Source organism: Mytilus edulis, chromosome 10, assembly GCF_963676685.1.
Source record: "Mytilus edulis chromosome 10, xbMytEdul2.2, whole genome shotgun sequence".
Classification (NCBI taxonomy): Eukaryota; Metazoa; Mollusca; class Bivalvia; order Mytilida; family Mytilidae; genus Mytilus; species Mytilus edulis.
Genome location: NC_092353.1, coordinates 59,248,870 through 59,309,817, shown reverse-complemented (window position 1 = coordinate 59,309,817; position 60,948 = coordinate 59,248,870). Strand labels below are relative to the sequence as shown.

Here is a 60,948-nt window from a genome sequence, read left to right as displayed (position 1 = left end):
ATATTGAAATCTTCAGTATTTGATAATTCGGGAAAGATGACCTAGAGCAATGCTAAAATTATATGTATGGATTTTTACTTAAATCTAAAGCGGTATTGCAACATTTTCTTTGACTGTTTAGTTGAAACCTTCTAAAACTTTTATAAATAATGAGTAAAACCAATAAATAAAGAACGATCTTTCAACAATTTTATTGAATCAAAATTTAATATATATATATATACTATTGCTGTAGACAGTTTTGATACAATATCGCAATTTTTCAAGGTTTATATCGAAATATATATAAAAAAAAAATCAATAAAGACACGTGGCACCAACACAGACCTATAGTGATCAATGAATGCGTTATATGTGTTTACATGTAGCATCAAAGTCAAAGACAATATTCAATGATAAAAATAAGAAACATTTCAATCAAACCGCTTCATAAATATATTTCTGAAAAATAAGAGGCACTGCCAAAGACAACGTTATTAAGTATACACCAACCCTTGTGTGTGTGCGGGGGATGGATGGGTGTGTGTGTTTGTCTAGATAACTAAATTAAGATTTTAACAATGGTGAAAAGGGAACCTTTTGGTCTTTAGAATATTTAAAGAATGTTTATTGGAATGATACTACATCTACCAGGTGGTTAAGTTTCTAGATGCAATACAAGGTCATTTTGGTGACCAGTTTGGAGTGTGTCTAATATAATATTAGGAACTGAATGTGTAAAAAAAAAAAAAAAACAAATAGCGACTGTCACAGAAGAAATGATTAAAACCCTTTGGGTGGGAAACTTTAGCTGACAGGAGGAAAAGACGAAAATTACAAATGTTTTATAACATTCAACATTACCAAGCTCCGGATTATCTATGCAAACTTGTTTCACCTAGTGTACAGAGCACAACTGCATATCCCTTGAGAAATGGCAATGACATCATTGTTCCTTTTTGTAGATTATCTCTTACTAAAGAATCTTTCATACCATCAACTATTAACCTATGGAATCATACCGATTTGTCCCTTCGAAAATCAGACTCTATAGCAAAGTTTAAAATCCGTTTAAAAAGGTTAAATACCACAAATAAAGATTTACCAAAGCACTTTCTATATGGACCGAGGAAACTAAATATGATTTTAACACAATTCAGATGCTACTCATCTTTCTTGAACTATGACTTGTTTAGAGTCAATATAATTGCTGATCCATCTTGCTTTTGTGGATGTAACATTGAGACTGTACACCATTTCCTTTTCGACTGCTCTTTATATATAAACCAGAGAAAAATTCTGATGAATAATCTAAGATGGCTTCCTGATGACCTTATATTGAATGTTAAGTTACTTACATCTGGTAATCCGAATCTCTCGTATGAACAAAATGTGAATATATTCAAACACGTATTCGAATTTATCAAAAGGTCTGAGAGATTTCTTGTTATGCAGAAAATGTATTTACGGTACATCCACGTCATCATCATCATCATCATCGTCAACGTTTTCAATGTTTACATCTATTTCTGTTTCATTTTTTTTCTCAATTGATAGACTCGTAAAATATTGTTTATTTTGATATTGCATGCTCATACTAATATTGTATTGTAAATTATTGTCATTCGGAGCGGACTTCATAAGTATGGCTTACTTGTGTCCAATCCATTTTACTTTGAGTAAATAAAATATGTTTAAACTAATTAAAACCCTGATTGAAAGGATAGATCTGATAGTCAATATGCGATTTTAGGAATCAAAATTAAGGAATGTAGCTGAGCATCTAAATGTGTTATTATAACAAATGGGTTTTCTGATACGAAATTGTTCAAAACAAACACTGGCAAAATTTGTATGAAAGGCATTTAGAACAAATTGTGCAATTTGCATTTTAATATTAACATACGATATATATAATCTCAGTTGATAGGCTGGACCTCAAAATGTAATATACATTAATCAACTATTGAACAATACAAGTTTGGATTATGAATTATGAATAAAGCTATACAATAAGACTGAAAAAAGCAACGATAAGTAACCCCTTTCAAAGGCATTACACATGCACAAATTGCCATTTGGCATTTATATGAATATGAGAAAGTACCCTCAGACTGGTATATGCAATATTTGTCTATATTGGAAAAGAAGATAAATGAGAAACATGCGAGAAGACTACACTATAATGTTTATGGTGTCCTAGTGATACCACAGTAAATTTCTACTTTGTTGCAATTTCAGGTGCAAATACTGGCTGTTGTCATACTTTCTCTTTTGGAATAAAACAATCATGGGACTGCTGTATTTTGTTCAGGATTTTTTTTATGTTCTCAAAGTCAGCAACTTTTTACTGTTGACACTTTGACATTTGAGATCGATACAAACAATTTACAACATTTAATGAAAACAAATATGATTTTTATAAGGACATTGTTTGAAATACATTTCTATTGACGATTGTGTTCTTTGCATGTCAGAGTCGACACACATTCTATCAGCTGATCAGTGATGTTAATTTTATAAATGTGAATGACTAGAGCTCTAAAAGTGTGCTTCGTTGACACGTTCAATTTCGTTGAGGCATTGTGGACATAATTTGAAACTCTGACTTTTACAACAGAAATTGCAGCAAACCAAATGTCCACATGGAAGAAAAATGGTATTCAGTTCTCGGTTTTGACATAATTTGCACAGTTTGTTTCTCTCTACAAAATAGATAAAATTGTATAACTTAAAACTGTTTTTATAAAATTTGTGCCTGAAATTAGTACTTATTTTAAAGCGGGTGTCAGGACTTTATCAGTAACTGAATTGACAACTTACAGCTGTATGCGTTGCGAATTATACTTTTGTTGGAAGTTTATTTACTCTTATGTGACATTTTATGTTGATGTCTGTGTTTCGAAATACGTTATAAAAAAAGCAATAAACTAATTTTATATTATGTTCATTTGTGCAAATCGTTCTATGACATTTTTTTGGAATAGAACAGTTTATGTACTACGGCAAAGTCATCTTGATACGTCAAATGCGCAATACTAGTCAAACTCTTTTATAAAAAAAAAAACAAAAAAAACAGCATAAGCCGTAACATATGGTTTTTACATATAGTTTTTAAGGCAGATATTTTAGAACAGTTAGAAACTCTTCATGAAGACAATCCCAAACTATACTGGGGATTGATTAATAAGTTACAGGACAACAATCATGATTCCTCAGTTAACAATATATCACCATCTGATTGGCTTCATCACTTTCAAGATTTAAATAAGGTTAATGATAATATTTTAGATAGGGTTACATTAAACATCTTGAGGAGAGTTTAGAATCTGCAGAGATATCCCCGAAATGTTTTAATGAATTAGATTTTGTAATAATTGATAATGAAATTATCACTGCCATCTCAAAATTAAAGTGGAATATCCCCTGGGTTGGACAATATTACAAATAATATGATTAAATGCAGCCAAAGTATTTTAGTTGGTTGCTTCAAAAAAATATTCAACTCTTATTTGAGTAATGGCATTTATCCTGAAAATGGGCAGAAGGATATATAGCACCCTTACATAAGGCTAATGATATTCTTGATCCTAATAACTATCGTGGTTTGACCATAACTAGTTCAATAGGAAAATTGTTTAATTCTATTTTAAATTCCCGACTTGACAAATTTCTAGTCGAACACAAAATAATTGATGGCTGCCAAATTGGCTTCACAAAGAAAGCTAGGACCTCTGACCACATGTTTGTAATCAAGACAATTATTGATAAATATTGTAATAACCCTGGTGGTAGACTATATGCCTGCTTTGTTGACTTTAAAAAGGCCTTTGATACTGTTATTCACACTGGAATCAAATTGAAACTACTAGATATTGGGGTGGGATCTTCTTTTTACAACATCATTAAAAGCATGTATGAAGTAAGTAAATCATGTGTAAAAGTAAATGAAAACTTAACAAATTCCTTTTCAACGCACCTGGGGGTGAAACAAGGAGACTATCTTAGTCCAAACCTCTTCAAGATCTTTATTAATATTAAATAAAATTTGACAAACTATTTAAAACACTCTGAAGACCCAGTTTCAATAAATGATCAAGATTTACACTGCCTTATGTATGCTGACGATATTGTTTTACTGTCAACATCTCCGAATGGTTTGTAAAAAAAATTAGACATTTTGCAAAATTACTGCAATGATTGGTGCTTAAGTGTGAATACAAACAAAACAAAGGTTCTTATATTCAACAAGGCAGGTAGATTGATTAACAAATATGATTTTATGCTAAATGGTATAAAACAAGAGTGTGTTAATTCATATACATATTTGGGTATACATTTTTGTGCATCTTGCTCCTTTACAGTAGCCCAGGATTAATTGTATAAAAAGGCACTAAAAGCCTATTTTAAGTTATCTAAAGATTTTTTATCCTTGCATCCTTCAGTCAAAACAAGCATGCATGTTTTTGATCATACCATCAAACCCATCCTATTATACAGCTGTGAGATATGGGGTGCCTTTAATCCAATTTCATCTAAATATAGAAATGGAATTTTTTCATTTGACCATATTTACTCTAAATTACCTGCTGAAAAACTTCTGTAAATTTATTCTTGGAGCTCCAAAAAAAAAAAGCACCAATTTTGCAGTATTAACTGAGTTGGGAAGACTACCAATATATCTTAACATGATTAAAGCAATGACTAAATACTATTACAGACTAGAAAAATCAGACACTAACTTTCCATTGTTATATAATGCATTTATAGAATCAAAGAAATTATATAAGTCAAAGAAACCATCATGGTATATGTCATCTGAAAAACTTTTTTCACTGATTATTAATTATCAAATATCCTCAGACATGGCTAAACCAATTGACAACAGAAAACTAAGAAATGCCGCCATGTTGAAAGATTGGGAAAAAAATCTCAAAACTCACTCAGAAGGAAAACTATGCACATATGTTACCTTTAAATTAAATTTTGGTTGTGAAAAATATCTTAATATTGTTAAAAAATTTGAAGATAGACGGAGTCTAACAAGATTTCGCATATCTGCTCACCATTTACTTATAGAGAGAGGTAGATATAGTAATACTCCCCGACACAATAGAATATGTAAGAGATATTGTAGTAATGAGGTCGAAGATGAAACACATTTTCTATTCAACTGTGATAGTTTATCGGACCAAAGGAAAGACATGATAACAATGATAAATAATTGCTGCAAGAATTTTAAAAATCTTGACCCTAACCAAAACTTATATGGTTAATGAATAATGAAGATGAGAATTTATTATCAGAATTATGCATGTTCATTAAGTAATATGAAAAGTTTTAATGGGATTTATCTCCCTCTACTACTTGTAATTTGAACTTTATATTTTCTCTATAGTGAGTTCTAGAGCACCGTCCCTTGATGAATATTGCCCAGTAGCAATGTCAACCCTTGCTGCTGTGCATTAATCATGAGGAGAATCACTATTGGAGTAATCTCGTGTATCCGTAGCTAGTTCTGAAGGATCTCCCCTTGATGACCTTTGCATTGTTGTGATGTAAAAGTTCCTCACTGCTGTGCACTGGTCATGAGGAGAACTACTGCAGAATGAGATACTATATTCCTGGTTCTATTTTTACTTTTTGTTTCCGTATTAATAAACTTTATATCATATTCTTTTAATATTAAATCGACCTCATTGCACTCAATACCTCTTACCTTAATTATATCCTACATTGCTCATGTTATCAATTTATTATTTGTGTATTACTTATAATATTGTGTATTTCACTAATGTTTATATAATCATTGTATGATGTTTTTGTATCTTGCCCGACAAGGGCCCATGATTGGTTTAATAAAATAATGTCTAATGTCTAATGTCTATACCATGTATACATAACATGGTTCTATTCGCTGAATCCATTTATTTTTCACAACAGAGACGTTTTTATTATTTTTAAGAATTAAACCAACGAGATACTCAAGCACAGAAGTCGAAACAATTGAGAGAGATATTTTTATATATAAACCAACAACAATACACAAACCACAAAACATAGCCTAAGAAAATGAAGACTGATCAAGCAAGATGAATCACACCAAACATCAAACACCAGGACACTCTCATTATGTTATAATCTGTGTGTATCTTTATGAAAGCGAAGTATCGATCATGAAGTTAAACGGGGTAAATGGGTTTTACTTAACATTCTGAGTATTGTATTATAATAAGTTACCAAATGTACCAGACTATCGTGTCACAAAAGATCATACGACAATCTTAGATCGTACGTCAGTCGTAAGTCAAATAGTAAGTATTTGACCGTTTCATAAACAATCGTAAGTAGAATTTTATCGTAAGTTTGATCGTAAACATACGAGTGTTAACAGGCAGTCGTAAGTGAAGTCGTAGTGATTAAATCTGTCGACAATTTGTTAAAATCAAAAACAATACATTATTTCACAGAACATTGAGTTACATTTGCATGATCTGATGATCAGATTACTTGTGTTCATGTTATTTTGTCCCAATTATAAGTAACTGAAATTTTAAATTCCTGAAATAAACGTGGATTTACCATGTTTACTGTTATTACGTCTGAATTATTTTAATTTAAATAAAACGAGCACCTTGCTTCTTAAAGTCAAAATGTTAAACCAAAAAATCTTAGAAGTGATTGAGCTAGCACTTCACTGAACCTTCAAGGGACATCTGCTTTTAATTCACGAAAAGGGGGATCCGAGGCGATACGTCGTACATTCATCTAACTTTACTAATAAAGTAGTCTATAAAACAAATTTATAAACACTTATTTATTAGTTTTTAAATCTGTCGTTTTTAACTCTCGTTTCACATGGACTTTATTAACATGATTAAGTTAAACATAAATATTTATGTCAAGCTAAAATAGTTATCCTCCCCTATCTATAAATATATGTACTGCGGTTACACACTTATATGTGCAGCGGAGAACGAGATGCTTTTCTAAAAGATATTTGTGTATTACTATATAATATATAATTATACACTATGATTATTTTAAGATAAATCCTAACGGTCAAGAAATTGAGACAACAACAATTTAATACATAACTGTGTATGAATCCATAGTTTCAATATATTTACACCAGTTGCCATGCGCTCTATCAGGTTTGCGTTTTTTTTAAGATATACAATGTATGCATGGTATGCTTCAACCCCGTACTCAATACCTACTGAAGGAAAAAATATACCTCGCCATTTCTTTCTGATTTAAAACATTTCTATTATTCTAGGTTATTTTGGAAACTATAATAATGCACTTTGTAAAAATGCTTTGCCGTTAAAGTGATCGTTTATGTTAGTGTTTATATTCATTGATTAATAATAGAACGGGGTAGATAAAATAAACCCAAAGATATAAGGCTTAATTTTTCCTAATCTTATGATTTACTTTTAAAGGATTCACATAATAAATATTTTTCAGTTTCTAAACTTTTCAATCCTCAAAATATTACTAAATGTAATTATTCATACAAACTAGAACACACCCGTGATATCGCGGGTCCGTGACTGAATTAAAGTATATAACTATGCGCAAGCCTTATCTTAATATAAGTACTGGCATCTGATAAAGTAATGCCGATTATAAGATACACAATTTTCTCTTCTTTCAAATCTTTCTGTTTGAACCCGTCGAACTGGAACTTATCAATTATTGGTAATATTAAATATTTGGAAAACAACCTGGAATGGAGTATTTTTTAATCAACAGCATTGTCCTATATTAGTTATAAATAAAGTTGAATTCTTTGATTCGCTGTTTTACGTCATGCCCGCTAACAAATTGAAACTTATTTTTAGTCCAGATTTTTAGTATTCGTATTGTTATCTTAGAAAGTCTTACGGATTAAAATACTACAATAGGTAACAATTTGTCAATTTAGTAGTATCAACCCGGTGATTATGACCCGTTTATATAGCATATTAATCCTGAATGCACCGTTTGGTGGTGCGCCTGTCAGATGCGGAACGTACAGATAAGGTAATGGGTAACAGGTGATTATACTATTGGTATCGGTATCGGACTCGACCCGGAACTTCCTAATTATTGGCGATATTAATTACGTGGAAAACAAAAGGGCCTGGAGTAGTGTAATTTTTAATCTACACCTTTGTACTATATTAGTTGTATATAAAGTTGAATTCTTTGATTCGTCGTGTTTACGTGATGACGGCTGACAAATTGGACCTCGTAATTTTAGTATTATAGATGTATTAGAGATGCATTAGACATATGAAACAATTCCTAAAAAATATGGATACCTCGAGCTTTGTATTATTATATATATTATGATTATATGTGAACTTGAAATGTTGTTTTGTATATTATCATATGATTTCAATGAAGAACACTAATGTAATATTATTCATCTTACTAAAGAATCTTAAAATTCTTAATAATGTTCAGAATGTTGTAGGCTAAAATTCAAAATTTACAAATCCAAAATATATTTTCTTCATTTTAAAATTTTTGTTAAGGTGACGAAATTCTTATTTTTAATCATTCGAGTGGATGGAAGAAACATCATAATTTCTCTACATTTTCAAGAAAGAGAGCGGGTAGTGTTATCCAACTTCGATATATTCATTTATATAGTTAATAGTGGGGAAACCTCACTCCCCTGATACGCGAAAAGGGGAAACCGAAGATCTAGTGAAAAGGAGGTAGATCAAGACACACATGCAAAAAATAGCGAACTAAAACAGCACAGACTGATATATTTAAAGTGGAAATTTAAAGATAAATAAAGAACCTAGACACGTAAAACGAAAGAGGGACGAGGGTGAGGACTGATCAGTTGCAATAAGCATGTGTATCAACTCCAATATACTGAGACAAATATCTCGCATGGAAAGAATAATTGGATTCAAAACGGACCACTACAAATATATCTTAGAGAACGGAATTGGTCTTTTTAGAGAAAATTTACCCATTTACATAAGAAAAACGCATATTGTCGGAATAATGGGCTGTCGGAATAATGGGTTGTCGGAGTAAGGGGCTGTCGGAATAATGGTTGTTGGACTAATGGGATGTCACCGAAATTACACTTTAAAAACAATTTGGGTCATTACTTTTAAAGTAAAGTAGTGATTTTGTCCAGCTGAAAAAGGTAAAAAAATAAGCACTATAAAATAAGATTTAAAGACCCCCTTAACATAGAATTGTCTATATTGTGAGTTTGAGCCGATGACTTTTTCTGTAATTTTGATATAATTTGTCCCAAAGTAGTACAACACACTGTAAATGTTATTTAGAAAGCGCAGGTGGGTTTTTATTTATTTTTATTTATTGTCGAAATGAAATGCACTAGGAAATAACTGTGTACACGTGATATTGAATTTGATTCATTGCTGATGTTTATCACCACTTTTATCAATTTATGTCAATTACGGTCAGAACACTGCCAAGGGCAAAGTTAAATTATAAAAAAGAAGATGTGGTATGAATGCCAATGAGGCAACTCTCCATAAGAGACCAAATGACACAAAAATTAAAACTATAGGTCAACATGTCACCGAAATGACAATGTTAAACAATTCAAACGAGCAAACCCAACGACCTAATTTAAGAACAAAAAATGAACGAAAAACAAATATGTAACGCATAAACAAATGACAACCACTAAATTACAGAATCCTGACTTGGGACAGGCATATACAAACAGCATGTGGCGGGGTTGAACATGTTAGCGGGATCCCAACCCTCCCCTAACCTGGGACAGTGGTGTAACAGTACAATATAAGAACGAACTATAACAAGAGTGCACAAGCTAAAAGATATCGCCTTCTTTACTAATGATAAATCATTGTTAATTTGTTGACAGTCCTAAATATGAAGCTTTATTACAATAGTTATCAAAGGTACCAGGATTATAATTTAGTACGCCAGACGCGCGTTTCGTCTACATAAGACTCATCAGTAACGCTCATATCAAAATATTTATAAAGCCAAACAATTACAAAGTTGAAGAGCATTACAACTGTCACCTAAACCTAACATTAACCAAGAAAACTAAACATTGACCATCGAACCATGAAAATGACGTAGAGGTCATATGAACCATACCAGACAGACATGTACAGCTAACAATTATTCCATACTACAAATATAGTTGACCTATTGCTGATACGGTAGTTTAAGAAAAACAGACCAAAAACAAAAACTTAACTATCGCCACTGAACCATGGAAATGAGGTCAAGGCCAGATGACACCTGTCAGCAGGACATGTACACCTTACAGTCCATCCATACACCAAATATACTAGACCTATTGCTTATAGTATCCTTATATAGGCTTTTAATTTACCACACCAGACGCGCGTTTCGTCAACAATAGACTCATCAGTGACGCTCAGGTCTAAATAGTTATAAAGCCAACCAATTACAAAGTTGAAGAACTGAAGACCTTAAATTCCCGAAAAATGTGCCAAATGCGACTAAAGAAATCTATTTTTCCTGCATATGATAAGAAAATCCTCAGTTAGTATTTCGAAAAAAAATATATACTTTTGTAAACAGGAAATCTATAAAAATGACCATATAATTGATATTCATCGAAGTGCTGACGACTTGGCTGATGATACCCTAGGGACGAAACGTCCACTAACAGTGGTATCGACCCAGTGATGAAATAGTTATCAAAAGTACCAGGCTTTTAATTTAATACGCAAGACACGCGTTTCGTCTACACAAGACTCATTGGTGACGCTAAGATCAAAATAGTTATAAAGTCAAACAAGTACAAAGTTTAAGAGTATTTGGGACCCTAAATTCCAAAAAGTTGTACCAAATACGGCTAAGGTGATTTATATAATTGTTCTATATAATAAGAATGTTCTTATCCCGGGCATAAAAACAATGCCGTATTTTGCGAAACCTTTTCAACTTTTGATCTTCAGTGCTGTACAACTTTGTACTTTTTTCACTTTCGATCTTTTATATCTGGGCGTCACTGGTGAGTCTTGTGTGGGCAAGGCGCATTTTGGCGTATTGAATTTTAAACCTGATGCTTTTTGTTATCTATTAATCATGTTTTTCTGTGTCTAATATGTTCTCCTATTTATTTGTATTGTAGTCCTGTAATATTATGTTGTCATTTCAATGTTATATTTAACTTTGCCATTAAAGTGCGAGGTTTGGCATGCCTTAAAACCAGGTTCAACCCACCACTTTTATTCCCCTTTAAAAGTGTCCTGTACCAAGTCAGGAAGATGGTCATTGTTATATATTGTTCGTTTCTCTTTGTGTTGCATTTTAACGTTGAGTCGTTTGTGTTTTCTCTTATTTTTGAGATATTGAGATAAGACGTGGCACGGTACTTGTCTATCCCAAATTCATGTATTTGGTTTTCATGTTACATTTGTTATTCTCGTGGTGTTTTGTCTGATGATTGGTCTGTTTCTGTGTGTGTTGCGTTTCGATGTTGTGTCGTTGTTCTCCTCTTATATTTAATGCGTTTCGCTCGGTTTTGGTTTGTTACCCCGATTTTGTTTTTTGTCCATGGATTTATGAGTTTTGAACAGCGGTATACTACTGTTGCCTTTATTTATGTCCGGGATAAGACAATCTTTAGTATTTCGAAAAATGCATACTTTTGTAAACTGGAAATTTATGAAAATGACCATATCATTGATATTCATGTCAACACCGATTCACTGACATCTGGGTTGGTGATACCGTCGGGGACGAAACGTCCACCAGAAGTGGCATCGACCAAGTGATCTAAATGGTTATCAAAGATACCAGGCTTAAAATTTAAATATGCAAGGCCCGTGTTTCGTTTATATGAGACGCAGCATTGACGCTCAGAACAAAATAGTTAAAAAGCCAAACAAGTACAAATTTGAAGAAAACTGAGTACCCAGAATTCCAAAAGGTTGTGCCAAATACGGCTGAGATGATCTATGTCTGGGATATGAAAATCCTTAGTAAAACAGACAAACAATTAAAAACATATAAATCATTCTCTGAATAGTCAAAAACTGTTAACATTATAAACTGCCTGCATTACATGATTTTCATCAAATACTATACTTAAGTTTGCCGTTTTGCAACATCTAACTAGCTACAGGAATAATGGTCACAACGACGACTTTGACTGATTATTTTGTTTACCTATAAACTAAAAACCATGATTGATATATAAAAACATAAACAGAATATGCAAGAGATAATTGACCCTGAACGTTAGGCATGAAACTTTTAATCAATCAATTATATTTCCCGAATTGTTCGATCACACTCGGAAACTGAGGAATTACTAAATGTATGGTAGCAGAACAACATACAGAAACAATGTAACAGTACACGCAAGGAAAATACAATATATGAGGATACGTATATTTAAAAAGAAGGTAATCCTGCGTTGCTTAATTAGCCGAAATTTCGTTTTTAGTCCGTTAACAAGTCATATGGCACCGATCATGCATCTTGGTTAGGGGTTTGGGCCAGTGATGCCTATTTTCCTTTAAATTTAAAAGAACTCTATCATGAGTTGATTTGATAAGGAAAAAAATATGTTTCCCCTATGTTACCTCTATAAACTGTATAATCTGTATATAACTGTGATTTCGTTAGGGACGACATCAAAAGATCGATGTAGGATAAAAAAAAACCTTAAATCAAATAGTTTGGGGGTGGGGGGTTAAAATTCTACAAGTTTCGTATATCTAAAATCAATTTTTACATATATCCCTTTTGGTAAGTCAATTCTTCCCAAAGTAAGTTAAGAGGGAGGTGGGGGTGTCTGTGAAAAACTATGTGAATTAAGTTTTTTTTATCCTACATTGAACTTTTGATGTCGTCCCTTAATTTCAATATATTTAAACAAGCAAAAAAAAAAGAAAGAAAACATTACCAACAAACAAACAAAAACACGGTCCGGGATCCCACGTTTTTATGTTTAAATTTGAAAGTGTATTGGCCAGAAGTCTCTTACAGAATTTTTACGAAAATGTGTAGTCGAATATCAAGACACACCAACCAATTGCATAATTTCTAACTATTTTGTAATTAGATAAACCATGAGTGAGTAAATGAGATCTAAGAAGTGATATATAATTTGTAATTTTGAATTGACGAACAAGGAGATTGAGATACTTCCATTTTTACCTATAATGTTTGGTTTGTTTTGTTCAGAAATCGTATTCAATATAATGGCATTTGATGCGACTGTCATACAAGTGAGAGGTTTAGGCTAGCTAGCTATAAAACCAGGTTTAATCCAACATTTACTACATAAAAACATGCCTGTAACAAGTCAGGAATTAGAAAGTTGTTATCCATGCGTTTGATGTGTTTGCGGTTTTTTTATTTTGCCATTTAATGAGGGAATATAACTTATTGAATTGTGATTTAACTTTTTTCATATGTATCAAATATTATAACACAATGATTTACGACAATAGATACCGAAATGAGCACAACTAATCCAAACCTTAAAATAAATAAACTAGGTAACTCAAAAATGCAATCTAAGATTTAAACTAAAATTTACCAATTTTCATTACGGTCAAATTATACAATTAATATGATGTTTGCATAATACACTTTAAACCAACAAAAAAGTCTACTACTAATGTAGCCGGTCTCTAGATTATTCGTTTAATAAACACGGCCGTATTCCCGTACCTGATACTTGGCTTGCGGATGAGCATGTATGTTACGTTGAAAAGTCGTATTAACAAAACTTATCAAATAAGAAGCAATCAAAAGCGGTTACTTTAACGGTATCAATTAAGAAAAAATGTTTTGACAGAAGGAGTTGGGACCTTAGTATATAAGTTATTTTTAAAATTTCGCTAGATGATTTAAGAACAATATCTTATAAAACATGTTAATACTAAAGTACTTTTCATTGAGCCGATGATAAATAACATGCTACCACCTTTGGAATCGCACAATATAGTACGAATGATTAAATGCTTGTTGATTGCTTAACGTCTAGTGGTAATTAGTTGATGCATGTTCAGGTCAAGATCAAATTTACAAATACGACATGTAGATCGTGTTACAAAGGCTGTTCCGGATGAAGTTCGACAGACAACCAATCGAAAAAGTGTTGTACAATGAATAGAGACCCTCAAATACTTGGAGTAGGGACACTCCCACAACACAAGGCATCGAATTTAACGTTCCCACAATAAATGGACATTTACATCCTGAACAGCAAAATAGATACCCAACGTTGGCATACTAACGGCTTTTGCTTCAAGTCGAAATAAGAAAAAGAACGCAAGAGAGGCTGAATTCTCTTAGAAATCTTGAAATAAAATGCAAGTTCTGCAGTATCGTATCAACTGAAAGATAAATACTTCATATACAGGTGCTTTTGCAGTGTTGCTACATCGAAATAGAAAATTCGTAATTGGGAAGCTGAACTCACCTTTGTATATCACCTATTACCAAAGAATAATTTACCTGTCAGAAAGATATATCTTTTGGGGTTTAAACATGTAAAAGTCGGTAAAGGAAAAAAGTCGATTCTTACAATTTTTATTTGTTTTCTTTACTTTTGTCTCTTTCTAATCGATAAACCTAATTTGAACATTTGTAAAGAGAAGAGAAACAGAGAATCCGGTGTTCTCAATTCATGTGTTACGTTTTAAGCGTCCTTTCGTCCACTTTTAACATGAAAAAAAAGATTTACTTATGTTTTTATATCAAATGCTGTTTAATAACAAAATTTCAACATAGGAATATGTATTGACAATCGATGATCTGTTAGCATTGGTAACTTGATTGATGTTACTTTTTAACAGGTAAATTTCATAATAAAACAAACTGTCCTTAATTACTTTACTTACGGCCTACATTCTTTCTTGAGTTTCAAACACTTTGTATATTGACACATTGTGAAAGTGTCCAGTTTTACTAATGTTTGTTTAATACTAAAATCAATGCATGATTATCCAATGAATATCCAAGTTGAACTATTAGGAAATTAGGTTCTGAATAAACAAATATATAGATACACCAGTTTATTGTCGATAAAAACTAGAATTTCTCAAATTTTTGTTTTTTTTGTTTTTTTTTAGATAAAAAGTTTTTTTTAATGATGTTTGATTTTAATCAAAATAATATAAAAACACATCACATTTCACTGGCTTTCCATTTTCAGATTAGTTTATTTAAAACGAAAACACTTGAAATTAATTTAACAAAATTCTACATATTAACCTCGATGTTAATTTAAACGAACTTCGATATTTTGGGAGCACAGTATACACCCCCTACCCGGAGAATCTCATTTTTCTGATGAAGATAGTGTCGCTCAATCTCATTTCGACTCTGTTTGCTTTTTCGGCAATTGCGTTGACCTTGTTCCTAGACTAACGACTTCTGAGTGACCCTCCCCTAAACCTTTGTGCATTTTCTATTTAGAGTTTTAAGTACTAATCCGGTTACATCAGTTATTGTATAACACTCAAGTTTTCATATATAGTGTTTCTATACTGGATTTCTTCACAATATACAATTGTATATCGGTTAATAATCTTATATGTTGTTAGGATATGATTTGCTACTTTAGTAATTACAAAGAAGTGTAATAAAATTAAGAATGGAAATTGGGAATGACTCAAAGAGACAACAACCTGACCAATAAGCAGACAACAGCAGAAAGCCACCAATGGGTCTTCGACGTAGCGAGAAAATCCCGCATCCAGAGGTGGTCCTCAGCTGGCCCTTAAATAAAAATGTGTACTTATTCAGTGAACATAGACGTCACACTAATGCCCAAACCATATATACATAGATGTAACAGCAAATAGGAATATTATACTTTTATATATAACTGCAATTATAAACTATTTCTTATTATGATCCACAGTTGTCTAAGAAACGGTATTTGTATGGTAAGAGAGGATGCATACTTGGCCAGGGAACGTTTGGTCTTTCAAATGAAGCTTTGTATCTTATGTAGTCATTTTCTCCAAAGAATTCATACATCGCTTGACGTACCATACTATCGTCTAAATAACGATCAACTAGTTGTTCTTCCCCACGTCTGATTGTTATTTTCCATGTCGCATTTGTTCGACCCTGAGTTTTTAATTTGTGATTTCTAGTTTTTGTCCGTTTAACCCCCTTGCTGTGAGTAAAATCTCTAGTATGCCTATTTTTTCCAACAAAATTGCTCTTACTACAAATATCTATATTTTTATAATGTATTTGTTTGCTGTTTACATCTATCTTCTCCTGTTTGTTGTACTTGGTTGTTCGAATTTTCTTATGGCTTTCAGATTGATCGAACTGTGTTTGAGTCTTTTCTATAATGTCATTTGGATCTTTAAAACTGTCACATTTGTAATTTACTTCCTCTTCTGTCTCTGAACTTACACTTTCCAAATCGTTTTCCTGGTCAGTTGGGCTTATTAAGTCAAAGAAATCTGTAGCACTCCTAACCTGTCGACAGTCAATACGATTCAGAATTTTATTTGCGATCTGGAAGGCCGAAAAATTCTTGATAGGTGTTAACAATATCATTAAAAGCTCAGTTTCTGTTTCAGAAATATTAAATATTTTGAAAGAGTTTCCAATTTCACTATCCACCATGTTGGAGTGAATCAGAGCATATGGGGTATAAAACCAACCTCCAATGTAAAACATGAATAACGGATCTGTTTGGCCGAAACGATTTTCCTTGGTGAAAATAGCAGATTCTACTAAACATGAATGGTCATTGATATCGAATTTCTGAATGCTGTGCGATTTCAATATAACTGGAATTCCTTGAAAACATGGATTCTGCAATGGGAAAATTAGAGTTTGTATAAAATATTTAGTGGAGAAATAAAATTATTCCAGTGTATTGAATTCTGTAGGATTGTATTTTAATAGTGTGAGTATCATTATGTTTTGAAAATCTACTGTGTATGGTGAGAATGTTAAAACAAATCACGACGGAGGCATGGAATATGTACATTATATACTAATGCATAGTTGTTTTACTCATTAATCGAGAAGAATATCTTTTATTTGATTTTAAAATTGCAAAACATTACTAAAATGTGTATTACAATGTATAAATGGAAACCATCTTTGGCGAAATTCAGTTTAAATGAAATGTGTTTCAATGCATATCATACAAAAATTGTAGGATTCTTTTTAAAAACATCACTATGTAAACAGTTTGATCAAACATTGTATGTATTTGATAAAACTCGTGTGTTGTTGCCAATTTGGAGGTTTACTGTATAATTGTCAGTTGTTAATATAGTTTTGAAAGGTTGAAGGCAGAAATATTTTACTCTCCTGCGTTAATCTGACTAAGATTAAAAAACAAAATGTCATAAGGTTGAGTTCAATGTTCGAAACCAATAATCGTAAAGTATAAAACATCGTTTCTTAACTGTTCATTAAACTAAGGCTTCACTAAGAGTTATCTCAGTCAAGTACGCTTCTTAAGTCATATGCATGAAGTGACTTAGATTTCTACTTACCTTAGGAAACTAAAATCGGAACCTTTACAGGTCTAAATACCATTTGAATTATATCAAGTCATTGCATGAATTCACTTGCACAAATTTAGTTTGGATTATTTACAATGATAGAGCAATGCACAGTTTAAATCGATCTAAGTTTGAATTATCAGTGATGTGTATTTGAATTTCAATCATGGATTTCCCAACAAAAAGGAAAATATGAGAATTAAAATTTACATCATTAACTACACAAGCACCATTTCTATAACGAAGTTATATCACTAAAACTAATGGTTCTTGGATAGTTTGCAGACAAATAAATCAAACTTATCTGCTGTGATCAGGATAATGAGGGGATTTGTTACAAAAACAATAAACAAGAAGATATCATCAAGATGTGTAAAGCCATCGTTAAGATATAACATGCCTTTGAATCTCAAAGCTGAGGTATAATCCCAAAAGAATTATCCATAAAAAAATGTATGAATAGTTTCATTAAGTTTAAAATTTTCAATTTTATTTTCTCGTCCTTGTCCTGGTCGACCTTCATTGATAAACATACCAATTATGTTGAGATTGCAATTTGTAATCGTCCGCAATTTACATGTTTGTGTTGTATAAGCAAGAATTATTCAAATATCACTCAGATGTTTATTAATCGGTGCAAGAATCATGTATCTTAGAAGAATTTACAAGCATTTACCAGAAAAAAAACCCGCCGATCTTACATGTACTATTCTACTTTTTTAAGTAACCTCTTATTCTCGTTAGTTTATGTGTTTCTGGTGTTTGGAGAAATCTCTAGATAACTTGTGGTTGGAATGACAGCAAAGTAACAAGTAATACCGCTTATCTTAAAATACAAGAACATGAAAAGGAAACGAATTTTATTTTAATGTATATGTATACAGTGGGTTTTTGTTTGGCATGTTTTCGCCATTGCCGGATTTTTAGTTAGACTTACTGAATGATAACCATAAGCAAATAAAAGTACTTTACCTCGTATTCTACATCAGAGTGGTCTAGAAAAAAAAAAGAAACACAATAACTGAAAATAATAATCCCTAAAGAAAACCATGGAACATTTTGTCTATATGTTAAAGATTTGTAAAATACTTCAATGATAATATTCCGGATTTTTGTGGTAACTAAAATCTTGTATAAAAAATAATCAAATAATGTTTAATATGATAGATAAAAAAGATCAGTAGATTACCTAAATATCATATCATTAATAGTGTATTAAGAACTATTCAAGATGAAAATATTAAAAATTCAGATAAACCTTGGTGTATTTATCATTGCAGATGCTGAAAATGAACAATGTATGTAACATAAGATTTTTTTATGACAATACTTAGAAATGAAGAATAAAATATCTCTTCAAATATTTAATATACGACAGTAATATTATATAGATATGTATCCACATTTTTTTTACTATGAATATTTTATTGTTTTGAAGCCGATTAAATATACTTTTTCTTTCGCCCTTTCCTTAATGTAACACTCGTCGTTTATACGCGTGCAAAGACACGAAGTCATTTACAGTTTTGTGTTTTTGACTTGGTCGATGATAAATAAACCCTGTACAGCAGTAGGTAGTATCACGCAACCACAAGATATGTCATTTTATTTTAATCCAATATCCTGTGTTATACCTACTCCAGACCACCCCTACCAGATCACCATAGCATGTGTTTTTTTGTTCTGTATGGTTTATCCCGTAACATTTTGAAGGGAATGACAAATCCACAATTAAACTCAAATTATAATTACTTAACAGGAAAAGACTTACTATCAACATTTATGTAGAAACAACCCGGTGTCTAAGCCACGATTCGAATTCAAGAATTATACATGTAGACCCAAGATTCATATCTTACACTAGTACGATTGGATACAAACTCGGTGTTTTTTTTTTAGGATACTTTAACATTTTGTCCGGGACTTAAAAAGGTTTTATGATATAAAGTAATACATGAAGTATGTTATAATAATTGCGTGGCGTTCTAAACCAGATTTTATGACGCGTAAATAAACTCATCATAGATACCAGGATTACAATTTTATACTTACGCCAAACGCGCGTTTCATCTACAAAAGACTAATCAGTGACGCTCGAATAAAAAAAAAATGTTTAAAAGTCCAAATTAAGTAAAAAGTTGAAGATCACTGAGCACCAACAATTCCTACATGTTATGCCAAATACAGCTAAGGTAATCTATTCCTGAGGTAAAAAGGCCTTAATATTTCAAAAATCTAAGTTTTGTTAACAGTTAATTTATTATCATGAACATATCAATGATAACTTAAGTCAACACAGAAGTGCTGACTACTGGGCTGGTGATACCCCCCAGGGAAATAAATCCCAACCAGCAGTTGCATCGACCCAGTGGTTGTGAATAAACTCATCATAGATACCAGGATTAAAATATTATACATACGCGAAACGCGCGTTTCGTCTTCAAAAGACTCATCAGTGACACTCGAATCAAAAAATTGTTTAAAAGGCCAAATAAAGTATGAAGTTGGAGAGCAGAGAGCACCAAAACTATCTAAAAGATATGCCAAATACAGCTGAGGTAATATATTCCTGAGGTAGAAAAACCTTAGTATTTCAAAATTCAAAGTTTTGTCAACAGTTAATTTAGTCTTATGAACAGATCAATGATAACTCAAGTCAACACAGAAGTGTTGACTACTGGGCTGGTGATACCCTCGGGGAAATAAATATCCACCAGCAGTGGCATCGACCCAGTGGTTGCAAATAAATTCATCATAGATGCCAGGATCAAAATGAAGTCATCTGCATCAAATTCACTGTTATGATAATTACCTTCAGATATAGGGCAATCATCTGCTTTACCGCTAATATTATATTTGTAACACTGTTGATTATCGAACATTGCTATCTCAGGATCATCTGTTAAAAAAAACCCGAAACATTAGTAATGCGTGTATACTTGCTTATCTATAACCAATAAAGGGAGTTCGCTGTTCAGTTTCAAAAAAAAATATCTTTCAAAATACTAGTTTATTTATATTGATAGGGGATTAATAAAGGAATCAAAAGAGAAAAAAATATATGTAGATCAATGTGCTTATTTTCGAGATATAAACCATTGAAATTTGGCGGGAAAGTATTCTCTCTTGACGTATCAAAGCTTTATCATTGATAAATTTAAGTTCTCGAAAACTATTAAAAAATAATTAAAATGTTATAAGACTTTTAAAGATGGCTTATCCTTATACATGTGAAAGATTTATAAAAAGAAACATGGGGGTCAATGGGCAAATTTTTTTAAGGCATTCAAATGGATGAAACCAGTGGATTTCGAAAATCTGACAAAATCTAAAAACATGACAAGCGAACTTTCTTAATTGTTAATAATCGAATAGTTATCAAAAGTACCAGGATTATAATTTTATAGGCCAGACGCGCGTTTCGTCTACATAAGACTCATCAGTGACGCTCAGATGAAAATAGTTAAAAAGCCATAACAAATACAAAGTTGAAGAGCATTGAGGACCCGAAATTCCAAAAAGTTGTGCCAAATACGGCTAAGGTAATCTACTCCTGGGGTAAGAAAATCCTTAGTTTTTCCAAAAATTCAAAGTTTTGAAAACAGAAAATTTATAAAAATGACCATATAATTGATATTCATGTCAACACCGAAGTGCTGACTACTGGGCTGGTGATACCCTCGGGGACGAAACGTCCACCAGCAGTGGCATCGACCCAGTGGTGTAAATAGTTATCAAAAGTACCAGGATTATAATTTTATACGCCAGACGCGCGTTTCGTCTACATAAGACTCAACAGTGACGCTCAGATGAAAGTATGACACACACTTTTTTTTGGTAATATATATCATGACGTTTTATATAACTCCCCTGAAATCGATCCATTCGAGTTGCAATTTCCTAAATCGCTGAACGTGTTGACAAACCACGGAGGTATCTTCAAGTTTGAAAATGGGCATCATCTATCATATCAAAATTTAGATATGAGTAATAGATTCTGCTTATTAATAAAAATGAATTCATGATTTAAATCAGATACCACATATCTATATGTTAATGCATTTATATTACTTATGCACTTAAAACTTAGTTTAAAAAAATAATGTTCTGTATGAGTTAGACATGACTGTTATAATGAACACACAGCTGTTATATCAATTTATAACTGAAAAATCTATAATATGAATAAATCTTAAAATACTGAAAATAAATTTGTGAGCCATGTTTATGTTTGTTCACTTATACAAACCTATATCTGATGAACAGGACTCATTTGCAGGCTGTAGATGTGACTTAATCGTGCAAATTGTATTCTTTATGGACTCGTGTTTTTTTATTCTATCTAAAAAAAATATAGAAGAGAGAAAAATCCAATTCAGTTAATTCGTGAAGTAAGGCGCACACTATTGAATACGTATCATAATGTATAAAAAATAGGTAATGATTAACCATTTTTGCTGTGATTTGTTTTTTGTTATGATAGGCAAGTAGGTGATACATTAATCTTCTTAATCTGAGCCTATCCGTCTATTTGCTAAAATTAATGGCATGCACAATCCAGCATACCAAATTTTCTAACCTTTGTTCATATATCAAAATAACGATATCCTAGACTGGTGGAGTGCACGATATAGGTAAATCAATTTAAATGATAAATTTCTTGAATGTGAATAAAATTGGCCTTTTTGGTTATTTGGTTCGTCTACTTTGCAAAAGAGGGACGAAAGATACCAAAGGGACAGTCAAACTCATAAATCTAAATCAAACTGACAACGTCATGGCTAAAAATGAAAAAGACAAACAATAGTACACATGACACAACATAGAAAACTAAAGAATAAACAACACGAACCCCACCAAAAACTAGGGATGATCTCAGGTGCTCCGGAAGGGTAAGCAGATTCTGCTCCACATGTGGCACCCGTCGTGTTGCTTATGTGATAACAAATCCGGTAAATAGTCTAATTCGGTAGGTCACATTCATGAAAGGGAAGGGGATTGTAGTTACGACTTAAGGAACATTTCCGATATCATTTGTGAAACGGTTATTCCATAACGGTCAACCAACTCGTAATGGCGTCCGTAAATTTACGAAAGGATGATTTCAACTTCACCATTTAGAACTCTTGGTTTAATAGCTTCCTTGTGAGAAGCAACCCTCTATCAAGGAAATCATGATAGGAAATGCAAGCACGGGCAAATGTAGGGAAAATGCTAGCTATTACATGTATCAAGTACACGTAAATTTTTAATCAAATAGGATAATACACTGAAATTGTATATATAACACAATAAGGGTAACTCTTCGTTATAGCATTAATGTCTAAACAAGGGGGTTAACAGTGATTGTTTTTTTAATTGACTATCATACATTTCTTGTCTTTCTAGCAATATTTTTAAACAATCTTTTTTTTATTAGGACCCTAGTAATTAAACAAACTCATCATAGATACCAGGACTAAATTTTGTATATACGCCAGACGCGCGCTTCGTCTACAAAAGACTCGTCAGTGACGCTCGAATCCAAAAAAGTTAAAAATCCAAATGAAGTACGAAGTAAACAAGTTTTTTTTACAAAGGGACATAACACCATTACTAACCGTGTATGAAATAAGCCCCGCCCCCTTCTTACCTAATAAGGAATATAAAGGGACGTAACTCCACTACTAACCGTGTATGAGATAAGCCCCGCCTCCCTACTAACCTAATATCAAATATACACGGTTTGCACGCGGACGCTTTTAACCAATCATATTCCTGGAAATGTATAGGAGGTAAGATAAAAATGCATACACCATTATGCGCACCTATATGCATTTTTTTGATACAGTTGGAAGGCCACATTCAATTTAATTTTGAAAAACATTAAAACAAAAAATTCAAAAAAAATTTGAAATCCGGCTAAAGCAATACAATATAAACCTATTGAAGAAAAACTATAGTATTTTCTGTGATCAACAATTTATAACCAATTCATAAATCCTCAAAAAAGGTCCATGTCAATGGTATGTCGTTTGAAGACAAAACTTCGTACTACAATCTTAAAAAGGATTACTAAAACACGTACCCTCATTTATTATTCTCAATTTAGTTCTGTATGGTGTTGTAGTAAAATTTTCTAGAACCCAGTTTAATGGATATGTAATTTCCAAATGATATCGTCCCTCGCTATCTGTAAAATAGAATAGGCGTCCTATATTGTATACGGTCATTGATGATTGTAAAAGTATTAATCCAATAACAACTGTGCAATTTCTTTTATACTAACTTGACTTTTTTCTCATACGTTTAATTCAAAATATTTAAATATCAAAGTCATTTATCATTCAGTTTTGAATAAATAAAAGTAAAATGCCTTTTTTTATGAATGACCACAAAATATTCAAATATTTCATAATTTTTCCACCATAGATGAATTGTTTTATAGGTTTTATGTCGGTTCCTTTTATAGCAAACTATACACAGTACGGATTATTCTTATTGTTGATGATTGTACACTTGCTTAATATTGCTTAAATCATATTCCATTGAAATTGTTTTGAAGTTGTCATATTGGAAATCATACCACATAATCATTTTTTAAAGTAGTTTCTTTTTCAATTTTACCTTGATAAAATAAAACATCAAACAATTCGCCTCCTTGGATTATTTTAACTTCTGGATGACTATAAATCTTTGATAATGTAAAAAATGCCATTAGCTTCTGAAAATAAGATTTTTCTGAAAAAGAAGAGATAGTTAAATTTGATTCTGTTAAAATTTTCTAAATGCGGATAAGTTTAAACACATTTTTTTATATAAGTATTTTTATTTTTACATATTATTAATTAAAACTCGCTTGAATATTCATAATCAAACAGAGTGTGAAAATATAAAGAGTACATGTGTTTAAGCTAATAACCGAAGTACCTGCCTCATTTTGCAGATCTCTGAAAACAAACTATGCTGTAATGTTATACTATTGTCTCAGTAAAAGGGAGAAGGTTTGGTACCATTAAAACGTTTAATCCCGCTGCAAATGTTTGCATCTGTCCTAAGTTAGGAATCTGATGTACAGTAGTTGTAGTTTGTTTATGTAATTTATACAAGTTTCTCGTTTCTCGTTTTTTAATATAGATGATACCGTTGGTTTTTCCCATTTGAATGGTTTTACACTTTTAATTTTTGGGTCCTTTATAGCTTGTTGTTCGGTTTGAGCAAAGGCTTCGTGTTGAAGGCCTTACCTTGACCTATAATTTTGTACTTTTATAAATTGTTATTTGGATTGAGAGTTGTCTCATTGGCACTCATACCACATCTCCTATACCTATCCCAAAATTTAGGACCTACAAAGTTATCTGGTATGTAGAAAAAAAAGTTATTCACCAGCTTTATATATCAAGTCATATATGCAGTTTATTAGACAGAACAATATTTGTTTATTTAAGCATATATTGATATTATGTGTATCTATATATTAATAAAAATGAGATGACAAAGCGGATTAACATAATTCAATTCAAATTGTGCGTTTATAAATTTCGAAATGACGAGAAGTTAAGGTTTCAACTTCCTCTGGCAAAGTCGACCTTTGATGAATTTACGTCCTTTTTGGTTATATACACGTTTTAGGTTCTGATAATCATAAGTTTCAAAATATTCAACTTAGCGTTCCTGATGAAGGTAAATTGAGAAAAGCGCTTCAGACGCATAAAATTTATACCGTGCTGTTTTTATTTTTTATGGGGTTCTATTTACCACTTATAGACTACATGTATATACATGATATAACTATTACCTATATATAAAAAAAACTCATAGTAATTTACTTGACTATTGTCGAAGCAAACAAAAAATCATAAACATTTTGTCAGTAACATTTTGTTAGGCACAGTGACCTGTTGTAAACTAACTAAATCATGTTTGAATAATGTCAGGAAGTGACAAAGTGAATCAGATTCAATCTAAACTAACAATAAACACAGCAAAATTCAATGTAGTAGAAAATTATCTCAATTGTGAATGACATCGACCTAATTGTTTGAAAGTCAAACGATCTTACGCTGAGTATCAGGATATATACAATGATCATCTTTATCAATTCCACTACATCTTCTTTCCATTTTGATTGAAGGATTTCTACTGAAAATATATTTGAAGTCATTGTTATTTCATTTATTTTTATATATCTTTGCAACAACGAATCGATAAAATATTGTAACTTAACATGCTATGTCATGTCCCTTTGGTGATGTTTATCTGTTTTGAGATGATAATCGGTTTTGTTATCTCCATCCTGTAATAGGAATCAGCTTTCCCATGTTAGTTAATTTTCTCTGTTATGTTAATCCGCTTTGTCATCTCGTTTTTTTTTTAATATATAGATACACATTATATCAATATATGCTTAAATTAACAAATATTGTTCTGTCTTACAAACTGGATATACGATTTGATATATAAATACACATAATGTTATTTCCCAGATTGAAAAAGTCGTCAAAGCTGTTATTAAAAAGCGACAATACACACTGCATCTTATTATCACTTATTTTGTGGGCTACTTTATATGTTAAGGGGATATTTTATTTAGAGTCAACGTCAGGATTTTGTGATGCGGATTAATATTTTTTTTTTTTTAAATTGTGGTGCATATGAACTTTTAATTCTAGTATAAGATTTTTTTTCAAAACTTCATAGTAAAAGTGGTACAGTTTTAGCCGTAAAAGGAGTTCCTATGGGAAATTACTTTGTCAACATTTACAGAAATGCGACCTGTAAAATAAAGACAAAGAAAGATAAGCCATTAAACTAATTTCTTACTGATACAAAGAACTTAAAAATATCGCAGGTCAGTTATATTTGAATCAATTAGAAAGGATGTCTTAAATACTTATATTTTTATATAGATTATACCGTTGGTTTTCCCGTTTAGATGGTTTTACATTAGTAATTTGTTGGGCCCTTTATAGCTTGCTGTTCGGTGTGAGTCAAGGATCAGTTTTGATTGCCGTATCTTGAACTATAATTGTATACTTTAATGGATTGAGAGATGTCTCATTAGCACTCATACCACATCTTCCTATATCTTTGTCCTGAAGTTTTTGCTAACAAAGAACATAAGGAATATGGATATTAACATAACAAGGGGAAAGAACAATCAAACAAACATACACACATTCCTGTACTTGAGTTAACATAGTATATATCAACTTGTGTATTGCATTGTAAAGATCTACACTTTTTTAACGGCAAAAAAAAACTGTCATTCTGATAAAACAACTCCTGTCAAACTAAATACAGCAAACATACAGAATTATCAAAAACAAATCACTTTAGATGTAAAACTGATAACGCTTTAATAAAAAGTCAAAATACGATCAATATCTCGAACACTTTTTCTTAATTTTTATTTCTGTTAATTCAATGCTCATCGTCTAGTGCTTTGTTACTCGCTTTGTTATAAAAACTTATAATGGGAAACTTGGCAAGTATGACTTACTTGAAAGATAATTTTTAAATGTTGTTCTATAAATACTAGCTATGGAACAGTCTTTTGAAAGATGACAGACAGCTCAGATTTTTCTCGAAATTAGACTGTAACAGAATTTTTTAAATGTGTTGGCGTCATTTGGTTTTTTAAATAACGTTTAAATGAGAAAAATGTAATGTTATTCGTAGTACTCTCGAATTTCATACAATAATGTCATAATAAACGGCAAATGAGTGGGGGAAAATCTGTTAAAAACATCCGGCTTTTCTGTTTAACACATTTTACTTCCTCATTATGTCAACATTTTTATTATGTCTTGAAATGGTATTGTAATTTAAACTTCAATAAAATAACATATCTAATCACACATATTATTATTTTTATTATTTTTACTAGAAAAAAAAACTTACATTTTGAGATCTTTTGTATCTCCAAAACAGCTGTTATATACGTATTCGAAATATATCAACGGATTTTGAATATTAAATAATAGTTTTATTTCCGTATGAAAGAGCCTTGACTACAGGGAAGTATTACATTGATTAAACATAGTTTTGATTATTATACGTTACACCATGAAAACGAAACACAGATATTTAAAAGTTTACAAATGAAAATATCTACGTAATGCGGGGTTCACACATTGACGATTATTGCTCCCGTTATTGAGACCAAACAGCGATAAGACAAGAAAAGTGAAAAAGTCGGATTACTATCCTCAATTATCTGGAATGTCCTATCATTGTCTGAACGCAGTCGTTTAAGTTCGTAACAGATTCCTACGGGTCGGGAATGGTCCGGATAGTTCGACGAAGCATCCCGACAGTTAGGTGCGTCCCGTAACATTCGGTGAAACTCAATCGATTTTGTCTAGTCGGACTACGAGCGTGACTATGTCGTGACAGATTCTGATGTATCGGATCAAAATCCTAACAATGTTCAGTGTTTTCTGGACGGTGTCTGTTGGAACGGGAATAATATGGAGAAATTTTCATTGGTGTTTTTCTGCCGATTGAGTCCAGATTGCATCGAGATCTTGTCGATCGGGAACCGTCTTTGCCGAAACCGTTCCTGAACAGTCCCGTTATTAATACGAAATTCGTCAATGATACTCACGTCGGAGTGCCGACAATTGTAGAATACAATACGACTGAGATCCGATAAAGCCGTGTGGTATACGATAGAGCAAACCGTGACAGGATTATGCTCCGACAGAACATGATCATCCCGAGTATGCCGAAAGTTTTCGAACGGATTACTTCCGTCAGCGTTGGTTCACTGTCTGATCTCTGTCGGATAACATTCGGTAGAATCGGGACGCAGTCGTGACAGACTCGATCGAATTTTATCATGCGAAAGATACAAAGCGGATTGAGAACGGGATTATCGGGACAAATTCGATTGGAAACGGTTGAATATTGACGCTTCCTGACTAATAATATCTGATTGTTGTCCTGATTAAAAAATCTTTTTACAAATTTTAATTAAAGTTTGAATTTCCATCACTGGATCTTGATCAGACTTTTAACAAATTTTAATCGGGAATGGTCCTGTCAAGGACGGCAGTAAAAATCGTGAATGTGTGACCCAATCTTAAACAAAACCGATTTAAATGTCAATATTACATTGAACAGGTTGAATATATTGAATGATATTTTCACAAATATTCAGAAAGCACTTACAACTTGAATTGATGATGTTTGACAACGTTATTTTTACCGCAAGATGGAAGCAATGTGTAAAATTTTTACACTTTGTGCCATCGAGAGAATAAATGTAAAACATTTGTTGTTTGTTTGTCTTTTTCATTTTTAGCCATGGCGTTGTCAGTTTGTTTTAGATTTATGAGTTTGACTGTCCCTTTGGTATCTTTCGTCCCTCTTTTATATCTTACATTATGCATTCAAAACCTGGTTCTATAATGATAATGAAGCTTCTTAAGTAATAGGGGTAATCGTTACTCAAACAACCAGAAAGTAATTTACCTTGAAAGGAAGATATATATACATGATTTTCATAGTTTTTTTTTATGTTGTACTGTTTTACCAATTTCAAGGTAGGCGAAGGTTTGGCACATTCTAACATGTTTAACCCCGCCACATCATGTTTTCATACCACATCTCCTTTTTTTTTTTATATGAAACGACAATATCATTATGATTTATGCACACACTGACATGTGTCTCCCTAGATGTGTGATAATCTTTATGAATGATAAATAATTTAATTTTGGATGTAAGGCGTCTTCTGATTGGCTGACGTTAATTTGTTATCACCCATAGACACAATTAAGTCATGTGACCATGACGTCATCAACGGTTTTTTTATGGTTTTCTACGGTTAAAAATGGAATTTAAAATTAAATTATAAGAAATGACTGTAATATTTTTTCTGTCTATTCGAAATAACATAAAAAATGTGGTGCACACTGTTAAATAACCCGCTACGCGCGTTATTCAGTGTGCACCACATTTTTTATGTTAGTTATTCATAGACAGAAAAAATATTACAGTCATTCCTAAACTGCATCACATGTAGCATTATATATTCGTAGCAGGATATGAAATGACTAACTTTTCCATTCATTCAAAAGAATATTTAACGGCTTGCCGACTCAAGATACTTTTAAAAACATTGATAGATAGATACATTATACTGTTTGAGAGAACTAAAACATTCAAAACCGGGTCCTTACGTGATCATGAGAAAACGAACCTCGATTCATTTATATTTTTTGAAAATGGTCAATCAGGAAAAACATTTTTCAATGCTTTAAAAAATGTTTAGATAGTATGCAAAAAACTATGCACATACATCTTGTTAATGAAGCTTTTGTTTTATGTGCATAATAAATTTACTGATTTACGTGTTACAAATTTTTAAAATATTTCACCAGTTTATACTAAAATTTTGATCCAAAAAGGAAGCACAATTAATGCTAAGATTTGATATCGATTGATCTTGATATTTTTTTGCATTTTTTTCTGTATTGAGATCAAATCTGCTCTTTGGTCGGGTTCTTGTCTCTTTAACATATTTCCCATTTACATTCTACATTGCATATGTTTTATTTATAGTTCAGATTAAAAAGTAAGATTGCTGCAATATCCTGCTAACGTACTACTCATAAAGTTTTACAAACGATTAAGATGAATTCCTGCGTCATTGCAAATCTGTTGCATCTAAACCAAGAAATTTTAAGGTTTTGCATTTATGATACTGTTCGGGCTATGGAATTATCATCAATATTCAGAATGTTATCCTAGATATTAATAAACGCTGGTCATGACAGTCCTGTTATTCTTTATTAGTGTTCTCAGCTTTGTTGTGACAACTTTGACATTGTGTTTATATTTGTCCAATAAAACATCTTTGACGATACAATCAAGGAACACATTAGTTTAGAAAGCTGAATAATGCGACCATTCTACAATTATTCCTGATAAAGGGATGGGTTGACCTGCTCAATATAGACAAATTCGCCCTTTCAGTACTAGGATCAGCGTTGTCAAATATATGATATAAGTTAACAAGTTATACCGATCAAGGGCATAAGTTGCATATATTGGATGCATGAGCTGTCTGCTTCTATGCAATTAATTCATTAAAAAATCAAATCAACTATTTCGCAAAAGATTAATTGTATAAAACCTTTATAATATGTTCAGCGAATAAGTGAATGAGACGAATTTCTTCGTCTATTAGTATATAATGAAGAGTCATGTGTTTCTTCAGACAAGTTAAATGTTCCAAAATTTATAAATTCTTAAAGACACATAATACAGTTTTGAATACCAACTTACAAACAAATATTTACAAGAAAACGAAAATAAACAAGTACTGAAAGCCAACAAGGCGAACGGAAACAAATACAGACTTCCGAAAACATGTTGCCTTAAATAATAAATAATAGATCAACGCTCTCCCTTTAACAAAGAGCATTCAAATATCTTATGTTAGCCTTTAAAAGACTTGAATGACCAATTCAGATGATCTTAGCGATATGGATGATACTTATGTGTTGCAAACTCATTTCATTTTAGGGCTTAATTTCATTGGGCGTATTTTCAATGCAAGATCGTCCCGATGCTATTCAGTCCGTTAATGAAAAACGGTTAACGAATTACTGTAACAAATTGACAAACTGTTAAAACTCGTTGATACTAGAAGCATCATTTTCCTTCAATTGTATGGCTACAGAATATTGTGTGTAAATATACGAAGATGTGGTATAAGTCTTTGCGATTTCTTATTTCATAACATAAGTGTATTTTCTCTAAAGTTTAGATAGTTATTATGCGCATTAATGTACAAGCTAAGCGCTTACTATTTTAAGAAATATAATCTGCATGCTGTATCGTATTCATATCGAATATACAGGTCTAGTGTATATTTATTATAAACTTAGTCTTTATACATTCAGAAATGCATTACATTCGCTAGTGTTTCTCATATTTATTAACGCTACTGTATTTTGCTGATTTAAAAGAGAGAGAAAGATACCAGGTGATAGAAAAAATCTGACATGAATAAAAATGAAAAGACAAAAAGACAAATAATAGTTCACACAACTCACCATAGAAACCTAAAGACTAAGCAACAAGAACCCCACCTAAAACTGGGGGTGATATCATGTGCTCCGGAAGGGTAAGCAGATCCTGTATAAAATACGTGATTTATGCGTAATAAATTTTAAGATCATTTATTGTCTAGGTACCGACATTTGTATGACAAGAGAGGGTGCATACTTGGCCAAGGTTCGTGTGATCTTTCAATTGAACGTTTGTATCTACTGTCAACATGCTGTCCAAAGAACTCATAAATTGCTTGACTTATCATAGGTTCTCCAAGATTTTCACTTACTACCCCGTCCATTTCATCTCCCCGATTTTGTAATAATATTTTCCATGAAGGACGTTCTGATTGTGTTCGTATTTTGATGTTTCCCATTTGTGTGCGGTCTGTCCATTTGCTGTGAGTGAAACTTTTTGTATTAGCATTTTTTCCTATATTTTGGTCTTTTGTTGAGCCCATGTTGAAATTTATATCCTCTTGGACATTTTTCATCTCTTGTTGTAATTTCTTGATATTCTCGGCTATGGTTTCTTTGCTGTCATTAATTTTGGCCGTACGACTTTGCTTACCATATACATCTTGATTAAGACGGTCACATGCTTTTAAGTATCCGTCATTGTCTGTTTTGACACGTTCAAGAAAATCTGGATCGTCTACTTTCTGACTCCTTAATTCTATACGTTGAATTAGATCTTTCAACTTTCTGACCCTTTGGCCATTGTTAAGAATCTGCAGTACTTTTGCAAACTGAAGCGCCATATATTTACTAAGACCTGTTAAAACTTCAACTCGGACGTCACTTTCTGTTTCGGAAATAAATAGTATATCAATTGAGTTTGTAATTTCAAAACTCTTCATATCTAAATGCATCAGTGCAGCGGGAGAATACATGATACCTTTCAACCGAAACAGAAGTAATGTCGCTTTTGACCTAGATCTATTTCCCTTTCTAAACGTTACCGATTCTAATAAAGATGAGTTGCCATTTAGACTAAATTTCTTTGTGCTATATGACACCAATTCTGCTGGAAATCCTCGATGATATAGGGTCTGCAAAAGGAAAACATAAGTATGATATACATTGAGTACAGAACAAAACATAACAAGCGTTTGAATGTTTTATATCAAATGAACGCAATTTGAAAATCAGCTTATATATATATGTTCTAATGTTGTACTGTTACACCACTGTCCCATGTCAGCGGAGGTTTGGCGCCTTCAAAACCCCAACCAACATTCTTCATGTGCATGTACAAAGCCAGGAGCTTGTAATTTAGTGGTTGATGTGTTTTGCATTGTTTCATATTTGTTTTTGCTTAATAATTTGTACTGTAATCTACAGTTGGTAATGTATGTGCCATTTAGTCCCTTTTGCAGAGTTGCGTAATTTGCAATCATACCACATATCATGTTTATATATATAATAGGTTTATGTGAAATTTATAATGACCCAGCAGTCAAAATAGTGGAAACTTGGTATTTTCACAAATGTACAACACAACTGTATAAAACATCTAAAACAAACACAGAAATAGATAAATATTTTTTTGGATTTTTCTTTGTGTATAAAAGTCATTTAATAAATTAAACGTTAAATTCAAGCCTATACTGCTTCCTATGTAAAATTCTTCAAATTATTACATTATGAACAGATAATTCAAAACACTACCGTACCCTGACTTGTAATAAAGAAATCAATATAACGTTGAATACACGTAATAGCGCACTGGTTATTGGAGGGTAAGAATTACAAAATAGTACAAATGTACTACTGATCTGATGTTTTTACAAGCAAACATTGCACTTAACTTTAAATTTGTACATTTTATTATCATTCAAAATAAAAAAAAACCAATTTGTTGATTTTTGTTTAACTTACAGAAAAACAAGGTAATGGTTACAAATTCTGATAGTACTTGTCAAGGTAAGGAATTTTAAATAAAGCTTAAAATGATGTGCTTATTTGAATTTATCTTGATTAAGAAAAGGTTTGTATATAAAATGTATATCTAATAGATATAGGAAGATGTGGTGTGAGTGCCAATGAGACAACTCTCCATACAAATAACAATTTAAAAAGTAAACCATTATAGGTTAAAGTACGGCCTTCAACACGGAGCCTTAGCTCACACCGAACAACAAGCTATAAAGGGCCCCAAAATTACTAGTGTAAAATCATTCAAACGGGAAAACCAACGGTCTAATGCATATATTTAGTATACTATCAGTTTACCTTATTTTCATTAGACTGATCTACAAAGAATAAACAAAATATTAGAACAAAGTCCTTCCCAAGCAATTTCAATTAAACACGTAGAGCTTTTGTGAGAAATGATTTTAACTTCTTGCACACCATTAACATGTTTTGATAATTATAATACTTGGATAATAAATCAATGACTAAAGTACATTAAATGAAATTAAGCATGTTTAAGATGCAATTGGTAACTAGAAAATATATATTAATATTACTAAAGGTGATTTGCAAATTACTTTCTATAAAATTTGATGTTCCTCTGTTATAATTGAATGTTATAGAATGTTTATTATTTTACTTAAATTCTATTAAAAAAAGAAGTTTTAAAATGGATTTAGTAGCCGAAATTCACGGTTAAGTTGGTCAAATAGTAATTATCCAGGGGCAAATATACCATTTGTCTTCGTTTGAAAATGTACATAAGATAATAAATTGAACTAAATGCTGTTAACTCTGGCAATGAGTGACCACAAAATTTGATGTAACAGCAATAAAATGACAACAGTTATCCAATTGAAAAAAACCGTGTTTAATTCTAATTCATCCATCAGTGTAAGGCTTTTTCGAAGATCTGCCATAACTTCTCAATTTTTCATGAGATGATTTAGATTTAGTTTAGTTTAGTTAAACAGCCTTATACTATATATACTTAGACCTTTAAAGAATATATCAAGGGTAATTTTATATGCAAATAAGAGAAGTAGAAAATCAAAATTCAAATAATAACCATATGAATAGTATTCTGTGTTAAAAGATGTGTATGTGGCACTTTCTATGCTCCGATTCGTGATTGTTTATTTATTTTGTTTAAATGCAGTTTTATATATACTTTGTTTCACAAAGGTGTTTGCCACATCAATATAATATACATATGCACAAGCTGTTTAATATCAGTATATTTCTGTTCTCTTTTTTTTTAAATACGTACTCTTCAGCGGAGGAAGCAGAAATTTCATAAAGAGGAGGGCACTGCCTGACTAACAGGGGTTTCATCCATGTTCAACTGATTCCCTATATAATCCCACCAAAAAAGGGCGGGTACCCTGGGCCTCCCAATTAATCCGCTTCTGATCTAATCCTACACACTCATTAACTATATATATTTAATAATCTAAAACTCATAATGCGCATGTTTCGTGTACACAAACCATGCAGCTGTTGGAGAATACAATTCCAGAACAAGTACGCGAACTGTTTTGTTTAATGCATCTGTTTCAAAATGAATGTCGTTGATATATCTTTTATAGACGAATACTTTTTGGGTTACTATTTATTATGAAATTTTATATTATGTTACTTACCTTCACTCGAGTAGTTATTTCCTGTATCACTAAACTTGTTGTCTAATCGCGAAGGTTTTTTTGAAGTTGGAAAACTTAAATAATCTATAATCATAGAAAGAAAAAAAAGAAACATAAGCAATAAATCATGCATACACCATAAAGTCTTAAATTGAAATCCACATTATCATTGAAAAACATATATGTATCTTAAAAAGGAAACTCATCCGAAGAGGGAACTATTTAGCACATTCTAGTTATAAGGATATTTAAACTTTGATTTCAAAGACATAACCTTTTACCTAGACAGTGATCGAACAATCATCTCCAACTCTGAAATCAGAGACAATATAAAGTTAAATCCGTTATGGTTCTGACCCTTAAGCTGAATCAAACGAAACTTAACATGTCTTTCTTTGCATACCCTTTTTAGTAAAACGGGGTTGGTTTCCTAATTCAAGATCTGAATACTGGCTGAGCATTCTGTTCTGTGTCTTCTCGTGGTTTTCTGGTCTAGCTATAAATCAGGTACACATAAGATAGCATAATAAAATACATAAAAAAAAAAAAAAATATATATATATATATATAAAGGTATATACGAACAGCGGAATTTGCAATTGCGTCCAGTCTCTGACAATTTAAATATCACCATCAATGTGACTACAAAACTGGATTGTCTTTTGTGAATAAAACGTGAGGATTTAGTATAAATGTTTTACCCTGCTACCTATGGTTACATTTTACTTATTTAATATAATATTCTGTTCAAACATGACAGCAAGTCATATTGATTTTCATTAACTTCTTTTGCATGTATTTTCAATTATCTATCTTTTATCTAAATCATTGAATTTTAATGAACATTTTTTGTCACGATTCGTCAACACTTTTTATCCTAGGAAAACCGATGGAACTAGTTTGTTCATTTTGATATTTAAGGAATGACTGTAATATTTTTTTCTGTCTATGAAGAAATAACATATAAAATTTGATGCACACTGAATAACGCGCGTAGCGGGTTATTTAACAGTGTGCACCACATTTTTTATGTTATTTCGAATAGACAGAACAAATATTACAGTCATTTCTGAATATTTAATTCTAAATTCCATTTTTAACTGTAGAAAAAAACGAAAAAACGTTGGTGACGTCACGGTCACATGATTAAATTATGTCTATTTGCTGATAACAAAATAACGTCAGCCAATCAGAAGACGCGTTACATCAAAAATTAAATTATATCTCGGCAGCATCTTATTTTAACTACTTTTTTTTTGGTTATGAGAGTTTCTTAAGGCAATATGATTGAAGTCCGTTATAAAATAAACACAGTCTATTCCATGCTATTTCTATGTTTTCAAGTTTCATATATAAAAAAACAGTAAAAAAGCATACGATTACTTACATAAGATATTTCCAAACATTACTTTTAACTCAGTTATGTCTTGTGTTTTGGTAAAATGTTTGAGATTACCATTTGATGGTATCGTTATCTCTATTGTCGATTTTCCCTCGCTATCTGAAAAAGAAATAAAGGTTTTGTCCTTATACGAGAAATCATATGTTTAGTAGTTGTTGTTTGTTGGTGGAGTTCATAAGTGTTTCTCGTTTCTCGTTTTTATATAGATTAGACCGTTCGGTTTCCTGTTTAAATGATTCAACAACTGTCTTGTGTGGGGTAGTTTTACGCTAACTGTTCGAGGAGACAAGGCTCTGAGTTGAAGACTGTAATAGATTACTTTTACAAATTGTGACTTGGATAAGAGAGTTGTCTCATTGGCACTCATACCACGTCTTCGTATATCTATTTGTGGTGTTATTTGAAAAGGCTTTTTTATACCTGATTAAAAACAACGTACTATTTATTAAATGCTTCGTTGGATAAAAAATGCCGTAGGGTCTCTCGACAGCATTGTTGTGTGTTTATTAGTTTTTCCCTATATTGCAATTTTGTTAATCAACAATATTTAACCTGTGGATATAAAGATCATGTTTAATCACGTATGTCATATGCCATCCAGCATTTTGAACAATAGTATAAAGAAGGAGGCATATGACTTGTGTGATTTTCATATCAAATATTCATTTTATTGACTTTAAATACAGAACCCTACATAAAAATCGAATTTGCTGCTTTCAACTTACTGTTGCTTATGTTTATGGATTGAACGGAAAAGTCAGACAACATGTTATGGGAAAGACAACATTGTACAATATGAAGATACTATTTTATCATTTTATCTGTTAAAATGTTGGTTTTTTTTAAATATTATAATTCAAAAATGCTTTGAAAATATGTCTTATTTTTTTCGAACTGTCTATGAATTCAGTTTCAAGAGTGTATAGAAAAACAATTCTTTTTATAATTTACGTCCGACCACCAAAAAAAGAACTAACATAATTATCCTGGTTAATTTTGTAGACTCATGAAATCTGTAACAGCAACACTCAATCAAAACTATAAAAAAAAACATACGACTTTCCAAACATTTCTGAGTTGGGTAAAAATTTAGTAAAATTTGAGTAAAGATCAGTAAATACTATTTCCGTATAAAACACATTCGTCCACAAACAGTATGGTATGAATGATGAAACCCGTGAACAGAAATATCAACACATTCTTGGAGGAACCGAGTAAGATGTTAACAATGAAAGAGGCCTGAACTGTAATCGTGTGTTATTGTCATTAATGAAGCGATGGCTACTTGTGATTTTTGTATAGTCGAAAAACAAATTTTGAGTACAAAACTATAAACCTGGATTCTAACGAGATAATAACAAATCCTCGATGCAACAGCTATTTGATGTCTCGCTCTAGATGATATCACCTACCAAATATTCAGCACTTGGGTGCTGACATGAAATATCATAAATATTCAAAATTAACGACATCCATTAATCATCACAAAAACTAAGGGTTGTCTACCAGCTTAATTATTCGTTTAATCGTTTATATTTAGCATTGCCATAAAAGCGGGAGGTTTGGCTAGTCACAAAACCAGGTTCAACTCACCTTTTTTTTCTTAAAGTGTTCTTTACCAAGTCCGGAAAATGGCAATGGTTATATTATAGTTCGTTTCTGAGTGTGTTACATTTTAGTGTTGTGTTTTTGGTGTGTAGTAGTTCATCTCTTATATTTGATGTGTTTCTCTCAGTTTTAGTTTTTAACCCAGATTTGTTTTTTTCTCAATCGATTCATGAATTTCGAACAGCAGTATACTACTGTTGCCTTAATTTAGCGACTTGATGCTTAATTATGTTCAAATGAATTATCGATTTAGAACTTTTTTGATTTTTTAGAAAAACTGATGATTATTGCGTTTAAAATACTGATACAATGTAGCAAATGATTTGCACCAAACTCCGTACAGTGATAGTTTCTGTTCATGAACTATCTGATTTTACTTCATTCATTAGTTTAGAGTGGTATGTGTTTCGGAGCTGGAACTGCTGGGGAGTTTGTATTTGCACATGTATTCTTTTTTGTAATAATTTTTGTTCTTAAGAATCACTATAAGTAACGGTACCTCTACTGACTAAAACATGTAAGATTTCTCCTTCTTGTGTTACTTTAACATCTGGAGGCACATACATAACATTTGTGTGTGAAAAAAATGCAGTCATCTTTTGAAAGAAAGATTGTGGAACAAATGGTTCTGAAAAAGAAAGAGGTAATTAAAAAATCATTTTCAATTTGATACTCTGTCAATTGAACATGCAATGCATAGAGCCATGTTAACTGTATGTCATTCCCTAAGTTATTTCTCTTTTTCTACAATGGATTTTCTAACTACAGGCTCTAAAGAGCCTGTGTCGCTGATCTTGGTCTATGTGAATATTAAACAAAGGAAGCAGATGGATTCATGACAAAATTGTATTTTGGTGATGGTGATGTGTTTGTACGTCTTACTTTACTGAAAATTCTTGCTGCTTACAGTTATCTCTATCTATAATGAACTTGGCCCAGTAGTTTCAGTGGAAAATGTTATTAAAAATTTGCAAATTTTATAAAAATTGTTAAAAATTGACTATAAAGGACAATAACTCCTTAGGGGGTCAATTGACCATTTCAGTCATGTTGACTTATTTGTAAATCTTACTTTGTTGTACATTATTGCTGTTTAAAGTTTATTTCTATCTATAATAATATTCAATATAATAACCCAAAACAGTAAAATTTCCTTAAAATTGCCAATTTAGGGGCAGCAACCCAACAACGGGTTGTCCGATTCATCTAAAACTTTCAGGGCAGATAAATTTTGACCTGATTAACAATTTTACTCCATGTCAGATTTGCTCTAAATGCTTTGGTTTTTGAGTTATAAGCTAAAAACTACACTTTACCCCTATGTTTTATTTTTAGCCATGGCGGCCATCTTGGTTGGATGGCTAGGACACCGGACACAATTTTTAAACTAGATACCCCAAAGATGATTGTGGCCAAATTTGGATTGATTTGGCCCAGTAGTTTCAGAGGAGAAGATTTTTGTAAAAGATTACTAAGATTTACGAAAAATGGTTAAAAATTGACTATAAAGGTCAATAACTCCTAAAGGGGTCAACTGACCATTTCGGTCATGTTAACTTATTTGTAGATCTAACTTTGCTGAACATTATTGCTGTACCAGTTTATCTCTATCTATAATAATATTCAAGATAATAATCAAAAACAGGAAAAATTCCCTAAAATTACCAATTCAGGGGCAGCAACCCAACAACGGGTTGTCGGATTCATCTGAAAATTTGAGGGCAGATACATCTTGACCTGATGAACACTTTTACTCCACGTCAGATTTTCTCTAAATGCTTTGGTTTTTGAGTTATAAGCCAAAAACTGCATTTTACCCCAATGTTCTATTTTTAGCCATGGCGGCCATCTTGGTTGGTTGGCAGGGTCACACCACATATTTTTTAAACTAGATACCACAATGATGATTGTGACCAAGTTTGGTTTAATTTGGCCCAGTAGTTTCAGAGGAGAAGATTTTTGTAAAAGATTACTAAGACCAGTTCATGTTGACTTATTTGTAAATCTAACTTTGCTGAACATTATTGCTGTTTACAGTTTATCTCTATCTATAATAATATTCAAGATAATAATCAAAAACAGGAAAAATTCCCTAAAATTACCAATTCAGGGGCAGCAACCCAACAACGGGTTGTCGGATTCATCTGAAAATTTGAGGGCAGAAAGATCTTGACCTGATAAACAATTTTACCCCGTCAGATTTGCTGTAAATGCTTTGGTTTTTGAGTTATAAGCCAAAAACTGCATTTTACCCCTATGTTCTATTTTTAGCCATGGCGGCCATCTTGGTTAGTTGGCCGGGTCACGCCACACATTTTTAAAACTAGATACCCCAAAGATGATTATGGCCAAGTTTGGATTAATTTGGCCCAGTAGTTTCAGAGGAGAAGATTTTTGTAAAAGTTAACGACGCCGGACGACGCAGGACGACGCCGGACGCCGGACGCCGGACGCCGGACGCAAAGTGATGGGAAAAGCTCACTTGGCCCTTTGGGCCAGGTGAGCTAAAAAGTGTTGTATTTTTTGTATCAATTTATATTACAATTACTACAAGCACTTTTAAAAATAAGAATGTTTACCAAGTACAATATCTTTTCTTTAAAATACAGTAAGGCTTTTAACTAAAAACAAATGGTCACTTTTTAGTAGAAGGTCAAGACATTCCAAAAATTTGGGAGGATTCTGTCTTAATGGTTGTAACATTACTTTAAAAAAAAAAGACATAGATGAACATATAGAAAACATGCATAATCTGTCCGCATATCTACAGCAAATGAAAATTAGAGTTACGTTTAACATAATAAGACTAACAGGTGAGTTATAAAAAACCGTTAGTTAACAAGAAAGAATACATGTACAGAAAAAGAGCATTGATCAAAAGGCTTAAAGTGATGAAGTTCATCAATAACAAAGTCCGAGTTTTTGTAACAAAATTGTTTGAAAGTATAAAGACTTACGCTGAGCATGATGATTTGAGCTTATATCATGTATTTCATTTCTTCTAGGCGTGCCCATTTTCAGGTCTTGTACTGGAACAAAACAACAAATAAAACAAATTAATGTAAAAGATATTCTCCATTTTTTATTTTAAAATGTGTTTGAAGCACAACAGAACATTTTCAAAATGATTACAAAGGTATAAAAAAAAAGATGTGGTACGATTGCAAATGAGACAATTATCCACAAAAGACCAAAATGACACAGACATTAACAACTATAGGTCACGGTACGGCCTTCATCAATGAGCAAAGCCCATACCGCATAGTCAGCTATAAAAGGTAGTCTGTTTGATCGAATGTGTTGTTTTCGACTACTTTAACATGTTCAATTACCTGAATATTATATTCTTTTCGACTGAAACGGTTTATTTAATATCTCCTCATCCTACTACGTATTCTGCATCTGCAAAAGCATGACAAAAATATTTACAGAATATCAGGAAAACACCTATACATTAAGAAGTAGTTTGTTTAATTTAGGAGAGTTATAGCGTTCGAACTTTTCACATAGAAAGAAATTGTTAGACAAAGTGCAGTCGGAACTGATATTACGGAAACGTGTTACAGTATATTCAGTATAATTCTAAAACGAGATAAATGTCAAAAAATAGATATGACTTGTGATGTTGATAAATCAATTGTTTAATTTGTTATTTACGGATATCATATACATACTTTTTTCCATCATTAGAAAAAAAAGGATTCAAAACCATCATCCGGCTTGGTCCACTTTTTACCCCAGTACTCTTATGGCAAAACCACAAGGTAAAACTTGAGCATAAAAAGACTCAGCAACAATTTTGAATAAAGTTGAAAAAAAATATAGTTCGGAGTTCGGAAATGCTTTCTTGACAAAACCGTATCACTAGCAGTGACTTAATTTTCGCTCTTCCTTTCTTTAATAATGAAGCACTACAAACCTAGTTGGATACGTTGGATAACCTATACCTATAGTTGGTTATCTCAACAAGATTGATTTTCTCGCTTGAGCTTGTACGGCAAAAGCGACAAAAGCATCAATGAGATGACCAATGATAATCTGTTTGTCGCTATTTTACCTATAAAGACGTTGTTATTTTCCATTGACAAGGACACGTGTTTCCTTAGTTTCTAGCAATAGTTTTCATATCATTCGACTCCGCTGAGAACGGAAATTATCAGTCAGCAAGATCAAAGGATAAATTCGTAAAACAGTGATAAATCAATATATTTTGACGTCTAAAGTGAAATTTATGTCTATCATGTCATTCGTGTTTTGTATCAGAATAGACAAACAAACTGAGCTAAAAAAAAGTAGAGGAAATTAAAAGATGATGAGTTCACTAACAAAATTTGTGATAATTTATGTGACTGTGGAAGGATATTAATACAGATAATATTACAAATGTATTCTGGTTTCTTTTTCCGTAATTATTTACAAGCAAATATCAGTTTTCGCAATGTGATCTCGATCTTTTATTATAATTTATATATTTTGTCGGTTTTAAAAATATGATAAATATTTTAGAATCTTGTTTGACTTAATAACGAAATCGAAACTATATAATCGTAAACCGTTAAAAACTTCCTTCTGATGTTTTTTTTTTTAAATTTTATCTCGATCTAACAATGCCAACGGATGTGTATTTTAAACATGTGTTGGGTTTCAATTTCCACAATCTATAATGAAATTGATGATGGACATCGGGAACGTGTCAAAGAGACAACTACTCGACCGAAAAGTAAAAAAAAAAAACCAGCCAAAGGCCATCAATGGGTCTTAAATACAGCAAGAAAATTCCTCACCAGAGGCTGAATTCATGCCCCTAAATAAAAAAATGTAAACTAGTTCAGTGAAAACAGACGTGATATTAAACTTCAAAACATATGAATATACTAGAATAAATAAAAAAGAAATATACAAAACTTACAAATGCCAGGGGCTCCTGACTTGGAACAGGCGCAAAAATGCAGCTGGGTAAAAAAAAATTTGGATATTTTAACCCTTCTCCTATACCTCTATGTAGAAAAAAAAAACCACACACATCAATACGCACAGTTCAAATCAGTTTAAACAATCCGAGTTTGATTTTAGGATAGCTAATTAAATAAACTAAGCAAAATGATCATGATAAGAATGGACTACTAGCAGTAACTGATATGACAGCCCAAACCATTGAAAGATAATGTCTTCATCTTTTAAAATAAAACTACACTTCATTTTAAAAATTCACTATTAATAATAATATATTGTATTTGATATAACATACTTACAATTTCAGATTTTTATTTCCTTCAAACAGATAACCGATTCGTAATAAAGATACACATAATTATTAAGAGTTTAATTTCCGTATGAAAATAAAATATTTAATAAAGGGAAGTTATTTTAAATAAAAGTTATTTTTACACTTTATGATTACAAATATGTATATATAGAAATGAACAATTGGAACTGAAAAATACAGTGACAACGATAATACCGGTAATTAATTGTAGATCATACGGAAACATATTCAGAAATGGGGTAAATTCCAATTGACTAAATTGCAAATTTTGAACGATAGCAGATGGCATGGAGTTCAATTGAGCAGACACTATTTTGATGTTCAAAGTTAATCTTTATTTCAGACCAATAATTTTCATAATTGAGAACCCCTTTAAAAGTAATAATATATACGTTCAAGAACTGGCCATCCAGTGAAAATGCGAGGACTTAAATTACTGGAGTTAGATTTAATCAAACTGAAATCATAGATAAGAAAGGATTTGGAATATTGACGACATGAAATGCTCCTCTGCAAACGAAGACATCACAATATCTAGAGTTAAAGGGCAATAACTCTTCAATATAAGCACACATTGCTTTGAGTCCACACTGTAAAAAAACAAAAGATGGCGCGAACATAAGATTTGATAGAAGTGTTAACGTTAGGCTTGATGATATATATATCTGCAAGATAGGAATAACAGTCTCCGGGACAAGTTTGCAATTCCGCTGAGTGCAAAAGTTGTCACCTTAATTTTTGGAGTTAAGTCAAATTGAAGTTGATAACTTGGTTGGTATTGGTTCCCTGATATTTGTCCTAAAAATTTTTGGCTCTAGCACCACTGTTGAAAAAGTTATGCCCCTTTTTTCAACAATTTCCTCAGAGGAAAAGTAATTTTCCTCAAGGGAAATCAAATTTCCCTAAAGGAAAAAGATTTTTCCTCAAGGGAAATTGTTTTTTCCTCAAGGGAAAAAGATTTCCCTTAGGGAATTTGCTGCATAAATATTTCCTTTGAGGAAATTCTATTTCCTTAGAGGAAATTCTATTTCCTTTGAGGAAATTCTTTTTCCTGTGAGGAAATTTGTAGCTTCAAATTTTCCTTGGAGGAAATACTTTTTCCTGTGAGGAAATTTTTGACAAACACTTTTCCTTAAGGGAAAATTCAAGACAACAAATTTCCTCCAAGGAAATCATTGTTCTTCAAATTTCCTCTAAGGAAATTTCTGAACATCAAATTTCCCTAAAGGAAATGTTTTCCCTTATTTTTACTAGTTAAACATTTCTTCACTATACCATGTATACAAACAGTGTGAATATAATTTTACAAGACTGAATAATTGATACAAATGATATTTAAAACTTTAATAAATGTTTGACTCAACATTTTAATGACATTGAAAATTCATACAGTCTGACTGTTTAAGTCTAGGTATGACAGGTATTGTTCATACTTTTTATATAACTTTAACTTTGATTTATAAAAAAAATTTGTAGCAAAGGATTCTGTTTTCTTTGTAATTGTTTCAATCCAACACATTAATAAGCAACCAATTTGAATGTCATACAATTTGTGGTGTTCTAAAGAATTTATTTATATTTGCAGATTAAATAATAAAATAAACACGTCTTTTCCTGTTATTTTAAATTGAAATTTTCTTCTGTTTCAGCTTGTGTACAGTTATTCAATCCACTAGTAAGAATTCAGTGAATACATTATTCCATTCACTAAACATTTTTAAAAATTGTTCTTCAATGATCTTCTTCCATATATATATTTGATATGAGGGAGCGATGTAAATGTGTGGATAAAACTGGTGTTCCTTTTTTCAACATCAAAATAGTATTTTTTCTGCATTTCTCCTTTCTAACGACTAATATATATAATATGTTGTTGCTTTCATACAATAGTGTTTTTGTGTATCTATGATAGAACTCCATTTTGTTTATGGCCATTATCATGTGATTATGATGAAATTTCCTATTTCTTTTTTGCAGGAAAGCACACATTCCAGTTCAAATTAATCCAATTGCGCACTATGTAGATACATTTCAACTTTAAGTTTCCTCTTCAGTAATGACCTATTGATCATGAAAACCAAGATCTCTGATCACCTATAAATACACAAAATAAAAAAATAGAGAGAAACAGCAATAAAAGTTTATTTTGTCATGTTTATTAACATTTTAAATATATTTCCTTTCTTACTTGTGAATGCTTTTGTCTATAGTTCTTATATTAGTTGATTTTGTGCATTTATCAATCTTTTAAGTTGAGGCAGTTTGTTCTTTATATTATATATATATGTTGAGCTGTTAAACCACTGTCTAAAGTAAGGGTAGGGTTGAGTGCTCATAAACCTGTTTTTTATTACATGCATTAGTTTTTATGGATTTTTAACTTAACCTGTCAGTTACTGTGAGTACTTAACTTTGTGTCTTTTCAATTAAGGGTAATGTATAAATTTCTTGCTTACTGTCAACCAACTAATTTTCGTGAGCGATTTATTTTCACAAGCAATTTATTTTCGCATTTAGAAATATAACATGCATATAAATTGTCGGGACTGTTTTGCATATATGTATCTTTCCTTATTCATTTATTAAAATACATTAACTAAAATTGAAAACCGCAAAAAAAAAAATAGCTGTGATGTAGACTAGAAAGTATAAAACACAAAATAAAGTAATCGCGAAAATTTAGTTGGTTTACAGTAGTCCAGTCTGTGTTTGCAGGAAATTTAAATCATTGGTTGTCTGGTGGAGGGTTGTCTTAATGGCAATCATGCCACATCTTATATTTAATATAACCTTGCCATATTCCTATTGTGCCTGTCCAAAGTTTAGAGCCTGTAGTTTTTGTCAGTTTAGTCTGACACTAAAATTTAGTGGTTGTTGTTGTTGTTTCATACTGGTCATATTTATTTTTTTGTAATTTATTTTGTTATAAACTAGGCAATTAGTTTTACAGTTTTGATTGTTTCAATTTTTCATCTGAGGGTCTTTTATAGCTGCCTACTTTGACTATAGGGTACGGATTTTCACATTATTGAAGGTCGTCACAGGCCTACAATTGCTTTCTTTAAGCCATGATCAGTAGTTTTCATATTTAATATACCACATCTTTTAATTTTTATAGTAATCATGATAACTGTCTTTCAAGTTCAATAACTTTTTTAAAAATAAAAGTGGCCTTACCATTTAGGTTTAGTTGGCTTGTGCAAATTTTAAATTGCCTATCATTTCTGCTGTTTATAATTCTTAATTCTTCTATAGTTCTTGTCCTATACATAAAAGAGTAAAAGTTAGTATTGAATGACATCTTGCATCAATGTTTTTTTGCTGTTTAATGTACATGATGTATATTAATGTGTGTTTAATAAAAATCTGTACCATGAGTGCTTGATAAGCTTGTTGCCCTTTTAGTTGGTCTTTATGCTATAAATGAATTTTAATGATCAACTAGAAAAACTATGAGCACTGCACAAATAAGACCCCCCTCCAAATAAAACAAGAGTGCACACGCTGAAATGTCTCGCCTTCTTTACTAATCATTGATATTATGTTGATAGTCCTAAGTATAAAGCCTTATTAAAAACTGTCACATAAACTTAACATTAACCAAGATAACTAAACAAAGACCAATGAACCATGAAAATGAGGTCAAGGTCAGATGAACCATGCCAGGCAGACATGTACAGCTTACAAGCTTCCATACAACAAATATAGTTGACATATTACTTATAGTTTAAGAAAAATAGACCAAAACACAAAAACTTAACACTGAGCAATGAACCGTGAAAATGAGGTTGAGGTCAAATAAAACCTGCGCGACTGACATATAGATCATAAAATATTTCCATACACCAAATATAGTTGACCTATGGCATATAGTATTAGATAAAAAGACCAAAACTCAAAAACTTAACTTTGACCACTCAACCATGAAAATAAGGTCAAGGTCAGATGACATTTGCCCGCTAGACATGTACACCTTACAATCATTCCATACAACAAATATAGTAGATCTATTGCATAAAGTATGAGCAAAAAGACCAAAACACAAAAACTTAACTATAACCACTGAACCATGAAAATGAGGTCAAGGTCAGATGACACCTGCCAGTTGTACATGTACACCTTACAGTCCTTCCATACACCGAATATACTAGACCTATTGCTTATAGTATCTGAGATATGGACTTGACCACCAAAACTTAACCTTGTTCACTGATCCATGAAATGAGGTCGAGGTCAAGTGAAAACTGTCTGACGGGCATGAGGACCTTGCAAGGTATGCACATACCAAATATAATTATCCTATTACTTATAATAAGAGAGAATTCAACATTACAAAAAATCTGAACTTTTTTTTCTAGTGGTCACTGAACCATTAAAATGAGGTCAAGGACATTTGACATGTGACTGACGGAAACTTTGTAACATGAGGCATGTATATATACAAAGTATGAAGCATCCAGGTCTTCCACCTTCTAAAATATAAAGCTTTTAAAAAGTTAGCTAACGCCGCCGCCGTAGCCGCCGCCGCCGGATCACTATCCCTATGTCGAGCTTTCTGCAACAAAAGTTGCAGGCTCGACAAAAAAAGGATATGCACACACAGTGGTATTCATTGACATAAACATGAAGATAATTTGGCTCAATTTAGAGATATCTCAAGTGACTTTAAGTTTAAGGCTGTGATGTTTTAACAAATACATTTCTAAAACCTTCCAAAGTTTGAAAATGGACAGATTTTAAATAACTTTCCAACAACTAAAGTTCCTTAACTCTGCATCTTATACAAAAATATACATGATAAATAGGGGATGATACTCCAGCTTGCATATTCTTCAAAGTTTTAAAGGAACATAACTGAAGAACTGTAAAAGTGTTACTATGAAAATTTGAAATTAATCTGATTTTGTGGTAAAAAGTATTGTTTTAAAGTTTAATAAAATTTGGTTGAGGTAAACTTAAGTTAGAGGCTGGAAACGAAAAATTTATAATTTTTCCGTTTTTAAAGAACATAACTCTGGAATAGTAAAAGACACTACCAAAATTCAAACTTAATCTGTATTTTGTGGTGATAAGCATTGTGTATAAGTTTCATAACATTTGGTTGAGACAAACTAAAGTGTAGAGAACGGGAAACCAAAAATTCAGCATTTTTTTCCCATTTGTAAAGGGGCATAACTCTAGTACAGTAACACTGACATCACCAAAATTCAAACTTGATCTGAGTATTGTGATAACAAGCTTTTGTAAAAGTTTAATTAAATTTGGTTGAGGCAAACTAAAGTACTGTAAGAGAACAAAAAACAACTTTTGGACAGACGGACAGAAGATCAAGTGTTAAACTTAATGCCCCCTCCACTATGGGTCATGAAAATGAAAAGGGAGTTTATGTCAAGATATAAAAACAATTCACCAAAGTTTCATAAAAATTGGTGAAAGCATTCTTGAGACTATCCAAATTCCAATAGTACAATGACATAAATCAGAATTTTTTAAAATTGAAAGGAAAATTATCATGATTAATTTATGTTATACAAAAATAATTCACCAAGTTTCATGAAAATTGCTCAAATATAAAAAAAGAAGATGTACGTGGTATGATTGCCAATGAGACAACTATCCACAAAAGACCAAAATGACACAGACATTAACAAATATAGATCACCGTACGGCCTTCAACAATGAGCAAAGCCAATACCGCATAGTCAGCTATAATAGGCCCTGATAAGACAATGTAAAACAATTCAAACGAGAAAACTAACGGCCTTATATGTAAAAAAATATATTTTGTAAATACTTGATTAAAATGTTGTCATAAATAGCATGTGTTAATTGTGCGAGTATAATCATGACAATCATGCACAAGATTGACTTTTAAAAGCCTATATATATTGAAATTTTCTGAAAATATAGCATGCATTTATTAATATGACCAATTTTCAGAAATGCACCAAGATGCGAGATGATTTATATAATTGTAATTTCAGGAATTTACAGTAAAGGCTTTTAACCCCACTGCATTTTGCACTTTTCCCAAGTCAGGGGCCAGAAGTTATGGCCTTTGTGACCTTTGTATGATTTTTATTTTAGTTTCTTTTTTTTACATTGTGGAGTTTAGTATCACGTCCATTATCACTCAACTAGTATACATTTTTGTTTAATGGCAAGCTAAAGCATGCCTCACAGGCACAGATCCAGGGGGGGTCCGAGGGTGGGAACCTTTTTTTTTTTGGACGATCAATGCATTTGAATGGGGACATGTAGTTGGAACCCCCCCCCCCCCCATTTGTCCTGGGTTAGGAACCCCTCCTATAAATGGCTGGATCCACCATAGCCTCAGGTTGTGGGATTTTCTCGTTGCATTGACGACCCATTGGTGACCTTTGGCCGTTATCTGCTCTTTGATCAGGTTGTTAACCATGTTAACTCTTTGACACATAATAAGTCATTCCCCATTTTCAATTTTATTTTCAGTTCTATAATAAATGTTAGACTTCTTGTTGATTTGGTTTCACATTTCGGCTTCGTTGGAGGAAAGCGTCCCAGAAATAAAATAGGCCTTGCAAGACGTCATAATTATTTGGACTAGGTTTTCACCACCATCAACATTGTATTAAGTACAAAGAAGGGCTGCTAGATATGTCACTAACCGACACAGAAACACCTCAAGCGTTAGTGACATGCTAGATCATTTAAAATGGAGAGACCTGGCACACAGAAGAACCGATGCACGCCTGGTCATGTTCTATAAATTTTCATATCACCTCATTGCTATCACAAAAACAGACAGATTAATTCAACCGCTCAGACAGTCCAGGAACATGCACACACTCTCATACCAAATTCCATCCTGCCGAACACAAATAAGACAACAATCATTTTTCCCACGCACAATTAAAATCTGGAACAGCCTTCCCCCGAGCATTGTGATGAGCGGCTCTATAGAGTCGTTCAAAGTAGCCGTCTCAAACTACACCTACAGCCCGTAAATTTATCATGTGTAAATAGTTTTATCTTAATATTTAAAAATAATAAATTAAAAATATGCACTTACCACTATGTAAAATTTTTTTGTTTTGTTTTGTTTTTTTGTTTACTATCACAAATTTGTTATATTTCACTGTATATATATCTTCACAAAGCAATGCGCAGTACAAGTGACGTAAACTTCAACGTGTTGAAGGCGGTCATTATATAGTAGAAAAAAAAATAGAAATAGAAATTAAAGAGTGTCGCACTGGGGAAGAAACGAGTTTGGCGCGTTAACAAAAATATAATTGTCTGTGCTGACAGGTTAGTATATGTGTGCATACCAATATTTAAATTTTCTAAGCCTTCTTTTTGGATATTTTGTCCATTTCTTGGTAAAATACTGATCAGACCTCGAGTGCTGTTGTTTTACAAAAACGATCAAGTAATGTAGGGGAAAGAAACTAACTTAAAAGACCAAAATAAGCCACAACTAATGGGGGTCTCATTGGGGGTTCTGTTCACGGATCCCGCTTAGTTACTTAGATTCCCGCATCCCGCTTACACTATGTAAGTAAGCAATTCTGATATTTTTGTAATTTCCCGTGTCCCGCTAAACTTCATTTTCCGTTTTCACGGCACAATAATTTGACTTTCATGTGTCACGCTTACAAAAAATCCGCCTCGACAATCCCGCGTCCCGCTCAAACACCCATAATAGGTACAAAAATAGTTTACTATGCAGTCAGTAGCCAAATACACATGTATATGTTATACGTTTAGACGACCTTAGACTCATTTCACAGAAAAATCGAAAATACTCATTAGTAATGAACATTTTAGATCACTTAACATTTAGATTTTATAACTTTAAAATTTACGACCATATAGATTTAAGATCATTTAATCGAAAGATGATAATTTGTCAATGAGCATCTGTAACTCGGTATTGCATTTTTTTTTTTGGCACGCGTCAAGAAACAGTTAAAAGTGCCGCCGATCTGACAGAGCTTTGAAGAGCCTATTTTCGGGTCCGTAGAAATACCGCAAAGGACCTCCTTAGTGCACTGAGAACAAAAACGTGCACTATGGTCCTGATTGAATGATACAACGGTCACAAAGGACATGGCATATAGAATTATACTTTGAAAAATTTCATAAATTCAAATTTTATAATCATATCTTTAGTAATTAGAAAGTTATTTAATGTTTTAACGACACGCGCCTCAATCAATTGATTGTCATCTGTGTAATCGATTGAAATTCATGTTCGCTCAACCTTGACCCGTTTATAATCCACTTGTAAACTGATTAAACATGTATATCACGGCCGACACTCGGCTAACCGAGAGATTGGTCGGTTAATCTATATTTGAGTATGCGGCTATATGGGCGGTTGGTCTGTTAATCAGTCGGGTTGGTTAAATACGTCTGTTAATAGTAAAACGCACAATTTAATGTTAAACTCTTTTAAATATGCAGATATTTGGCATATTATGAGAACCAAATCAAAAAAAGAAAAGTGTCTGACAAAATTATATCTATCATAGAACATTTTCCACCTGTAAAAACATTTCAGTCTGTGAAGTTTTCAGTATAACTAAAAGGCGCCGCGCAAGTATGAAGTAGTTATGCCGCGAGAAAGGAATAAAGACCATTCACAATGTGTCTTACATTGGTTTTTCTCTTTTATAATTAAATAAAAAAAAAAACCTTTCAAATATAGAGTTCATAAGAACCAAATATTCCCTGTGGACACCTCCCCCTTTTATTTGTGCTCTCTATTTTAAACCCTCGACATAGGCTTTCGAATCTAATTAAAATTAAAACCTTGCTTTCTAACCAATCTATTCATGTACCGGACCGGCAACTTTCTTTATTTAATACGAAAATCTACAGTGCCATTATACACATGCATTTTGTTTGCTTGGAGTCCCCGCTCGAAAAGAAAGAAATAGCCCAACTCCAAGATACTATATTCCTGCATCACGTGATTTTTACCACGTCGATCTTACATTTGAATAAATACCGAATATGGAAAGTGAAACTACAATTCAAAACATAAAGTCCGAAGGCACAAATAAGAAAAAGAAAGGGGTTTTTTTTTGGCAAAGGGTGCCGGTAAATTCTCTCGGTGTTCAAAATATACCTGAAATATTTGCTACTGCCCCTTTTCTGTTCTATGAATTCTAACCCTGAGTTTTCTATCTGTTACTCCATGCCAAGAAATCCTCGCTAAAAATTCTGGTCGATCTCTTACGGCAGTCATTAGTAACTAAAGATTTGATTTCCTTTAAGAAATTAATTCATGGCCTTCATTTACGTGTCGCTTAGAACACGGCCATATACCAAATGGTCAATATTAATCATCCATGTAATTTGCTCTATGGGGTGTTTGCAGAATTTCAACAGAGGCAATTTCTTGGCATGTTATGCGCATAGCAATTTTTTCAATAAAAGGCGATAAAAACAATTTAGATGTCATTTAAAGAACACAAAATAGTACTTTGGTTCTAAAAAATAAATTAACATTAGTAAATATTTCATAATTATAATATAACGTAAATAATACCACGATTTAGTGAAAATTATGGGAATAAAGTCTGTGAATGGGTTGGACAATTAAAATTGTGTCAGTTAAGCGTTATTTAGCCACGACAATAGTTTTGCTACCTTTATATTTTCCCATTGAAAAAGTTAAGAATGAAATCTTTTTGAGTAAAAAAAAAAATGACAATACGGTGCAACAGTATCCTTTTAGTAAGAGAATTTTTAGTTCGACTTCTTTGCATTTTATTGAAGGGTGTGTCACTTCAATATAGCGTGATATGGATTGACCGCTGGAATATACATGTATTTATTATTAACATTTTCAATCAGACCTTAATTTTTATGTCTGTTCAAAGTAGCACATTTTAAAATCCGCCTGAAAGTGTCTTTCTAATACAACACAGGGTGCATATAACTTATTGTCGTTCTTATATGCACGATATTTGTCACTGAGCGTTAAACCCTAATTCGTCAGTATCGTCCAATTGGTTCTTTTCTTCTATTACTTAATCATATGTTGTTTACAAATCATTCTAGAGAATGGAAAGGAGCGAATGCAGCTACATTTGGTTATCTTAAGTTTTAATTCATTTTATTCCGTTTAGTTCCTTTTACATAAGTGCAGAGGAGAACTGTAGTTGTCCGCATGTAAGCTTCTAGCATTTGTCACCAATTTGGGTACATCGCAATCCGTTACTGTTTCAACTCCCAGGTGTGTTTCATGTCTGTATTCTTAAACAATTATTAATTATCTCTCTTTTTAGCAATGCATCACTCTCTATACTGTCGTTTTCTGCTCATGTAGGAGGCTTTTATGTATAAAGTTTACTATACGGTATGGGTATTTCTCATTGTTGAAAGCCGCATTGTTGCATGCCTATACTTCAATTTGTGGTCTCATTTGCAATCATCCATCTCCTTATTCTGACAAAGTAAACATAATGTAACTATTAAATGAATTATAAACCTTATGAATTGGTCCGTTAGTTTTCCCAATTGAATTATTTCTTAAAGTACATATGACCTATTTATTTCTTACATCTACTTTATTTAACTTTTGCGGATAGGATTCTATTATACTTTTTATTTGATGCTGAAAATACGAAAACGAAGGTATTCAAATGCTATAAATAAGCGAAGTAAAACAACCATTATTTATTTTCTTTGGTTACATCTTCTGACATCAGACTCGGACAATTTGGAAATTAGTATGGCGTTCATTATCACTGAACTAGTATATATTTGTTTAGGGGCCAGCTGAAGGATGCCTCCGGGTGCGGGAATTTCCCGCTACATTGAAGACCTGTTGGTGACCTTCTGCTGTTGTTTTTTTTCTATGGTCGGGTTGTTGTCTCTTTGGCACATTCCCCATTTCCATTCTCAATTTTATTATGCATATGAACATTATATATATTTTATTTATTATTTCAAATACCATTTGTGACACCAATTTAATTTATTTCCAAATCTTAAAATCATATATCACCACAGTTCTTTATCTATCGTCTCTTATTATAATGACAGAACGGACTGTGGAGTTATATGATTATCGGCGATATGAATTTCATATATAAATTTTGAAATATTCTAATTTATCCATGTTATCTTGTCCACTACATAATTCCATAAATTTGTCCTATTACTGTACTCAAGGATTTGTATAGTTAGAAGGATTGGAATCTTGCTGTACTATATAACGGATTTTTATATATTGAACCAAAAGTTAATTTGAAATTAACTTCTACAACATTGTGAATATATTGGTTTCTCAAACCGCTATGGCTATTACATTATAAAAGAAAATGGTCTTCATCTTCAAATGTTGAAATAAAGATAAATTGTAATAAAAAGGCATTGACATCAGTAATAAAAGTATCTGTCATAGTACACAGTTATGATGATTCTCTTTTTGAAAAATAAAAAAACGGTATGTTATTTCATAAAATAGTATTTACCTCTTGAAGTCTTTCATTTTTTACTCTCAAATATCTTTCAAGGTATAATAATAGTATGTACACTCTTGTGTTAATAGGAAATGAAATCTCAGAAGCATTTTTTTTTCTCTCAATTTGTATTTCAAAATTGGCTTCTTTAAAAAAAAAAACAAAAAAAAAAAAAGAAGTTTATTTAGCAATTTCCTTCAAAACAAAATAAAACAAAGGCAAAGTAAACACAAAATTCAATTTTTAATTTTTCTTTCATCATCTTGAAATTATACCACCCTAAACCGTTAGGTTTATTCAACAACTACCATTAACTAATCAATTAGTAACGATCAAAGACAATTGTTTATTCGATAAGGTTGATTTGACATGATAATTGTGAATTTGCAATATGCCGTTGTTCACGTGTCGAATGGCACGCACTGATAAGAAAAGGCATTTAACTTCAAAATTACAATATCTGTTGATACCAAACTTTATAATTATGAGTAATATACTTATATCTTCTTATATCCATGTTTTTTGTGGTCCTTAAACATCGTTTTAGTGTCCTTAGTTCAAAAACTTTCTTCTTAGTGCACTAAGTAGTCCTTTGCGGTATTTCTACACACTGGTACATATATGGCTTCATCGTTAGGCTAATAAAGAATTACCTAAACTGATAAAAAGGTAATGAACTTTTTCTAAAATATTTGAACAATGATAAAAACATTATCCTTGCCTATTTGTCCACTTACTCAAAAGGTATGGCCAATGTCCGGTTTATTTGTTTCGTTATTTGGTTCCCATGTTCAAATAAATTGATGCATTTAATAATAAATCCTTGCTAATATAGAAAAGCAACTCAAACTTCTCATCTGGACTTTATTCTGTATATATCGGCCCCTTCTCTATTGTGGGATTGAAAAAAAATATCTTTAAAAAATGCGGTTTTGGGCCAATTTCTTTCTTTTTAATTTGGTAACACGTTAGGCAATCAGTGACACTAATATAGTATATTACCAATAATAAGGCCATATATTTGAAGCTGTTCAAAATTCTGTACATTATATGTACGTGTATCAGATCGGACATTTTTTTTAATTGTCGTATATATAAAAAGAATTACTATAAGTTATCTAGTATGAAATATGTCCACTGGACCGACCGTGCAAGTACTGTAAATATAGCTATAGTCAAGGTCGTTAAAGGGAAACTTCGCAAAAAAATCAAAAATTGATATTATGTTCATTCTGTATAAAAATGCTCAAATTCATAGATATTAAAGTTTTATTCCGCTAGATAAGCGATCACCATCGATTTTAAATTTAGAGTATTAATTCTCTGAGTTCCGCCATTTTGTCCTTCTTTCCCGATTAATGAAACGATATGTCTATAAACCACAAAGAAACAAAACTACAGTAACCGATGTAGTCGTAGTTGCGTGTCGATATCTTGTCAATCGTACGGTTGTTTTATCCGACTAACTAACCATGGTCTGTTGTTTTTAAACTTGATATTGGAATTAGGTGAAAAGTCAAAGTTGAAATCATAAATAAGTGTTCCGTGAAAATTGTTTTCGAAAATCTAATTTGTTCATAATTCTTTAAAGTAATAAACCGTTTTCAAATAAATTTTTATCTTCCCTCTTCTGATTACCAGCATGGCTAAAGGTATTACTTCCAAAGGTATTGTGAGGGGTGTGAGGTGACACGTCCAGGTATTCAAGCGATTTCCTGTCGGGCTTGCAAGTTCACGCATCGTTTCACTTCTGCAGGTATTGATCAGTGTACACGGCTGATAACATTTAACTTTCCATTTTGAACTATCAGATGTATAATATACAACTCTGTCTTACTTGTCATTACCAAACTCATACGCTTGTTTATAAATAACATTTCTGGTGTAAAGAATATTATTCATAAAAATATAAATAATACCCAAAAAATAAGATTTGATGAAATTAAAATCTATTTAAATATTTTTCCCAGGGTGAATTTGGGAAAATGTAATATATACTCATTGTCAAAAGTGAAGGACAGATTGGAACATACCAGAAATATTGATTTAAAAATATGTACGCACTTGCCGACGATTCGTTTATACGACTGGATAGAAAGTTACGGAACTATAGCGCAATTTAAAATATATACATGTATACATTGAACATAAGAAAAAAACATATATTTTGAATAAATAGGGGTAAAAGTGTTGTAAATAGACTAGTCCACGTATGCCAACAGTATGTAATCATCGAATGTCGATAGACTATTGTATACCAGAAGAACAAGAAGAGAACCAATTTGATTTAAATACAGGTCGATGTATAACTTTTGCTTTGGTACATTGAAGTTGTGGACATAGTAAAATCACAGATTTATATTTCAATAAGATTGTTCTCGAACAAAGGAAGGAATTCGTCATCACAATTGTTATATATGCCACTGGACGAACACTAATTATCCCGAAGGGATGTGAATATTTTGCTGGGAAACTTTTGAGTATCAAAGTTTCAAATTAATTTCGGGATTTTTTTTTCTTTCTTGGTATTCAATAACAGAAAAAAGAAAAAATTACTTGTCCGCTAAATAGGGGTATTCTTGTCAGATGAAAGACTTTTAGTTATATTTAAAAAAAATAGGGAAATATGACATTAAATTGGTTCTGTCTTTTTTTTAAACATCGTTAAAAAGATGTGTGTCTAAGGTGAACGCCACAAGAACCCTGTAATACTAGTACGAGAGTATAGCATGTAAACATTCCTTCTCAATAATATGGTTGTATTGGAAATCTTTTCATACAGATTGACAACTCATTGTCCGATATGCATGTAATATTTGCCACATGACGCCCATAGTTCTTTCTACCATCATCATCTTATTCTTTGATATTGCTGTCAACATCGATGGTTCACACCCAAACAAAATGGGAGTAATGGACCTTCAGAGCTTCTCCGTGTTATACACTTGTGAAATATATAGACGAAATTTCTGTATTGAAATGAATATACATCTCACAAACAGGATTTTCAAATAACGATTTTGAGTAATCACCTTACAAACCAATATAAACGTATGGCAAGATATAACCATGAAGGAATTTAGTTTTTGTCAGACACAAGAACTCATCACTATCATAAACGTATACGTATATATGCATACAATTTCAACTATTAAGAACAAGCGGTCGATGTCGATAGTCCGTTTTCTAACTGTTCGAGTTAGACATGTCACTTGTTCATTCTTGAAAGCCTTCATATTCCCCGTCTAACGATGGGAACTGTTTCTGATTGTGTTGACTATAAATGCTTGTATGGTAATTCTGTTGTTTATCTGTACAAGCGGTTGCATTTCCTCTCCTTTCCCAACAAACAAACGAACGAAACGCTACTAGTCTGCTTTCTCTGGAGCTCATCCTCAATGGCTCTTATACGTCAGGAAACTTACATGTATACTAATAATGATTGTTTTAAGAACAACGATGTATGGATGAACTATTCTAAATTCGTCAATATCAGTTATGCATGACTAAAATATAACTTTTATTACAACTACTGTATTACTTATTTGGATTAATGACGGCTATCATGTTCAACATTGCACAACTATTATCATAGAATTAAAAAAAAAATCCTCAAAAATCCTTAAAAAAAAATAATGCCTTAGCTTAGGTAATTGGTATTTTTTCACAAAAAGTTCGTGTAAATGATTGTCAAATGAATTTAATTATGTAAGAATAAAATGTTAAAAAGAAACTAAAAAAAAAACCATGTATGTTGTATTTTTTTGTCAATTAAAAAAAACTTTAAAATTGCAATAGTTTCATTAGCATTTAAACACAGCCAGATTTGAATACAAGTTAAGAAATTCCGGTAAAGTCAATGATATCAAACAGATGTACAATGGTATATCAAATTGGGTAATATTGCATTTAGTTTTTATTAAAGATTAAAACTACTATTTTTTACTTCATATTTGAATCTTTACGCCAATTGCCGCTAAGAAAGTAATCAAAAATTGTTTCCTTTTATTTTTATACATTTTCGGATTTACGAATCTGAATTTTATTTTCAATTAATTTACACAATTTAATTATTGAATCTTTATTCTCATCGTGTATTAAATCTTAGTGTATTAACATCGTGACATCATACTCTTTCTAATCCTTTCTGTATATCCTTTCCAAATAACAACATTTATACCTGTGTACGCTTGAACTCACACCTGCGGCTAAATAGCTACAAGGTAAACGAATTGACCTCAAGCCGAGAAATATACAGTGACCTTTACAAAATAATATACACACTCTGCTCACACATTAGTTGCATTGAAATGATTATCAAAACAATAACGGTAAATAGACAAGTAAATAGTAAAAATGTTCAATAAATATTTTATGAATAAAATCTCAACAATAATTAATTAAATTTATTCAAAAACATTTACTAGAGACAGAGAAATATAATTTTATAGGAGTTTAATTCAATGAATACAAAACGGTATATGCATATTCATTTTCGTTCATTATTATATTGTGGTTAATAACTACGACCATTCGTCAGCTGTGCGCTTTTAATTACGTATATTGTCGATAAGCTATAAGAGTTAAACAGATTTTATTTTTTCCCAGAATTCAATAAATCGGGCTAATACGTCACGACCCACTCGAGAATTCAACCAAAAAAGTTACAAATACTTGATTTTCTCCGTTATTAGAAGGAATATAAATTTAAAACTTTGCAAATGTGTTTTTTATGTTAAGATGAACATAATTAGATGATAAGTAAAAAATCGCGGAATTTCCCTTTAAAAACTTCCATTTGTTGTTGTCCACTGGAAATAAGCTCTTTAAAACACGAATCCCCGTTTATACTAAATGCCAAATTTATTTGTTAATATTTTTTAATCTTTCTCTTATGATTTTATCATAATATCTTTTTTGATTTTTTTTGTGTGGTTGAACATGAAATTGACACCGATGCTACAAAGAGAATTTGGTTTAATGTCATCTGTTGCAATATATACTAAGTAGTACACGTGGACAGGATGTTCCCCAGAAAATAAGTTATACACACCCCAAGGGTACACGCTACTGTCATATGGAAAATTACTGGGTCACCTGTAAGATGGTAATCAGCCATGCAACTAATCTGGTGACTGACCATGTCACTACGCTATAAAAAGTTTATCGTGAGATCGAAATGAAATATTCATTTTAATTAAAAATTTAAGAACTAAAGGATTTATCATTTTTATGAAGTTAAATAATTCAACAAAATCGTATTATTTCCAAAAAGGTTATATACATAATATGTTTTATCTATACCGGGAAAAAATTTAAACTGTATTTATAATTTTTATTTATTTTATAAAAATCCTTGTCTCTTGAAATGGAACTCACGCATGCCTAATTAAGATTTATAAATTTATTTAAAAATATAACAAATATTTAGTTTTGATATTAAATTAAAGTTACCTTTCCGCGCTATAATTTATTTGATATGACATGAATTAAACTATTTTTGTTGAGGGATTTAAGGGTTTGTTCATACAACGTGTATGTTATTAGTATTTCACATGACTTGTTTTCGCCTTGAAGCTCATTATACAGAGTGTTTCAGACAAGATTATGAAAATAACGTGCACGATACTTTTTTCGATCATCGTGAAGTGACAATTTTAATTCCCATTCCTCCATTCGACCCCTGTTTAATTATATATTTATAATTCCTCATGCTTTTAATTACCCCTCTACGTGATTACCGTTATGCCAACAGAAACCTGGGACTTGACATACATGTAAAATCAGGGGCGGATCCTGCCACGATAAAGGGGATTAAACAACTACATGTCTCCATTTTATAAGGGCTGTCGTTATCGCTGGGTTTCTATTACCTCACCCTATTCGTAAAATTTAGATTTCAAAAGTGTATACCTTTTCATATATTGTGTAGGTTAAAATATTATCTTTTCCCATATTGTTTGCGTTTTGTTTGGTGTGTAATGCAGTGGCGGATCCAGAAATTTTCATAAGTGGGGGCCCACTGACTGACCTAAGAGGGGGCCCGCTCCAGTCACGCTTCAGTGATTCCCTATATAAGCAACCAAATTTTTTCCCAAAAAGGGGGGGGGGGGCGGGCCCCCTGCCCC

General features: G+C 31.9%; 2 protein-coding genes and 2 long non-coding RNA genes across 4 annotated transcripts; all 4 read right to left on the bottom strand.

The window, feature by feature from the left end:
* Nucleotides 1–15,135: 15,135 nt before the first annotated feature.
* On the bottom strand, nucleotides 15,136–21,819 carry LOC139491569 (uncharacterized). Its single transcript, XM_071279323.1, has 4 exons — nucleotides 21,730–21,819; nucleotides 20,293–20,379; nucleotides 18,453–18,475; nucleotides 15,136–16,776 (listed from the first exon to the last, which is right to left on the bottom strand). Exons 2-4 carry the CDS (start codon nucleotides 20,360–20,362, stop codon nucleotides 15,847–15,849), a joined length of 1,023 nt encoding a protein of 340 aa, XP_071135424.1. The 5' UTR covers nucleotides 20,363–20,379; nucleotides 21,730–21,819; the 3' UTR covers nucleotides 15,136–15,846.
* Nucleotides 21,820–23,544: 1,725 nt separating this feature from the next.
* On the bottom strand, nucleotides 23,545–27,473 carry LOC139491568 (uncharacterized). The gene is made up of 4 exons (XR_011656577.1): nucleotides 27,363–27,473; nucleotides 25,522–25,601; nucleotides 24,087–24,200; nucleotides 23,545–23,652 (listed from the first exon to the last, which is right to left on the bottom strand). It is a non-coding gene; the product is annotated as an uncharacterized lncRNA (long non-coding RNA).
* Nucleotides 27,474–31,638: 4,165 nt separating this feature from the next.
* Nucleotides 31,639–41,790, bottom strand: LOC139491567 (uncharacterized). The gene is made up of 8 exons (XM_071279322.1): nucleotides 41,428–41,790; nucleotides 41,053–41,124; nucleotides 38,595–38,723; nucleotides 36,473–36,586; nucleotides 35,489–35,581; nucleotides 35,086–35,169; nucleotides 33,761–33,780; nucleotides 31,639–32,577 (listed from the first exon to the last, which is right to left on the bottom strand). The coding sequence occupies exons 2-8, from the start codon at nucleotides 41,108–41,110 to the stop codon at nucleotides 31,651–31,653; spliced, it is 1,425 nt and encodes a 474-aa protein (XP_071135423.1). The 5' UTR covers nucleotides 41,111–41,124; nucleotides 41,428–41,790; the 3' UTR covers nucleotides 31,639–31,650.
* A 3,144-nt stretch (nucleotides 41,791–44,934) lies between these two features.
* On the bottom strand, nucleotides 44,935–52,018 carry LOC139491566 (uncharacterized). Its single transcript, XR_011656576.1, has 3 exons — nucleotides 50,672–52,018; nucleotides 46,539–46,624; nucleotides 44,935–45,455 (listed from the first exon to the last, which is right to left on the bottom strand). It is a non-coding gene; the product is annotated as an uncharacterized lncRNA (long non-coding RNA).
* Nucleotides 52,019–60,948: the final 8,930 nt, after the last annotated feature.

What these genes read in the sequence shown, in the direction of transcription:
- LOC139491569 (XM_071279323.1), bottom strand. Translation starts at nt 20,362, where the DNA reads ATGTTCGATAATCAACAGTGTTACAAATATAATATTAGCGGTAAAGCA. An exon ending in TGATTGCCCTATATCTGAAG is followed by an intron (nt 18,476 to 20,292) that starts GTAATTATCATA and finishes TTTTTTTTCTAG; the next exon opens with ACCACTCTGATGTAGAATAC. An exon ending in ACTCTGATGTAGAATACGAG is followed by an intron (nt 16,777 to 18,452) that starts GTAAAGTACTTT and finishes TTCCCATTGCAG; the next exon opens with AATCCATGTTTTCAAGGAAT.
- LOC139491567 (XM_071279322.1), bottom strand. Translation starts at nt 41,110, where the DNA reads ATGGGCACGCCTAGAAGAAATGAAATACATGATATAAGCTCAAATCAT. An exon ending in CTCAAATCATCATGCTCAGC is followed by an intron (nt 38,724 to 41,052) that starts GTAAGTCTTTAT and finishes TTTCTTTTTCAG; the next exon opens with AACCATTTGTTCCACAATCT. An exon ending in ATCAGTCTAATGAAAATAAG is followed by an intron (nt 32,578 to 33,760) that starts GTAAACTGATAG and finishes TTCCTTTTGCAG; the next exon opens with ACCCTATATCATCGAGGATT.